This window comes from Cryptomeria japonica, chromosome 10 (assembly GCF_030272615.1).
Source record: "Cryptomeria japonica chromosome 10, Sugi_1.0, whole genome shotgun sequence".
Classification (NCBI taxonomy): domain Eukaryota; kingdom Viridiplantae; phylum Streptophyta; class Pinopsida; order Cupressales; family Cupressaceae; genus Cryptomeria; species Cryptomeria japonica.
The window spans coordinates 498,116,749-498,188,837 of NC_081414.1; positions in this window are offsets into that span (position 1 = coordinate 498,116,749).

Consider the following 72,089-nt stretch of genomic DNA (forward strand, 5'->3'; position numbering starts at 1 on the left):
GATATAAGCTAAACTACACACCGATCGAGCGTGCATGTCTCGCTGTGGTCTTTGCTTCACAGAAATTACGCCATTATATGCTCACTCATAAGACTAAGTTGATTGCAAGAATTGATCCATTAAAATATCTTCTCAACAAAGCTACACTTACTGGGCGGCTGGCCAAATGGGTAATGATATTGAGTGAATTCGACACTGAGTATGTGGACAGAAAAGCAATAAAAGGACAAGCAATCACAGATCAATTAGCAGATGCTCCCATGATAGATGATGCTCCTCTAAATTCAGAATTTCCAGATGAATCCATTCTAACAATATCACATGCAAAGCCATGGCAATTATACTTTGATGGCTCATACACACAGCATGGGGCAGGCGCTGGTATCCTCTTCATAACTCCTCAAGGCGACTCTATACCAAAATCATACTGCTTATCATTTCCTTGCACCAACAATATAGCGGAATATGAGGCATTAACAACTGGATTACGAATTGCAGTTCAATGGAAGATCCAGGAACTTTGTGTTTTTGGAGACTCCCAACTTGTTATCCGTCAAGCAACTGATGATTACCAAACAAAAGATGAAAAATTACTGCCTTATAAACAAATGGTGGATAGTCCGAAACAACACTTTACGAAGATAGACTTTGAGCAGATACCAAGAGAGCAGAATCGTGCTGCAGATGCCATGGCTACAATCACTTCACTAATTGATCTACCTCAGAATGAGACCTGCTATGAGTTCCTAGTAGACAACCTGTTGGTTCTGTCATATGAGATCACTCCTACTGAAATGATATGCGTTGTTGCTCCCGAATCCCAGTTATATGGTTCCATATTCACATACCTTCGTGACAATATCTTACCTCCTGATCTATCAAACAACCAACGCCGCACTTTCATTCGCCAATCCTCTCGATATGTCATTTTAGCTGATATCCTATACCGACGAGGTCTAGATGGCACTCTTCTTAGATGTTTAGAAAGCGACGAAGCTCAGATTGCGTTACGTGAAGTGCATGAAGGGATATGTGGTCCGCATGCTAGTGGTCCTACCTTGGCCAAGAAACTCATCAGGACTGGATATTATTGGCCCAATATGGAAAAAGACTCATATCAGTTTGTCAAGAAATGTAAGCAATGTCAAATTCATGGAGACCTCATACATGCACCAGCACAAGAACTACAACCACTTGCGTCTCCTTGGCCCTTTTGTCAGTGGGGACTCGATCTCATAGGCAAGATTCACCCTCCTTCTTCCAATAGTCATAAATTCATTATCACAGCCACAGAGTATTTCACAAAGTGGATTGAAGCCGTGCCTCTCACATAAGTCACTGGGAAACAAATTGCTACCTTCATCCTGAACTACATCATTTGCCGATATGGTATTCCTGAGTCCATTATTACTGATAACGGGCGTCCCTTCAAAAATCAGGATGTTCGTGAACTCTGTGAGTGCTTCCATATCTCCCATCGTTTCTCCACACCATATTACCCCCAAGGTAATGGCCAAGCTGAGGCGTCTAATAAAACAATTCTTAAAATCCTCAAAAAGACAGTCGACGACGCTGGCCGTAACTGGCACATCCAACTCAATCCTGCACTTTGGGCCTACCGCACAAGTGTCCGCACACCTACAGGAGCTACACCCTACTCACTTGTCTACGGCGCTGAAGCCATCTTGCCTATTGAGGTTGAGTTACCTTCTTTACGGGTCTCTTTGCGAAACATCATCAACGATGAAGACTACAGGGTCTCCCGCTTACAAGAACTAGAACTGTTGGATGAACGAAGACAAATTGCTTTTAATCATCTTAAGGCTTACCAACAGCGAATGAGCCGCAGCTACAATCACAAAGTCAAGCCTCGCACATTTGAAGTAGGTGACTTAGTTCTTAGAGAAAACCCCAAGAATCAGCAAGACAGAGATAAGAAGGGCAAGTTTGAACCAAACTGGCTTGGTCCTTATATCGTTACAACAGCCTATGGATCTGGGGCATATCAGCTCTCAACTACAGAAGGTGAACCTTTGGAGGATCCTATCAACAACATGCATCTTCGCAGGTTCTACACATAGCTCTCTGGAATATCCTAATTCAAAAATACCAAAAAAATCAAAAAATTCAAAAATACAAAAAAAAAATTATAAAACAAAAAAAAAATAATAAAAAAAAAATTGAAAAATCAAAAAAAAAAAAAAAGTAAAGAGAAATAATTTCGTCCAACGGTGAAAACCACTTCGGTGGTGCCCTGGGCAAGTACCATGGTGAAAAATGGGTCACCAGCGCCATGCGTAGAGACATTGCTCCTCCCTCCTTCAAGATTCACTTTCATCCTTTCACTTCGCACACACTCACAACCTATTCATCCATAATAAACTTACCCATTCCCATCATGGCTTGTTATTGATCTACCCAAGATTGGTTAGTCATTCATAATAAACCTTCCTTTTCGCCTCCCTTTTCATCCATAATAAATCAGATCCTATCTGTGGCTAAGGCAAATCCTATGTCTAGTGATGGGTGTGGAACTAAGAACATCACATGTTTCAAGGAGTAAAGTTTCTTCCAGCTTTCTTCAGTCTATTCGCGCACAATCCACAATAAAGCAACATTTGCATCACAGATCCGTAATAAAGTTTCATCTTCTCCGCAATAAAGTATCAGTTTCATGGATTCAGTCAGTTTCAGATGAGACACAGCAAAAACAATGGGCTTCAACAAATCAAATCTTTCAACAGACTCAGACAATATTATGGTTCAGTGCTATCTATCCTTTCTATGAAAGTAAACATTGTGACCACAATCAAATAAGACTTATACAAGTGACAAGAGACACTAAACTTGAGGACTACAGTGGATGTTGGTGTCGAGTCTTGGTTTTCTTTTGATTTCATCTTTTTTTGGTGACATGTCTTTTAGCTTTTCCGGGATGTCTTTGACTAGAGATTATATCTCCAGGATGTCTTTGACGAGAAAGGCGAGGATGGGGTATCGTCACCTATTTGCATTTGCTGTCTGTGGATTGTCTCTTAGTAATGCTATGACTTGTCCAAGGATATGAGGACACTGTGAGTCTAGTATGAACTGGGGCATTCCTTGTTTGTGACTGTCTTATCTCCATGCAAACAGGTACAATGACTTTCTGGGTTGAACATATGCCTCGATTGTCATAACCTACTTGCCATAATAAAGCTCAATGATGATAACGCACAAGAAGCTCTTTCACGTTCATATCTTCTATCTTCTATCCCCCCTTTCTTGATTGACTTCCACCGTCCTTCTTGAGTCCGCGTAGTCTGCTATCACATGACTGAGTATAATGACACACCAAAAACATTTGTATTTCATATAGTTACACCTGCATTACCACATATAAGCATCCCATACATACATATAGATATCACAATGGCATCACGTCCTGCATACAACACATGTTAGTACATCTTACATTTTCATCATGTAAATAATCATCTGCATTACATACATCCACATTTGCATCATGCATCACATATAAAACATAAAAGAACAAAATATATTGCATTGCATCATATACATATTTGCATCCATATCATAAGCATCACATAAGAACATCTCATCACATAGGTACACATGCATATAGATGCCGCAAAAATGAATCATCTCTCATATATAATCAAATGTGTCATGATACAATGATGTCAAAAGAATCATATGGCTACAAAATCACCCGCAGGTGTCTACAATACAAAATGGTACAAAATTGATACAGAGGAACTCACTGATCACTCCTGCCAACACTATTGGTAGTGCTAATCCTATCCATGTCATGGTATCCCATGCCACGTGTCCCACCCTCATCTCCAGTCTTGGATCCTAGGACATCCGTCTCAGCGCCTCTCTGTCTCCATCTCAATCATATGGAATCAGCTCTCCATCGATCGGTATGTGCAAAATCCTGTATACATCCTCGAGGGTCACTGTCATCTCCCCCATCGACAAGTGGAAAGTGCAAGTCTCAGAGTGCCATCTCTCTGCCAGCGCAGTCAGCAAACCCATGTTTGCCCGAAACTCAGGCACATATAGCACATGTCTCAAGCCCATCTCCTCGATGGCAGCTCTGTCCTGAAATGACAACTCCGGTCGCAATCTCTGTGTGGACGGGAATCTCTCCCGTGACTCCAGCATAGGCAAATACTCCTGCAGTCAAACAAATCAATCATGTCAGTCATGGTGGCATTCACTGTTCATCACAAAATGCTACTTGTTATCTAATTGCATATGGTTATCTATCCTAGTGACACTCACTGTTCATCACAAAGTGTTGCTATCTATCCTAGTAGTGCTCCCTGTTCATCACAAAGTACTACGTGTGTGACATTCCCTGTTCATCACAAAGTGTTACTCACATTTAGCACTCCCTGTTCATCACAAAGTGCTGCTCATCCTTTGGGTACTCCCTGTTCATCACAAAGTACTCTATCTTGGTGCTCCCTGTTCATCACAAAGTGCCTTGATCTATCCTAGTCTTCCTAGAGGACCTGCTTGAGTGTATCCTCTCAGCAACTTATCCAATTGACAGTGTATGTTCATCACAGAACTGCCGATTTGACCTAGAAGACCCAAACCATGCATTTTCAGACATAAACACGTTTTTACATCACAAACACCCCTCTAGACTGCACAAGCGCGCTTACACAACACAGACGCGCCTTCTGGACATAAACGTGCCTAAATTGTGCACAGACGCGACTTTGGAACATAAACGCCCCTACAGGACATAAATGTGCCCGCATCAAGCACAAATGCGGTTCCAGACGCAGACGCGCCTGGCACCGACACAGACGCGTCTGTTGGACACAGACGCGCCTGGCACCGACACAGACGCGGTTGCACTTTTTTGCATTTTTTTGGTACCCTATTCCTAGCGCATTTATTGCTACCTACTAAGCATTAATGACAAAAAAGCAAATGCGTCAAAGTACGAGGAGGTTTGGTGGTACTTACCGGCTCTCCTGCCTCTGAAATCGGCGAACGCGGTCGAATCTGTGTACGAAAGCCATCGCTGCTGACTGCTGCTGCTCTTTTTCTCGCTTTGCACTTTGATCTCGTGATGGTGTGGATGACAATGAGGATATATTTTCCCCCGTGGTCTATCTTATAGCCTACCCTAGCCCTCGCCTTCATTTCCCGAGTCAGTCTTCATTATCCCGTGACTTTGTCACTTTATCCGACCATTCCATTCTAGCCTTTCTTTCTTATCGAGAGATTGTCTGCAATCTTTTCAGACATTTTCATCCAATCTCTCGAGGGGGCATATTATTCCCATCCTGGGGCAACTCTGTATCAGTTCATCTTATCTTCTTTGAAACAACGCGACAAGCCGCATTGTCTCAAAGAGGGGCAAAATGTAGACACTCAAAATTGTCATGTCTAATTAAATAAATATTTTATTTATTTAATTATCTAAGCCTAATTCTTCTATTAATTAAATAAATCTTTATTTATTTAATTAATTCATTTATCCTCTTCTAGCCTTATTTCTCATTTAAATAAATACATTTATTTATTTAAATTATCCTTTTCCTAAATTAAATAAATATCTTATTTATTTAATCATCCTACTTCTTCTATTAATTGTTAAATCTTTATTTATTTAATTAATTCATTAGCTTTTTCTACACATGACACATGTCATTCATCTCTTAACTCATACACTACCTACCCCTTTCATTATTTTACTATTTCTTCTACCTACCCTCTAATCCTAGCCGACCTCTCTTTTTACACCTCTCAATCTTAACCCTCCATTTCATATTGTGTCTTCTATTTAAGAAGATGCTTTCTTCATTATCAAACCCTAATCAAGCACCCTAATGACTCATCCTAATCACTCATGCTAATGATCTTTCATACAACTTGCTACACTACGATCCTACTTGCAACCACATTCCGTTCTTTGTTGAGCTCTTGTGCATACAAAAATCTGAGAGCAAATATATCAAGCAAGATCAATGGAGATAGGAAGAATGGAGATCAAAACCCTATTGGACATGTGATGGTATAATCTTTGTGATTTTGTTTTATTTTGCATTGTCTTAGGTAATCTTCATATGTTATGGTGGATCTTTGTTGATTGTTAGGCTAGGGTTTAGTGGTTGGATTCATTTAGCCTTTCAATATTTGTTATTATTGTATCCATTTTCACCATACAGAGATACAATTCATTCAATAGTAATACATTTCAGAACCATGTCTGGTAATAAAATATAGCCATATGATACAATTCATTCAATAATAATACATTTTAGAACCATGTCTGGTATTGTAACATGTCAAGAACTTAGATTTTCATTAATTCTTTCAAAATATAACCATATGATACAGTTCATTGAATAATAATACACCACTCTGTGTGATTCTCCATGCAAATTGCAAAAGTGAATACAAAGTTTCAGAACCCTTTGAAAATGACCTTGAATTCCCTTTTATAGAAACAAGAGAGCAACAATAGCTCCTGTGTGATTCTCCAATGTCCATGCAAAAGTGAATACAAAGTTTCAGAACCCTTTGCAAATGACCCCAAATTCCCTTTTATAGAAACAAGGGAGCAACAACAGCTTCAGGTTGAATTGCAAGTTTGCAACATGTGAAGACTCAACATCAAAATCACAAACTCAGCACAGATTTACATGGCCATCACAAGTCGAATTAACAATTTAACAATTGCTACATGTCTGATGTCTCCTGTTCAAAAATAGAGTTCAAAATTAAATATTAATTCACGCCATGACAAATTAAATATAGATAATAGCAGTGCCTAAAACCTTGTAATCAAAAATAGAGAAATGCATAAATGTTAAAGCTTGGGAGAATTTGAGAATACAAATTTACTGCCTGAAGTTTTGCACTGTGCATCATAGATTCATAAGCTAGATTAGAAAATTAGCAATAGCGAGTGCTGATTTTTTCCTATTCACAAAATAGAGTTATTTCAAGCGATGCCAAATTCCAAACAGAAAAAACATAAAACCTTGAAATTAAGAGTAAAAGAAGAAAATTGTGCAATACATACTATGATTCTTAAGATTTTTGTGCCAATTTTTGTAGGGTGCTCCACTCTTCATCTAATGGAAGGTCAATATTTTATAAACGATGGAAAGTCAACTGCAACTTCATCAACAATCCATATTTAGAAGATTGACTTGACATCACTGTTTCATCCAATACCAAATTTAGAGTTGTGAATGGTTGGATGAATTCTAGAAAGCTTTGGGGAGTTGTGTCCTTAGGAAGCAAGTCTAAATCAGACCTCATTTTTTTCTCCATGCTTTTTTTGTAAGCTTCTTTTCCAATGAATTTATTTGATGGGTTAACGGTCTTAGGCAAACCAAGTTTAATCAAATTATTTTTCTTTTCTTGCAGCTTCAATATCTTTTTGCCACATTTTTCTATAACTTCTGATGTTTCCCTTAGTTTCTGGCATTTTTGAATGATAGATGATGTCTTAACTGTGACATCAATGTGGCTCTTAATTTCCTTGGATGCCAAGTAGTTGTCACTGGTATTGTAGACTACTTGCAAAATTTGTTTTGCCATATCCTCTTTTGAATAAACATATATGCTCTTCTCAAAGTGCCCTTTGATTCTCATATAAATTACTCTCAGACTTTCATTCAATTCAAACCATTCACACAACTTGTCACTCCTTTGCATGATTTGCCACCAAATGTTTTCTTATATATACTTCGTTGTATTTTTCATATTATCTTTTAATCTATCCTCCAAAGTTTTTATTTTATCATTTGCATTGTGCAAGTCTTCTTTCATTTGTGCACATTTTTTTCTTTCTTCCTCTACTTCCTCTTGCAAATGTTTTTCTTTTTCCTTCCCACGATCCAATAGGTCTTGTATTTTTCTTATTTCGGCAGCAGCAGACTCATAAATTTTGTATAATTTTTGAAAACTGACTTTTTCCTCATCAATTTTTTTACTGCTTTTAGCCAGTTTTTCTCTCAGGTCCTTCAATTTTGCATCCATCTTCTCCCGCTCTGCAATTTCTACTGTAGAGCCCAAATTTTTAATCCTTTTTTGTAAATTATTACACTTGTTATATGCTGCTTTTCTCCTTGATTTTTTCGTTTGCCAGGTCTGCCTGTAACTTTTCTATTTGTTTCTCTAGTTTTTTTTTTCTCTCTCCACCTTTAGCAGTGAAGTGTAGACCACTTCGTTAGTCCTTTTTGACACACTAATTTTGTCCACATTATGTACTTTGGAAAAATCCATTTGGAGGGTGCTAACTTAAAATTCAGAGGGATCTATCTGACTGTGTGGTGGATTTTTATCTTTAATTGGGGTCAGGGGCATAACAACCATGAACTCCATCATATCTTTCTATGGGTCATGTGTTGGAAATACCTTGTTCCTTGTAGGCTTTTCGTCTAAAACTTCAGTTAGGGCAACCCTATGAAATGCTTTCTTTTTTTCTTTATTTGCTTTTGTTGTGTGTTCATATTTTGTATAGTAATCACGAAATTGAAAATCTGGGCTTGCTCAAGCAATTGAATATTTGAAAGGTGACATTGGAATAATAGAGGCTCCAGTTCCACTTATGCCTGTGGTTTTAACTAATGCTTGACTAGGATTACCAACAACAATTCTTGATCCTATCCCACTACCACTGACACTTTCATGTGTAGTTTTCATAATCTTTTGAGGTGTGTGATCTAAAGCTGCAAATGATTGTTTTGTAGTGTTGGTGGCACTTGATATAGGATTCTGTATAGTATGAGTATCTACCACTAGTGACCTCTTGTGAGAGATATTTTGTTGTAGCCCTTGTCCAACACCAAGACAACTAGTATTAGTATTAGTACCCATGCCAACCCCACCAATCACAACGACACTTGACTGAACAATAATAGGAATACTATCCCCAGATTCCCCACCTGTGGCAGTGGCACTTGATTCACCACCAATGAGAATACCATGATGTGGTGGTGGTTGTGGATGTGAACCTGAAACAAATGTAGGTGGACCTTGAGGGTAATGAGTAGTACCTATCCGAGATGAATCTAAAGAATCAAGTCTAATGACTGGTTTAACAGGAGGTTTTGATTTTAAATCTGATGGAAGTTGTACCTGAAGTGGATATCAAATGTCCTCTCCTCTAGGACCTAGACCACCACCTTCAAAACCCATTTTTCCCACAATGCTTGCCCCTTTGCTATATTTTTCTTTCATGGACTCATTGACTCCACCTAATATTTTAGGGACTGTAGTATTTGTTGGGGTGGGCTCAACCTCATACTCATCATCATCTTCACTCCTATCATATGCTATTGTGGGATTCTCCATATTCCACAATTTTCTAAAATCTTCATCTTCGTCGATGGTCTCAAATTCTGCACTGGTCTTTGGTTCACTGAGATTCTTCCTCATAGTCCAAAAATCATTTATTTGGTTTGAGTACAAAAACTATCTTTACATTCTTGCAAAATTGATTTGGGAATAGATTTGTTAGATGGATTAATAGATTTTTGGTAGAAATTGTAGGACCTCCTATTTTGGATGCCCTGGCCCTCCTCTGTTGTCCTCTGTGTACATGCAATGCCATAATTTGTGATGAAATTTCTTCTGTTGAAATGTTATTGTCAGCTGCAATTTTCTCCATCTCTTTTTTTACCTCATCCCAGGAGTCCATGTTTCTAAGCTTTTCTAGAAATGGTTTACTTTCATGTTGACATAATGCTGAAGAATTCCCATTTTTCGTAAACCTTGCTTGAACTACACCAATTGGATCATACTGCTAGAGACCCTCATCACCAAAGTTAAAAACTGTCAAAAAAGCATGTGCCACATTGAATGCTTTTCTCTCAAATGTGAACCCTCCACATGAGAAAGGCAAGGAAGGAAATATGCTCTTCTTTTTCTGACCATGAAAGTGCCTATCTGTGCTCTCCAATTGCCATACATACTCCAATGAAAATACCCTCTCTGTCACATGTATTGGAAGTCTGTATAGTTTTACTACTGATCCGTAAAACCTTAACACAATGAATTCTTCCATGAAGAACCAGTCATCCAATTCTATTTGACTTCTGAGTTGAATGCAATCTCTACAAGACACAGGCAACCTAGGCATTGGAGTGCTTGTAATTTCATTATACATTGGTGCCAAAAAGAAGTCTACAAAATGGTTGTAGTTCTTTCTGTTATCATGCATCCTTATCTTTGGTGTCCATTCATATATTGGACACTCTGTTTTGTTCCGAGTCTTCTCATCAATCTTATAGTTCACAATTTGAAGATTGTTGGTCTCAAATATTGCACGATACTTGGATAGAAGGAGATATCACAAGTAGGATGAGAACTTAAATGTCTTATAGGAACCTTTTTTTATCATTAGTAATTGTTTTTGCATGGATTGAACAATGTGCTCAATAAAATTATATCTTATTGGCTGACCTACACAATGGATATTATAAATCATTTCAAGAAGGCTTGCACCCACTTCCCTATCATTTTCCAATCCCATGCAGAATGACAGCAAGGAAATAGTATCCCCAACCCATGGAACAAAAATGTTAGAATCATAAGGAGTCTTGTGATTCTGATCCAATAGAATACCACTCTTTATTAGAGCTTTGATAAATGAATCTCTGTGACTTGGATCGAGACTCTCATAATTCCTTGCCAGCTTTCCTAGGTCAATTTGGACGTTTGAGTTTTGGGCTTCAAAACCTAGGTTCAACAAACGAGGAAATTCTCCCTCGTTTATGGATAGAATTTCCTCTTTTGTATTTTTATTGACAATTGCTTTTTATCTTCATCATAATTTCCGACACAGACCATGACAAAATCAGGGCAAGGGAATACTTAAGGTAACACCATGCTTCCCAATCCAGCATCCCATGATGCGATTTTATTTGTTATTTGTTTTAACATTAGGTTGAAAACAGTAAATTTTTCCCTAGATGCATCTGCAGCCTTACAAGACAATGCATATATAATATCTACGATATGCTTTTTATCATGGATAACAGGGTCATAAATATCACGGTATTCATCAGTGAAACCTGGTGTTTTAACCAATTCGGTTAGGTACATTTTGTTTTTCACTCAAGCTTCCTGTTGAAGAAGGATGAGGAACCACCCTTTGTAAGGCTTATTGGATCAACTTATGATATGAAGGTGAAGTTAGAATTAAATCCCAAAGGGAAATATTAGCTAAGATATCATGAAGCTTTTCAACAAGACTAGGTTCTCTATCAACATTAATCTTAGAATGAGGGGGGGAAGGAAAGGAGGTGAAAAGAACATTAGGGTATTTATTTTTTATGCCAGTATTAAATGAGTGATGTAGTTTAAGACCATATTTTTGTTCTATTTGCCTTTCCATATTACTTCTTTCACATATGCATTTTGCAGCTTGTAGGATATTATGAGGTTTTTTAGGTCTAGGTTTCTCATAACTAGAAACATGAATGGTATTGACTTGATTAGGTTCTTTTTTCTCGAAGGATATATCTTGAGAAGGGAGAGCATCAAGGAAATTGCTAATAATTTCATCTTCTTGGTCCAAGGCATCTTTGTGATTAAGACAAATATTAGGAAAGGGACTATCATATGTAATTAATGCTTCATCTCTAGGGGGATGATGATGAAAGGAAGGTATGGTATCACTAGGAGAAGTAGCCACAATATCATCCTCTTGCACCAAATAATCCTTATGAGGGAGGTACATTTTAGGAGAAGAATAAATATAATTCTCCAAAGATTCATCTTTAGAAGGGAGATCTTTGAAAGAAATGTCCTTAATCTCTTTTTGCACCAATGTGCCCTCATTAATGAGATCAATTTTGGGAGAGGGTAAATCATAGCTATGAATGAAAGGGAGAACTAAGTTATCATCATGTTCATGAAATGGAACATCATTAACATCTTTAATGTAGCTTGAAATTAAACTAGCAGAATAAGATAAGAACTCCATACGCACTTATGATCAAAACAAGAAACTCATATATCATTTAACCATAATAATGTTCACCCCATACATGCATGGAAAATTGAACAAAGGAGGGGAATTGGAATTTGAATTGGAAATTTGAAATTTGAAACTTGCAAAATAATGCAAAATTTTAGAAAATGATTATTCAATTAAATAAGCAAAGTGATTTTATTTTTTTTGAAAAATTGTGAAAAATCCCACAAATAAATTTAAAATTAGGGCCTTGTGAAAATAACCTCTTAAATTTTGAATCTGAATTTTGACTTGCAAGTGAAAATTTGAATTTTGACTTGCAAGTGAAAATTTGAATTTTGAAATTGAAAAACACTCAGATTTGAAATAATTAGTCCAAATTAAACAATTCACAAGCTTAATTTTGAATTTTAAAATTAGAGTTTTGTTGAATTTAACCTCTAAATTTTTAGCATTTGAGAGAAAATCAAACTTGTAAATGAGAACTTGAATTTTAAATTCCATACACACTTAGATCTGAGAACAAAAATAAGAATTAATGGTCTAAAGAGTCGAGTTCACCAAAATGTAATGTGGAAAAATTTAGAGTTTCCACCCAAAAGGATGAAAACCACTAATTTTTCACTTAGGGACATTACATTCAAAAGATGATGGGGAATTCACTAGATCTAGTCATAAATCAGATCAAGACTAAATGCTAAGTGAATTTGGATTGAATGTGTGTTCCTCTTTTGTGAGTTGAATTGTTGAAATATGGTAAAATGCTAAAAATTGAAGGTAGAACTGAGAAAACGGTGAGCTATAAATGCGAGATTTTTGCACGCACCTGGATTTGAGCAATATAAGCTGAGTCGGATCTACTCGCTAAAATTGCCCAAAAAGTGTCAAGACCGTGACACATCACATTGGTCCTCTAAATTTTTCGCACGCCAAAGGGGGATGATCCGTCTCTATGAATAGAGCTTAATCTAAAAAATACTACTCTGTACCTATTTCTTGCATACATAAAGAAGAGAAAAGGGCTTGAGAATAGGGGTTTGCCTAAGTCAAACCCCGGTTTGGAATCAACCTTGAATGAAATATTGCAAATGCTAGAAATAAATAATGGAAAAGTATACCTCAGATCTGCAATGAGTGATAATGATGCTTTGCTTTTTGAATGCAATCACATATGTTGTATGAAATGACATGAACATGACAAAACCCTAACACACACACACATGCTTGCAAATGAATGATGTAAATTTGCTCCACAATGGTTGATGTATACTTGATGAATACTTGATAATACTTCACATAATCTACACTTCACGAAAGGCTCCTTCAATTGCTTGTTTTTTTTTTTTTTTGGTAACCCAGAGGTATCCCCGTGTCTCATCCTAGCGACCAACCCCTCCTTACCTTGGGCTTATGGGAGCCAAGTTGGGGTCAGGGGAGAGGGGAGACGAGGCGAGACTAGTCCTCTAGAGACGGATGAGTCCACCCGCAGTCCCCAGCCACCGAGATAACCTGGCAGGGAATCGAACCCGAGAACAATGGGGAGAAAACCCACGGCCCAAGCCAATTCACCTACCATGCGAGACTATAATTGTATGGTTTGAACCAAGGATGTAGGCTCTACAGGCAAGAAGCCCCACCATTTCTCCAAGGTTCTCCCCATGGACAAACATGCTCCATTGTCAACACGGTAGAGACGAACCCACAGGGTTTGAACCTAGGTTGTAGGCACTACAGGCAAGAAGCCCCACCATTTCACCAAAGGGTCATCCCTCCTTCAATTGCTTGTTGATGGATCAGATCCTTCAAATGAGGAAAGGAAAGGCTATATGTATGAAACCCTAACAATTTTTTTGATCATAGGCCAACCTAGAAATGATATATTTTCACACCAAGCTGGGTTTGAACATTATTTAATGTCCCATTTTTGGGACATTAAGACAATCCATTAAATAATTAAGTTTAAGTTGTCTAAACATAATAGCTTTAAAGACAACTTAATTTAATTATTTATCTAACCAGATTAAAGTGACTTTTTATGTCAAGATCAAATTATCAAGTTAAGTCACTTAATTAATAGAAGGGAATTCCAAGAGATAGGCAGACGAACGAAGAGTCACAGGGTTGTGCTTTAAAATAACATTGAGAGGCTCATTCGAGATGCTTGGTTTTATGTTTGGAAATTGATTCTCTTGGAGAGTTTTTGGGAAGCTCTAGATTTCAGCAATTTTGAGGATGCAAACCCTCGAGCTTGGAGGAGTGGACGGAAACCCATTGTCAGTTGGAGTTATCACGGAGGTGACTCACTTTGTGCTTCAAGATTTATTTACTGGTTATCCAATCATACTTCTGTGGCTATGAATGGATTTTGTTGTTGTTTTTCTATTAAAGATTTGAGGCTAAATTCATATTTAAATTTCAGAAGTTCTGTTTCAATCTGAAATTTAATGATTTTCAGTATAATTTGTTGGATTAATTGAAAAATAAATTACATGCAAATGGTATGATGTATTTACGTGGTTCGTTGTTCAAAATTCGGAATTAATATCCCTAGGGGGATATTTCAGTGGTATCAAAGTTGGTTTTCTTGCCAGCCTATAGGGCTTCAAAAATTTAAATTTTGAAATTTATTCAAAGACAAATTTGTGAGGCTTGAGTTGTTTCAGAAATAATAATATTTGGTTCTATTGCTTCTTTGGGAAATCAAGAATATTTTATTTGAATATTATATATCAGTGAAAACCTGAATATCGGCGCAGAGTTTATAATATTGAATAAAATTGTGGAGTTTGTATTAAGGTTCAGATTGCGCTAAAGTTCGTGGCTTCAATTATTTCTGTTAGTCTTCACAAGAGAGCCGATGCAACTAAAGCCTATGTTCAAAACAATATTATATTTTGGGAATCGTATTGAGTTGAGGGAAATTATTATTTTTTTGGTTAAATTGAAGCTCAATATACTAGTTAAATATTTCGACTAAAGTTTGCAATTAAATATTTGGTTCCGGTAAAGCCATCTAAGATCGTATATCACTGATGACATTCTCATTTTTGCGGCTCCTTTCAAAGTTTAGCGCACTCACGATAGAGGATAAGGACTTTATATTCGCAGAACTGTGGAATGCAAGAGGGAATAAAGTGGAAGAAAGAAATAGAGATTTTCTAACGACAATCTTTCTAGAGTTGGGTATCCGCAATATTATCAGGGACGAATTTTACTTGGCATCGATAATTGACTATACATTACAAGCGCTGCATGTATCAAATTAGATTTTCAAAGTCAGACTAAAGTTCCGAGGAAAATATTGTACGACATCGGGAAATAAAGAAAATTTCATCATGCCGTTCCCTATTTTTTTGGCGAGCCGATTCCAACATTCTTGGCAAGCTACATTCTCAGATGAGAAAGGACTTTACCAAAGATGAATTTTATGCATTGAATAAGGGCCAATATATTTCTTTCTGGGCACCGTAGACATTGTTATGTCGTCTTCATTCTTCCACGGGCACAGGAGATTGTTTGGATGACATTGGTATTGGTAGAAATCAATGAGCATTGATTTAAGTTTTTATTAGAAAGCACTGTTGGGAAGATTACATTGTTGGGCGAAGCAAGGGATTCATACTTGTTGGGCGTAATAAACAATAGACGTCTATGGTAGTCACAGAGAACTCAAATTTTCTGTGAGACACAGACTTACCTTGGTGTAGCGTGGTCAACTCTCTTAGAGCTGCTGGAGATAAATTAATATGAATTTATCTGTTTGTATTGTCTATCGAATGGGAATGAAGAAGGCTCAGTTGTAGGAATCGTAGGGGTTCCTAGTGTTGGGAGAATTAATTCTGAAGTTAGAAGGCGGTAGGAAGAAGAATAGAAGGGGTCGCAGCATATAGTTACAACAGGAAACCCATATAGTTACAATAGAGAATTTTGGCACGACACTTACAGCAGTATCCAAGCCACGGAGGGGATGATCACTATTTAGTGCCTAGCGCAGCTGGTGGAACAGGTCGCATTGACTGAGTTGGATGAGCAACTCCCAGTCATGATAATTCATATAGATTAAAGCTTAAGTGATTGGTGTGCGTCCGGGATATACTGGGATGAACAATGTGCAACATCTAACTATCGGGCTAGCAAGGTGACAAGGGTGGAGCGGACAGGTGCAGGTCACAAACCAATAGCAGCGAGTTAACTTGTAGCACGACTAAGTCTGGAAATCCATGTTAGTATGAAACCTGAAATTGAATTCAATCTTGAATAAAGTGGATATTGGTATCTCTATGAACTGAGCGTGGAAATGGATATAGCTGGCGTGATCATTATCTCTGACTATGCGTAATGGGCGTCAAGATTCACTTGGGCGTTGAAATAATTATGGGTCAGCATTGGTGTTTGGACGTGGAGATAGAGGGGGTCATGGGTTGTAATTCAATGTGGTTCCTTCAGCTCCTTTCCTTCAGCAGATAGAACACACAGCAGTTCACACATTCAAGGAAGCCACAGGTTGCAACTTCAAACTTCAGCAAAACTGTGACTGGGTTAGTATCTTCCTTGGCTAAATACGCTCCATTGCTAAACTGAGTTATGCCAATGTGTGTTCACTAATGGAATTGAATGTCTAGTTATGTGGAAATGCCAAGGAAAAAAAATACTCTGAGTTGTTACAATACTGATTCACTAATATTTGGACAATTATTTATTTGGTTCAAATTGTATGTTTGTTGATTTATAAAATTGGGGTTAATGTTCATATGGACAATAATATGCATACCTGAAAGTTTTTTTATCAATCAATGGAACTACTATGATGAATGTTGAATGGCAAGCTATATATAACCCAAACGCACTAGGTTCAACTAAACTTACAACGACACCAAAAATTAGACTTATTGAGTTAGCAAACTGTTTAAGGCCATACCAACTGAAAAATTTATAAGGGAAAAAAACTATAGCAAACTGGGCAACCTACCTCCTGGGAAAAACTATACGACAAAGTGATTGTTTTGCAATCTGCTTGTCAAAATTGCAAAAAAAAAATAAAAAAATGGAGGTGAAATTTGGCAGATTCCTTAGGGGATATTAAAATGAAGACAATGGCACCAGATGATAGTTGGGCCAAAGTGGTTTACGATATTTTTAGCAAACCTAGTTTGGAATCACTAACTAGGGAAAGTGTCCTCATTAGTTTGAACCAATTAGAGGGATGTCTGACAATTGTAGAGCAATCACCTACTTGTTTGATGGAGATTTTAAGAATATTAGCACCTCATGAACCTTATGAAGATAACATAATGAGGGAGGTAAACTAATCGTTGATAGCTTCCAATACCTTGGGGACATCAGAAGTCATCATTTCTCTAGAAGAGTTGCCATACTAAAAGCATTTGCAGAAATCGGAATGAGTAATCTTGTGCTTGATTTGGGATTGTATGATTTAAAACATATAATGTTTCAATATTTCATGGTCACGATTAAGGAAGAACACAATGAAGATGTTATTGCAGCCATCAAGACAATTATGGTAATGTCAATTAATTATGAGAGTGATGCTCATTTCTAACTACTTGTACACATGTTGCTAGCAATTTCAAGGCAAGTACAGGGTGTTTCTAAAACTGCTTATAAGTTGGTCAACAAGGTGCTCAAACAATGTGAGCGGAAAATTAAAAAATTCAAGAAACAAATGACTAAATATGAATTAATATCAATAGGCTTACAAGTTGCAAGGTCTTCCAAAAAGAGTAAGAACCAAATGAGGAAAGAGTAGATTTGTTTCACATGTCAAAAGGCGTGGACACTTGAACATAATTACGTAATTAATAAGGGAAAGGACAAATTGTGTAATGCCCCTCCCTTGATCAGACTCTACTTGACCTAGTTTGACTCTAGTTGACTTTTTTTGTTGTTCATGTGATTGGATGATACTCGTTAATCATGATTCTATGATATGATGTTTTAGATCTAATAAATGTTAGTTGTGCATTATATCTTTGTGGATGTTTGGATGTTAGATTATATGCTTATGTACTGACCTTGGATTGACATATCTACTTATGTATGAGATATATCTTGTGATCGTCTTCTTGTATTGGTACAAGTCTGTATAGGGTGTGAGGGGATGATCTTACATCACCCACTTCGAAGGGACATGTAATGTCACGACTCTCCTCCACTAGTATGCCTATATATGTTGGAGAAATGTATATGTGTTTTCTCGGTGATGCACCTACAAGTACCGAGCATCGACTCCACTTGAACTTTCAAGTTTGAGCATGCTCTATGACCTAATGGTAAAGTGGAAGAACCGAGTTATTAGTTAGACCCTTGTTGTACCATCGTTCCTACGAGAATGAGTCCCATGTCAAGTATCCTTGTTTCTTGGTTGTCCGGTCATGTCAGTCGTTAGCTCTGTTGGTTTTTCGTGTTTTGGTTTGTCGCAATTCATTTCTCTTGCGTATAGTTCAATAATTATTTAGTGTTTTCATGGAAGAGAATAATATTATATATAAATGGTATTGATTATTATTGATTAATTAATTAACAAAATTGAATTTATGCAAGATTAAATTAAAGTAATGTTATTGGCAAAATGATTAAATTTATTTAATCCTTGTTGTAAATGACTAATTAAATTGGGAGATAGGATATTTAATTTGGTATTTTATTGTGCTCAAGGTAAATTAATTTTAAAGGGGTGATTGATAATTAATTAAAAATAGGCATGTGCGGGAGTTACAAAAGAAAATAAATTCATTAATTAATAAATTTAATGTGGAGAATCTTGCATGAGAAAAATGATTGGGGAGTTACATTGGAAATAATTTAATTCTTCTTTTTCGAGAGGATTATAGGGAGGCTCTTGCCGAGAAGAAAGGGTTTTTTTGGGGGGGTGCAAGAGAAATTTTTGGGTTATGGCTTTTGAAATGGATTCGAGAAAATGGGTTTGAAAAGAAAATTTAGGAAAACCAATTGAGATCTATTATCAATTCTTGCTAAGGGATTAGTGTAAGGGTTGTTGGAGTCAGACATCAATGAGAGGGGGGGGGGGTGAATCAGTGATCTACCGAAAATTAAAATTGCAATATTATTCTTTATCCACTGGTTAACAATGGATAACAAATATGAACATAAACATGCAATAATAAAAGCACAAATCCACAACACCATAATTTTTACGTGGAAATCGGGAAAGGGAAAAACCACGGTGGGGCTAGAATCCACAATATTTATATACTATGGCCAGGAGTACATAAATATTACATAGATGGGGAATGCACTTGCATTGAGGCTCATTGCTCAATTATATGTGTTCGAAAGGCTACAACCTTCAGGGAAGGCTCATTGCCTTACAATTTGATTACAATGAGAATGTACAATGAGATGAACTCATAAATAGTATCTGATTATGCAAAATTGAGTTCTGATTAGACTCTATATCACTGACTATCTCTGCTCTGCTAATTACCCTGTTTCGGTCTCAGTCAGTTATCGGTTGATCTGAAACCAAAATGTGCATGTGAAACTACGCTCAATCGCACCAAAAATGATCGCTTACACACATAACATATCATAACATTACTAAAATCAACCGCTATAATGATCTTCTATATCCGATTTCACCACAAAAATAATCTCCTTCAAGTCGGCTTTAATAGATGTAACGTGTACATGAAGTCGGCTCCAATCTCGAACACACCATAGCACCAATAAAATGTTGCAACCACACACTTCCTAATGGTCCTACCAAACACTGAGATCACAAAAATAATCACCGCAAACACCAGAGATGACTTTCGATCAACACATTATCAAAATACCTTGTTTTACTAGTTAACTGTCTACCGGTTACCTCCATCTTCTGGATAGGCTAAGTCACGACTGTCAGATCGAATCACAATGAAGAGTTGACATCAATGACAACCCTAAACAATTAATCAACCATCATAAGTCTTCTGAAATCACTGGATGAGTGTCAATTGCCAATAATCTCTCCTTTTGGCATTGATGGCAACACCTGTGAAAAATGACTAAGTGTTAAAATCTGTACAACCAGATGAAAGAATGAAAGAATACAAGAATTCCAAGACTCCCCCTAAGATCAACAATCCATAATTCTGCAATACATCGGGTTGTACACTTCATACAAAGAATTAGTCACCTCATCTCCTCTCTATACATTTTCCACCACATCTCTACCCCTTTGACAACAATGCCAAAGATAGGGTGTCCATCAAAATTGTTGTACATATGTACACATTCACCGGAGGATTAACTCTGTACAAGAATTCTTTAAATTATCATCTTTTATAATCTCATCAATTAGATCTTGTGTAGATAACAAAGGAATAATGTGATACTTTATTTTTGAGGATTTCATCTTACTGGATTTAATGGCTTCATCAAGATTAGACTTTGTCTTCTTTCCTCTCTTAGCCTAGCCTATTGGTTCAGGTTCAAATCTTACTTTCTTCTTCTTCTTCTCAATCTTCTCACCACCATATTGGGGCTTTTGGGTTACCCTAGAAAATTCACCCTTCTTAGGTGCCTTGTGAACACCAGAATTAGATTCAATTTTTGATTCCACCGGAGTAATCGCCACATATTCCCTCTGTGTTTTTTGCTTCTTCCTCTAGATACCTTTTCCCTTTGGAGATGTACCAGAGGTTTCAGCTTGAGTAGTAGGTGTCTTTACCAGAGCGGCAGAGGGTTTGTTACCTTTATCTTGACAAGAGAAGATGCAATTTTTGTTTTTCTTCCTTCTTTGTTGCATCCCTTGCTGCCCTAAAAGCCCTCACCTTCTCCCGAGGATGGACCTCCTCAACAAGAATATCCTCTACTATCTTTTCCACTTTCCTCTTCCTTGTTGGCTATGTAAATTTGGAGTGTAACTCCATTGAATTTTCCTTATAGGTACCAAACCTCTCCTCCTTGTTGTCTTTCAAAGAGTTGAACAAATATTGTGCATATGCCTCCAAGGTAGCTTCATCCACCTCATAGCCCATAGGCATTATCCAAACAGTACGGGGTTGGACCGCTTCCATCAAGCATTCATCTTTATTCACCATAAAACATATTGTCCCCTCATACTTCTTGAAAATTTCCTTGGGGATTCATACTCTCTCCTTCATCTTCTCCTGAAATGTTTTGAAGAAGGCCCACAAAGCAACATTCTGATCGTCTCGATTGCCAAGACTATCCAATTCTTTCTTAATTTATTGTGCCACCGATCTGTCATAAGCCCACTGGACTCTACCAGTTCTGGGGATTTCATTCATGAAATATAGGACAAGATAGATAATCAATGATCCAAACTTGAAGACATGCTTTTTATCTTATTTAATCTTCTTCAAATTGATCAACAGTTATTCCAACAACACACTGCATAGGTCATAGTGACCGTCTTCCTTAACCATTTTGTATGTAGCATGAATTACGGTGTCATAGACTGAATTCAATCTATTTGATTGATACACCTTGTATCCAATCACCATAGCAGCAAATCTAACATCATCTTCCCTTATGGTATTGATTTTCATTTATCATCCCTCAAATTCTGCACTGGTTAGTTTATTTATGGTAGGGTTTGTCCGTAACCCTGAATTCTCACTGATTTGATGCAAACAGGTAACTACTTTGATTGCTTCTGCAGTGATCTTGTATGGCTTGTCTAGCCATATAAATTCAGCATGAATCCTACTCAACACAAACCTAACCCATCCCTTCTCATTGAAAGTCAAGAAGTTCACAAATTGGGTAAAACCCTTTCCTTTTAGTTGTTCGAATTCCAACTTAGGATTGCCGATATCGTCCATGATCTTATCTGTGTATAGATCCAAAATGTCTTCTGACCCAATCTACTCAATTTCACAATGAATATAAGCACGAACATCATCAACATGCAGAACATTGTGCGTAACGAAGGAAAATGCACCTATCGGGTTGTCCTCCATGGACTTGTATGGATGTTTCTTGAATACAGGACAAGGCATGTCCTTCACTTCAACCACCAATGGAGTAGAGATAGAGGATGCAGATGCCATTGCAAAATCTCAGAAAATAAGACTCCGATTAATGCCCTAGATAAAATACCTTGAACAACTGCTGAATTCCCTAGATCGATTTGTCAGATTGTCATTTGCTCTTAGATCACCTAGAAACTTTGATAGCTCAAAAACACTATTCACAAGGTGAAGAATGATTCTCTTATTCGCCATTTAACTCTACAAATCCTAATTTCTCTTTGAAATAAATGTACCTCAAATACTCAACTGGATACCCTATTTAGCTACCAGATGCCACAATCAACCATCTGAGTTCCGAATATCAACTGTCATCTATAATCCATAGACCACAAATCTCATCAAGGGGTACTTGCAAGATTTTCATTGTTTTGCCTCCCCTAAGGCCAAAAGCCCTAGTTACCGGATGAAGATTTTGCATCGGATATAGGTACAGATCTATTATCTATCTTAGATTCATCTATTAGAGAGGGAATTATATATGTCTCCCTATCTGATGTGGTATCTTGTAAACTACCTTATTGTGTTGGATAATGTATTGCTCTAATCTTGAAAGATACGGTGATATGCTTGTGATAAATTTGGAAACTGACTCGGTACCAAAATCATGAATGAACTAGATGGAATTCTCTCTTTCTCCTTCCTTCTAGAAAATTAAAACTATTTGTATCTTGTGTACTTATGGATTGTGTATGTCTTCTGGTTGCGAGTGAATGCTAGTAATTTCATGAAACCCTTACGTGTGCCTTGAAGATTCTAGTGTGTAATTGAATATTGGGAGAGGTTATGGTTATATAAATATTCATGGGGTAGGAGGAAATTGTAAGTATTTCCTTTATCGATTCCATTTTGTGTACTTGGGATGATTAAATTAACAAATGTTTTTGTTATGAATAGCATGGTGATGTGTCTGCATTCGACGAATTTAATGGACTTTGCATAAATAAGACGTGTAAAAGAAGAACATGTTGATGTGTATTCATATTCATGTAATAGTTACTAATAGATTTCTCTCTTCCCTCTTTTCCTCGTAGCTTGATATTCAATGAAAGATGATAGTTAAAGATGTGATTGTAACCATTAGGAGTAGTGAGTGTATATGCAAGAGGTTTTGTATGTAAGAAAATATTGTCCATATAGATCTCATCTTGGAAAAATTAGGACCTCTAGCTACATCTCTAATCTTATGAAAAGTCATGATAGGATAATTTTCATGTCTCTATGTAGGCAAATAAATGAAGTATAGTACAATAGAGGCATCATATATAGGGAAAACTTAAATATCTTTGTATGGCCTTGTTTGTTTACTTGCACATGTATGTATTGTTTGACTATTAATCTCTCTCTCTCTCTCTCTCTCTCTCTCTCTCTCTCTCTCTCTCTCTCTCTCTCTCTCTCTCTCTCTCTCTCTCCTCCATCTTGGTATAATAATTCATAGGAATGCTAATAAATGATGTATTTGAAGTTAAAGAAGAAGTATTTAATTGCATTGTAATGAGTATTTTATGGATTGCATTAAGGAATGTTCAATTAATCTTTGCATTAAAGTCCTTAAAGGTTCTTTTGCACTAAGGATGTCATGTAAAGTTATTCTTTTGTGGTTTATATTTATGTTAGAGGACAAAGGTCTTAAGCCTTGTAAAGGAATTTGCATGGTTAGGATGTGTATATGAATGCTGAGTTTGATTAGTTAATGATTCATAAATGATGTTGCTTCCTTGTCTTGTTTGAATTGTAAGGATGTGTATTTAATGAAAATACTAGTAGAATGGATAGATGGTGATAGGATTAGTGCATCCATCTATTGGTAATTCTTACTATGGTTGTTGAAATCATTAAGTGGTTAGAAGATTATACTTCAGAGCTGCTTGATAATGGTAGTGTTAGGAATGTGGTTATTCTGTAATTGTGATATCATAAGGAATGGTAGGTATGTATTGTGTATATTCCCTTGTGTGTGAAATGGAGTATATTTCGTTTTTCTTGTATATGATCTCTTAGGCCTAATATAATATCATTAACTTGTGCTCAAATGATTGCATTGTAGTAAAAGATATGTAGTTAACTTAATAGCCAGAGGTGCCTATTATACATTCTCTAACGCACTTAGGACATGTGATCTTAGGTGTTGTGTAGCGGTTACTCCCTAAAGTGTGACCGAAATTGGTTATCTTGTGTTGAGATTTTGTTGTGACCATGATTTCTTTGACCTGCTTATGAATTGTGTTTTGTGATTATGGGCTAGCATTATTCTTTTGATATTTCTTTGAAAGGGATGACCACTAAATCCTCCTTTCTTTTTATTTAATTTATGAGTACTTGTCATGTTTTTGGTGTTGTTGGTTGTCGAAATCGCTCACACTTTTCTTTGTTTAATGTTGAGCTTGACAAAAAAAAATTGTTTTGGATTATTTTTCTCTTTTGTTTATGGTGGTCATTTTGAGTGTTTGAATTAGCTAGCCTTAGTTGAGTGTTAAGTGTTACTTCTATCATGTTCGCTGGAACCTTTGATAGTGTGTTAAGGGAGAACATCGTGGAGATTGGATCTAGGCATGTTGGGTAATCAAATAGTATTGTCACTAATTTAAGGAAATAAAAGTATAATCTCTATGATTAAAACTCTTTGTAACCATTTGGATTATTAGGTATATTAGGAAGAAGTGTGAATTGGATTAAGTAGATCATGTTATAAGCATGAGATAAATTAGTTGATCTGCAAATTTTTATTTTTTTTTGTATGTCGAGTGTTTGTGAATGTCTACCTGGATTCTATTTGAGTTAAGTTAGTAGTAGGTGGATTTTATTTGCAGGGATATTCACTTTCTCTCTTTGGATGAGTTTACTTTGTGCTTTATGATTGGAGTTGGTGCTGATGTGATATGTCATAAGAACCGTGAACTGTCTTCTTCTTTCATGTGTATGTGTCAAGGACCTTAGATGATAAATGATACATTAGTTATGATTGAAATTGAAGAACTTAATCTGAAAGTATGTTATGTTTACCCTGGTGTGTAGAAAGAAGTGTATGTCTAGATGTTGAATTAGATGTATATCTATCATTTTAATGGTGCTTATAGATGTTAAGGAAGTGATTGAATTTTTGAAAAGTGCAAGGTATGATGTATGTGCATTATGATATGTTTACTTTTGGGATAAGGAATTCAGTAGAGAATTTGTGTTCTGCAAGAATATTAGTGTAATGATGGTATTGATAAAATTTAATATAAGTGTTATTACTAGCGTGTTCTTGTTGTTCCTATCTTATCCTTGTGACTTCCAGGAGTAAGTCGAACCTTAGGGGGAGGATGCAATGCCCCTACCTCGATCAGACTCTACTTAACCTATTTTGACTCTGGTTGACTTTTTTTGGTGTTCATGTGATTGGATGATACTCGTTAATAATGATTCTATGATATGATGTTTCAGATTTAATAGATGTTGGTTGTGCATTATATCTTTGTGGATTTTTGGATGTTAGATTATATGCTTATGTACTAACCTTGGACTAACATATCTACTTTATGTATGAGATATATCTTGTGATCGTCTTCTTGTATGGGTATGCATCTATATGGGGTGTGAGGGGATGATCTTCCATCACCCACTTCGGAGGGACATGGAATGTCGCGACTCTCCTCCACCGGTGTGCCTGGATATGTTGGAGAAATGTATGTGTGTTTTCTCGGTGATGTAACTACAGGTACCGAGCATCAACTCCACCTAAACTTTCAGGTTTGAGCATACTCTATGACCTAATGGTAAAGTGGAAGAACGGAATTATCATTCAAACCCTTGTTGTACCATCATTCCTATGAGAATGAGTCCCCTGTCAGGTATCATTGTTTCTCGGTTGTCCGGTCATGTCAGTCGTTAGCTCTGTTGGTCTTTCGTGTTTTGGTTTGTCGCAATTCATTTCTCCTGTGTATAGTTCAACAATTATTTAGTATATTCATGGAAGAGATTAATATTATATATAAATGGTATTGATTATTATTGATTAATTAATTAACAAAATTGAATTTGTGCAAGATTAAATTAAAGTAATGTTATTGGCAAAATGATTAAATTTATTTAATCCTTGTTATAAATGACTAATTAAATTGGGAAATAGGATATTTAATTTGGTATTTTATTGTGCTCAAGGTAAATTAATTTTAAAGGGGCGATTAATAATTAATTAAAAATTGGCATGTGTGGGAGTTACAAAAGAAAATAAATCCATTAATTAATAAATTTAATGTGGAGAATATCGCATGAAAAAAATGATTGGGAAGTTACATTGGAAATAAATTAATTCAACTTTTTGGGGAGGATTATAGGGAGGCTCTTACCGAGAAGAAGGGGTTTTTTAAGGGGGGTGCAAGAGAAATTTTCAGGTTATGGCTTTGAAATGATTTTGGGAAAATGGTTGAAAAGAAAAATTGGGAAAATCAATGGAGATCTATTATGGATTCTTTCTAAAGGATTAGTGTAAGGGTTTGAAGGATTTTGTTGAAGCTTCTGGTTTTGTGTGTCTGGCTCATTGTGATCAGCAGCTGTAGATCTTCTTGAGGATTTTTGGCTTCTGCTTCTGTTCATGATTTCCAGATAGCATTTTAGAGGTAGGGTTCCATATTTATTTCTTAAATGTAGAATTTCTTTTAGTTTGATAAAAAAAAATTTAGTCAGTTGCTTATCTGAAAAGAGAAAATAAAATGGATTGTCTGATAATGAGGTTTTTTATGTTAATAAAATTTATCTACGATCTGGGTTAAATTAAATGTATATTGTGAAAACTTGAAATAATTTGGGGTTTAGATTTCCGAATATTAATTCCATGTTTAAATCTTATTTCTAAAAAGATTCAGCCCGTGACCTTGTTTTGTAAATCCTGTTTGATCTTTGTTTAAAAGAATTTGGAAAAATTTGGGGTTAGTTTATATTTTGGTAAATCTATGCATTTGGATTTATGGATTTAGAGGGGCTTATATTATTTTTTCTTGATTAAATTTTCTATGAATCTTGTTTGTATATATATACACCACCCACCGTGGCCACCCATGATGGTGGGAATCCCCACCTACCGTGGGCTACCCACGCTGGTGGGATCTCCACCACCACCATGGGGGTCCACGGGGGCAACACTCTTCCGCCTCCTTTACGACACTTTCTCAACCTTAATTTCTACCTTCAATTAAATATTAAAAAAAATAGAATGTTGGTTTATAAAAAAATTGTAGATAGTAATTTATTTATGTGGATCGATTATATATATATATATATATATAAAACTTTTGATCAATTCATTTAGTTTGTCATGGATCGATTATATATATATATAAAACTTTTGATCAAATATAATGATAGCAAAAATTGTAGGAATAAAATACATTTTTAAAAATGTTAGAAAATGAAATGTTAGTGTTACCATGCAGACTTATAGGAGTAAATTAAGTTATAATGATTTAAATTTGGGTTATTGGAAATTAATTTTGAATTAATTGTTGTATAGAAGTTAAAATGGTCTCTCTAGTAGAATATTTTAAGACTAAATACTTTTATGTTTGGCTTTATGAGACTTGTATGTACTATTGGTTTTTGCCTGCCAAGTGGGTTTCTTGGATTTGTGGTATAAATATAATTGTTTCCAGAGGCTAGGTCAAACATAGGTTCCTTCTTTATATATGGTTTCTCATCATCACTCAATGTGATGTGTTTGGTGTCCTACATGACTCCTATGTTAGTCATTCATTTCTTGTTGCATTGAACCTCCTTGTGTGTAATCTTGTTCTAGAAAGTTATTCAACCTTGCTATGGTAAAAGGGGTCTAGACTCTTGGTGTTTTGGTTGTCTTAGACCTTGTGTTGTATTTTGGATTCCTAGGTGCAAGTCAAGGGGGAGTGGCTTTCATAGGGGGTCGAGACCCAAAGTTGTCACCAAGGTAAATGAGAGTTTTGTAATCAAGTGATAATTTTAAAAATGAACTTGGGTGGGTAGTTAGTTCACATTAATAAAGATTAAAATTCTGCCTCTTTTACCCTTAAATGGTTGTTTAGGTTTGGGGCAAGTAGAGAATGCCTAGAATGGCGTCCACCAATCTTGTCCCTTCAAAAGGTTGGTGTGGTCCACTAGTGTTTGTATGGGGGTCAAGGGTCAGGAGAGGTCACCAGGGTAACCCAAGATGGGGGTCAAGACCTAGTGAAGACCTACTAGGGTAACTCATGACAACCTAGTGATGACACTCTTCCCTATTTCATACCCAGTGGTAACTTATGTATTTTATCCTTCTATGGATTTCTTGGACCTCTAGAAGTTGGTTGTTTTATTTTTGTGTCTTCTGTGACATTACTCTTATGAGCCTCATGTGTGTACAGTCTTGTTGATTTTCTTATGAGTATAGCCTTGTTGGTGCTCTTGAGAATCATGTTGTACTCTTGTGTGTTGCTTCTATCTCTTAGGTCTAGCTAATACCTCCTAGCACGAGGGGTGGACTTGATGGTACCACAAGGTTGGGTGGAGTGCTTTTCACACCCATTGGGTTTTGGTTCATCCTGTGGCATGTTCATGATGGCTTGTGGGAAGATTGAAGACTTTCATTATGGACCAGATTCATGTAATTACTCCATTGTTTGTACTCATGGAGAATTATATCCTTATGGATACCCTATGATGTAATCGATGATCCTATGTATATTCTCATGGCTATGTACTATGTATCTTGATCCTTGTATGACAGTGTTATCATGTTTTATGAGATTTCATATGTCTTTGTATTGTAATACCCTAAAAATGGTCATCTAAACCATAGGCCCCTAATCTCGATTTCATCTCCAAGGTCCTAACCAAAGGCAAATTAAATCAATCATGAGCGCCTAATTAATTAATTCTCAGTCATCAATGTCACATGGAAAATAAATCGCTCAATATTAATTAAATAATCATCTAATTAATTAATCATTCCAAGTAAATCATTTTAACAAATTATCCTATTTATTCAATTAAATATCCTAGTATATTTAATTAATAAATAAAATTGCCATTAAAAACATCAAAAAAGAATTAATTGGGTAAAAGGAATTAAATTGAAAAAGAATTTAAAATTGAGAAAAGAAATCAAAATGGAATTAAATTGAAATATCTCAAAAAATTAATTAAATCAATTAAAAATCAAAATTGAATATCAAAATATGAAATATGAAATAAATCAGTTTTTTTTAATTTTATCTTAAAATTAGTTCAATTTTCTTTAAAGCTGAGAAAAGCAGCCAATCACATCAATTCACCTGGATTGTGCTTCCTCTTGGAGAATCTCTACCGCTCATCGTTGATCGATCTTGACTGTTGGTCTCTCTCTGGATTTTCTATAAATTCAGGCCTTCATCTCTCATAAAAAGGAACCTGTAGATTATTGTTATTAAGTTGTTTTTGCTCTAGGCTTATTGATATTTGTGCATTGAGATATTTCATATTAGTTATTGCATATTTGTTAAATCAGCTAGCTTAATATTGCTTAAATCGTGTTAGATTAATCATGCATATCTAGCTTAATCTTGCATCCATTTAACTCAATTTCATACTCATATAGATTAAATCCTTCATTTAGGTGTCATCTAGTCATTGGTGTTGCATATGAAAATCAGAGAGCAAAAGTAAACTCACATCTACTAGAAGGAAATAGGTCGCTTTGTAATGGTTTATTGTTCATTATTGATTATTGATTTACTAACCATGCATCTAATGACTTAATTCAAGTGTTGTGTATTCAGATATAGATACAGATATAGATGCAAATCCACTCTTCACACACACATTTTTGGCGCCCACTGTGGGGCTTGAGAATTTCATTTGTGTCCTTGCAAGATCTTTTTTTTTTCAGGTTTTCTGTCTATATAGCCTCTGTAAATGGTTGTATGCATTTATATTCATTACAGGACAAGTTCTAGGAATACTCGTTCGGCTCTATGGGAATCATCATACAAGCTCCTACCTTGTCATCTGCTTTTGGGGTTTACTTATTCAGTCTGGTGAGAATACTCATTCGACACTAAGGGAATTGTCGTACAAATTTTTGAGTTTCTCGTTCTATAAATAGTGGCCTTTTAGGTTTTTCTTGACTTGGCTTTGAATTTCTCTAACGCTAACCCTGAATTGTCTTCTGTCTGCCTGATATTTTCACAGCCTAACTAATATTCTGCAGAACACTTGTCAGATAATTTATCAAATCAAACACACCCATGTCAAAGAATAAAAAACAACATGACTATTGATGTGCTAGTTTTGCAGGTTGCCTAAGGAGAATTGACCAAATATCATGTATTCTTTAAATCCATTTTTAGGCACTTAAATTTCTATTTGGTTAATGAACAAATCTATCTTTTGTGTTTTAAGAAAAATCTAAGAGGTAGGAAAGTATCCTCTTGTTTGCACAGACAATCAGAAATCTAGACCCTCGAAGCTTATCTAAGTTTGAGATTTGTCTACCTTTTAGCGAGCCTGTCACAGTGGGAAAAAGTAATCACCCTATGAGAACAACCCAAGTGAGTACAGCTAAACCCAAGTATTCCAACTCACTATAATAAATAGGCCTTTCAGGATTAAAGTATTGGGGGACGAGATTATTTGAGTTTTCCCTTTTGAGATCTCTCATATTGGGCATTTTGTAGGGCCTCACGGTCTCAATCATGATTGCGTGACTACAACTTATTTTGGTACCTTGTTGGGCTATAGGCCTCAATCGCCTTTGTATGACTTCAAGGGGTAATTTCGAATGGAAATCTTTACTACGAACTTTAAAATAAAAGCTACCTGATTCACCTCTGAAAGGGGGATAATCTTTGTGCAAGAGAGATAGTAACTCTCCCATGATACTTGCCATTTTGTGCCCCCATTAGCATTTGGAGTCGGCTAATACAACGTTGAGAATCTATTGTGTGAGACTCAGCGACCGTATTCTGATTAGCTATTGGGTGTGTACCTGAGTCTGCAAGCAAAGGTTTTCTCTCTTAGCTAATTTTCTTAGAATTAACGATATGTGTTTGATACCACTTTGGATCCCACGTGTTTGTTGTGTTTTTTTTTGTCCAAAGCTAAAACTGAAAAAGTAAAAAATCTAAAAAACTGGAAAAACTCAAAAACACCAAAAAAAAATCAAAATTAAGTGGTCGAAAAACTCAATCTCCTTGTCAAAAATTTGTCTCTGAGCACAATAGTCGTATGAGCTTCCTAGTTTATTGTACAAGCTTCCTAATTCATCATACGAGTTGAATACATTATCGTTCAGGTCTTCTAGTTTGTCATTCTTGCTTATTTAAACTGTCATTTTGGTCTCTGAGGATTGTCGTCCAAGCTTGTAAACTTTGTCGTAAGAGTTATTCTGGTCTGTGATAATCTGGCGTCTGTTTAACATTAAATTGTCATTCGAGTATAGGCAACAACTCCTCCGAGAAACTACCTGTGTTGTCTAGAATCTATTAAATTGTCATTTGAGTCAGTATCCTCTGTCGTACCAATCCTTGATTTTGTTAGTCCAAAACTTGTCTGTTTGCGTACTTCTCTAGAACTATCATGCTTGCCTAATCAGTCCACAGTGAGCATAAATCTAGTCATCATAATCATGAGCATAAACAACCTCGATAGTGTACCTCTATCATTGTGTTGCACGACTTTGTCGATTATCTCCCAGCTAGTTCAAATCAATCGATTATCAAACTTATCAAATCGCTTATCAATCGATTATCAAAATCAACCTAGGTTGCTTAGATCATGTCTTATACAAGATAGATCATTCCTGAAACTAGACTAAGTCTTAGTCACCTTTCTCAATCACTACCTTAAAACGCGTGACTAGCTTTGATTTAATCTTGACATCTGCATCACATTCGACTCTCGGTCTTGTCGGTTGTAAATGCCTGTTCAAACCAGGAGCTCTCCTAAAAAAATTGACAAAAGTATGAATCCTATGGCTATCTTGGCCCAACAAATTCAAGATCTCAAGAGAGAAATATATGACATTCAAGCCAAACAAAAAGATTCAATGACTCCTCTTGAAATAAAATTTTATGATATCAAGAACACCAGACTTCAAGAAATGCTAAAACAATTATATTAGGTGGAATAGAAAGCAATTGAAAATCAAAAGCCAAATCTCAAACAAGATCACAACACATCTTCACCAAGACAAAAAAAAAAATATCCCCTAGATAGACAGTTTACACCTTTGGGGCAATCTATTGACTCAACTTTGGAAGAGCTTCTTGCACACTATCTTATCATATTGCCTAACAAGACCACATGGGGATGTGAGATTTTGAGTAATTATTGTGCATATCATAGGAATAACAAACATAAGACTCCAATGTGCATGTAATTAAGACATAAAATTCAAGACCTCCTTGATGATGGTGTAATTGATATTGAAAATCCTAATAATTCACTTGAGAATAAGCTAGATATCATTACCAAGCATGATCAAAATTATGAATCTGTGTCTAGCAATGGCCCACATATAGACTCCATCTCTTCCATGATGCCTCCATCTCCTAAGGCTTCTCAACAACAATCCATATCATATCCCTCAAATAATGAACCTAATGATGAAACTTCTCATGTTGACCCTCAAGAGCTATCTCAAGGGCCATCACATCCAATGGTTGAAAAAGATCCTATCTCCATAGAATCCAATGATGATTCCTTTATACCTTTCCATTTCTTCCAAGATGATCACCTTCCATGTCAAGATCAAAACATCTCTTCATCTCCTTATCATAATCCTCCATGTTCACCTCAAGGATCCGTCATGCCTGCAAAGCCCTCTCATGATCCTACAAGTCAAAATATTTATAAATGCAAAGGGGTAGACCTTCACAAGCAAGAACCCCTCCATGTTAAAAACAATATTAACATGGCGAGGAGGGAAGGAGTCTGCAAAATCAGTTACATACCAATGGAGGAGAGAGCAATAGGAGGAGTAGGAAATTTTAGGAGGCAAATCGGGAGAGATGCCAAGAGGAAGTCTTTGAAGTTGATCTCACCAGTGAAGCAGAGGAAGAGAGAGGGATATGGTTGGAGCATGCGTTGATCGGCAGAGTGATTGGGCCAAGGAAGACCAGGGCCACTATTAGAGAATGGATATCCAAGAATTGGGGCCTGTGACTGATTGTTAAATTCATCCCTAGAAATTTCTTCATAGTGGTATTTGAAGATGGGAGGGAGAGAAATAAGATTTTGTGTAAGAATAACTGGTTTATAGAGGAGCATCCTATGTATTTGTAGCCTTGGGTCTCAAACTTTGATCCAGTTCCGTTGGCAATATATGATAGACTGGTGTGGATTAGGATGTATAATCTGCCAATGGAGTATTGGGGTGAGAATTGTTTGGAAAAGATAGGCTGGACGCTGGGAACTTTGTCGGAAATTGATGAGGAGATAATTGAAAAGGATAGTTACGTTTATGCCCATTTGAAGATAGCGGCGGTCAAGGAGATCCCTCCCCAAATTTCTCTAGTCTCTTCAGTGGGAGTTTGGCTGCAATAGGTTGAAATTGAGAAAGATATCACCCCATGTTCAAGATGTGGTAGCATAATGCATCATGAGGCAGAGTGTAGAATGTATGTTAGAAAGGCTAGAAGAAATAATTTTCCCTACCAGAATTACAAACATCGATGGGTTGAAAAAACTGTTAAACTTCCTTTAATGATTTCGGGTAATTCTCAGAAGGATCTGGTATTGGAAGAGAAGGTGGCCCCAATAGAAAAAGAACCTATTAAAATAATTCCTAATGAGAACGCAGGGTTTCTGAAATCGGATCCTGCAGACCTTAATCCGGTTATTAAAGAGGATAACCAGATACCCCTAACATCTAACTCAGAATGTGAAGATGATTTAAACCCAGAAGAAGCGGATATAGAAGATGGATTGGAAGATCTTGATCCTAGATGCATAAGTCAATCTGCAAACATTATGTTGGGTAGAGCAAAAGGCAGTAGGGGTAGAAGAAGCCATAAACAAGTCAGAGAGGAAAGGGCCCTTGAGAAAGGGATCGTCAGTGTTTTTGACTTCATGAAGAAATCCAAGGGAGGGGATCTCTCCCTTGGAGAAAGATGAAGATCCTTTCTTGGAATGTCAAGGGTCTTTTGGCCCCTGACAAGAAGCGCTTGGTTAAAAGAGCATTAAAAAATTTAGAATGTAATATAGTTTTGCTGCAGGAAACCAAGCTTGTAGATAAAAAGATGAATGATTTTATTAAATCTTGTTACAATTGGAACAGATTATCCCAATCTTCTAGAGGATCTGCAGGAGGTTTAGGAGTACTCTGGAAGTCTGAATCCTACCAGATATCCATCATTTTTTCTCATCACTATTTGATGGTATGTCGGGTAGTAAGATTGGAAGATCACTTTGAGTTTCCGCTATTAAATGTTTATGGGCCCATCAAGACTGAGGACAAGAAAGAGTTATGGATTGAGATCAAAAACCTGATGGAAAATGTAGGCTTGGAGAGGATTATTATGGCAGGGGACTTCAACGCTTTCCTGGAATTAGATGATAAAGTAGGAGGCCTCAGAAAGAGCACTCAAGTCATGGAAGACTTTAGAATCTTTATAGAAGATATGCAGGTCATGGATATTGTCCCAAAAAATGGCAAATTCACCTAGACCAACAGAAGGCACAATTTTTCTAATATTTCCGAAAGATTGGATAGATTTTTTGTAGGAAAATTTTGGATCGAAGGGCAGTTTAACATGTCTTCATCCATCATACCTCAGTCAGGATCTGATCATTTCCCCATAAGATTAGTCATTGATGGGAGTAATCCTCCCTTGAAGAGTTATTTCAAGTTTCAAAGTATGTGGTGGAGAGACCCAAATTTTTTAAATAATTTGAAAACATGGTGGGAAGGAAGCAAAATGTTTGGAGGATCTCCAAGTTTCTACTTCGTCAAGAGATTAGGTTTTCTCAAGAAGAAGATCAAATCATGGAACAAACAACACTTCAAAAATATTTTCACAGAAAAGTTTAGATTAGAAGAGGAGATGGGTAAATTAAATGAGAAAATCATGATAGCAGGTATGACACATGAGGAATTTGAGCTAGAGAAGAATCTGAAGGCGGAATACATGGAAGTTCTGCGGAGAGAAGAACTATATTGGAGGGATAAGTCAAGAGAACTCTGGATCACGGAAGGTGATTCCAATAAAAAATTCTTTCATGCATCGGTGAAGGCTAGGATATCCCACAATAGAATTACAAGCATTCAAGACGAAAATGGCAAGATTTGTTCCTCAAGGGTAGAAATAGAGAAAGCGGCGGTTGATTTCTTTACTAGAATTTTAGGCTCCTGGGACTCTATCAAGAAGGAAAGTGTTCTGTTGGTTGATAGAACCATTAAGAACATGCTTTCTCACGAAGATAATGAGATGCTTATGGCACCTTATTCATCTAAAGAGGTGAAAAAGGTCACATTTTCATTGCATCCTCATAAAGCACCTGGACTCGATGGTTTCACAGCAAAATTCTTTCAGAGATGCCGGGATTTCATGGGAGATGACATTGTTGAGGTAGTTGAAGACTTCAAAAAGAGCAGAAGGCTTGTTAAAGCCATCAATTATACGATGATAGTTTTGATTCCAAAAAAACCAGCATGTACAACTATGTCAAATTATCGCCCCATATCTCTTTGCAATGCCCTATATAAAATTATATCTAAAGCCATGTCAGAGAGATTAAAAAAGATTCTGCACAAACTCATTTCAAAAAACCAGAATGGATTTACCCCTGGTAGGGAGCTCACGAATAGCATCATCCTTACCTTAGAGGCTATCCATTCGATGGCCAAGGATAGGATCAAAGGGATGGTGATCAAGCTGGATGTCTCCAAAGCATATGATAGAGTGCTCTAGTTTTTTCTGGAACTTGTCCTTAGACGGTTTGGTTTTGACAGTAAGTGGATTGAGTGCATTGAATTCTACATAACTTCTATTTGCTTCTCTATTTTAGTTAATAAAGTTGTCTGTGGTTTCTTTGCTGCAACTAACGGGTTGAGATAGGGAGATCCCTTGTCACCTTCCCTCTTCGTTTTGATGGTTGAGGTCCTAGGGAACAACATAAAGAATAAGCTCAGGGAGGGTGCTTGGAAATGAGTTGTTATCCATCCGAAGATGGCAAATGTGACACATTCTCAATTCGCGGATGACATAGTATTGTTTGATGTTGCATCGATTAGAGAAGCAGGTAATAAAGGAAACTCTGGAGGAATACACAAGGGAATTGGGCGAGCACATGAATAAAGAAAAATCTCAAATTTTCTTTTTAAACACCAACAGACAAAATCAGATCTCAATTTTGTAGATCCTGGGTTTTCCAAAAGGAGAGTTTCCATTGAACTATCTAGGAATTTCAATAGGAACAGGAGCGAACCAAAATCAGCTCTGGGAAGAGGTAGTCGATAAATGCAAAGGGAAGGTGGGTTAATGGAAAAACAAGTGGCTCTCATAGGTTGGAAGAATATAGATGATCAAGTCTATATTGTCAGCAATACCAATATATAGTATGTCTTGCTTCAAAATGTCTAGGAAAGCATCGAGTAGCGTGGACGGTTTGCTTAAGAAATTTCTATGGGAAGGCTCTAAAGAGGATAAGAGATTACTGTTGATTAATTGGGACACTGCATGCCTCATCAAGGAAGAAGGTGGAGTAGGCCTCAGAAAAATGGAATTGCAAAACAAAGCTTTGGGTGTCAAATTAGCCTGGAATGTTTTTAAAAACCCAAATAGATTATGGTGTAGAGTGATTAGGCATAAATATTTGGACTCTTTGGAGGAAGAAAGAATTTTTACAATGGCAAATTCAGAGAAAGGTTCTCCTGTCTAGAATTTCATTTGGGACAACAGAAGTTTACTCATAGATCACCTCTCTTGGAATATTGGTAATGGTAGGAAGGCCAAATTCTGGACAGACTCTTGGGGTGGAGAAAAACCTTTAAATGAATTTTTTGAAGATCAGGATTGGATCAACTCGGTGGAAGCCAGCATGGGTAGTAGAGTCATGCATTATTTTACTCCTGGAGGTTTGATAGGGGAGAGAGTGGAATGGATGAAATGTAGCATAGGAAATAGGGACCTATGTACAAAATTAGATCAACTTTTATCCCAGAGGCATATATTTGTGTCAGATAAAGAAGATAAAGTATTTTGGTGTGCGGTTAAATCAGGAGAATATAAAGTCAAATGGGGCTATGAAATCCAGAGGAAGAGAATCAGTAATCCAGAGTGGTCATACAAATTATGCTGGCATAGCAGAATCCTTCCAAAGGCAGGAGCGTTTTCTTGGATAGCTCTACAAGATAAAGCTCTGACAGGATACAGATTAAAATCCATTGGCATAGCAGGACCTAGTAGATGCATAATGTGCAAAAAGGATGAAGAAACTTCCAATCATTTGCTTTTTGCTTGCCCTTTTGCGAGCAGCTGTTGGGAATGGTTCTTTCATATGATAGAATATCTTAATGTGAGAAATGAAAAACTTTTAGATTTTATGTCGGCTTGGCCTCTATTACACAATTCTAAGTGGGGTGATTTATGGTTAGGAGGGCCTTCAATGATCGTATGGAATTTATGGAAGGAAAGAAACAGGAGAATTTTTAGAGAAGAATATCACTCAAGAGAAGAGACTTATAAATCTATCAAAGCTGCGATTGAGGAAGTAGTGAGTGGGAACATCAGGAAGAAAACAATCAGGTTTTATAATGCATGGGATAAGAAGATGGAGGAAAGGTGGACCTTCAAGAAAATGAATGAAATAAGGATCATGGATAAAACCAAAAACAGAAAGAAGGTTAGGTGGACAGCCCCAAAGAAGGACTGGACCAAGCTAAATTTTGATGGAGCCAGTACAGGTAATCCTAGAAAAGCAGGGTACGGAGCGGTGAATAGAGATGAAAATGGATCCTTCATACAAGCAGTATACGAGAATATTGAGGACACCACTAATAATGAAGCTGATATAAGGGCTTTGGAAGCAGGACTGGAGATGTGTGTAGAGAAAGGTCTAACTAAAGTTACCATAGAAGGTGATTCCCAAATCATAATTAATGGGGTAACCAGAAGAAAATTTCAAAACTGGAAATTAAACAAGTGGCTAGCACGAATTAATACTCTGCTGGAAACAATTGGATAATTTGAACTCATCCACTCGTACAAAGAAGGAAATAAGGTGGTAGATATTTTAGCAAACATGGGTGTTATAGCAGAAAAAAGAAAAATTGTCATGGATAGTTTGTCAAGAGATATTGAAGCATTGTTACTAAAAGAGAAATTTGATGAACCCTGTGAGGGCATTGGGTGACCCATGTTCTATGCAGCTTTGAGGTCAAAAAGACTCACAGATGAGATGGATGAGTACTTTTTGGACAGGTTAGTCTTTTCTATCTCAGAAAAGAGGAGAATAAACTAGGTCTAGATGGAGTACGCTAATAGTGGCGGCACTCTGCTTAAGTGACATGACTACCTCGGGTTTGGTTAAGCGAAGAGATAGAGGCAATTTAGGAAGCCTCAAGAAATCCGGATTGTCTATATTAGATAGGCGGTCTGTGAAGGCAAGATATAGTAGCAAAGGAAGAAACAAAAATTATGCACTTCTTGGGTTTAAACTATGCTAATTGCGAGGTTCCACTGGAATTTCAGGTTAGAGATCTGTTTGATACTACGGAGTTTGGATATGATGCCATCAGGGGAATGGTAGAATGTTCTCTCAGCCTGGATCGCCATTGGTGCGATGGAGCAATTTATGAGGCGGTGCTCGCGCCCATGGTGGATATTTTAGAGTCAAGGGATAAATGTGTGGAACTATTGGAGGGCTTTGTCAAAAAAGAAAATGGAGATATGGTCACGGAAGCCATTTTTGACCTGGAGGAAGGATGCAAGAACAACGTGCTCAAGGTTTATTTCAGCCCCGAGAACTATTTCTCAATCATAGAGGATGAGTCCGAGGAGGAAGATAGAAGTGAGGAGGAGGAAGGGAGCGTCAAGGATAAAGAAGAAGAAAAGGAGAGGGCTATAGAGTTTACAGAGGAAGTATGGCAACACTTAAAGCAGGGGATTATCAATGAGGACCTAGCAGTATTTAGAAGCTTTGCTGAGTCTGAGGAATGGTGGATGTCAGAGGCATCCACAAAGAAATCAAACGATCTGGTAGAATATGCGATGGTCATTCTCCAAATTATGAAGTCCTAGAATAGTAATGTCATTGGGTAATTTGATTTTGATTTAGAAGTAGGTTGTTTGATGCTCCAATCGGGGATGTATGCAGGTGGTGGGTAAGCTGTGATTGCTAGGGTGATAGGCAATTTTTTGTAATGAACATTATTGTAATTTTTATTTGAGAAATATAGGGAGCTATCCCCATTATAGATAGTACTTAACTTAAAAAAAATAAAAAAATCCTAGTATATTTAATTAATAAATCAATTTGCCATTAAAAACATCAAAAAAGAATTAATTGGGAAAAAGGAATTAAATTGAAAAAGAATTTAAAATTGAGAAAAAGAAATCAAAATGGAATTAAATTGAAATATCTCAAAAAATCAATTAAATCAATTAAAAATCAAAATTAAATATCAAAATATGAAATATGAAATAAATCAATTTTTTTTTAATTTTATCTTAAAATTAGTTCAATTTTCTTTAAAGATGAGAAAAGCAGCCACTCACATCAATTCACCTGGATTGTGCTTCCTCTTGGAGAATCTCTACCGCTCATCGTTGATCGATCTTGACCATTGGTCTCTCTCTGGATTTTCTATAAATTCAGGCCTTCATCTCTCATAAAAAGGAACCTGGAGATTATTGTTATTATGTTGTTTTTGCTCTAGGCTTATTGATATTTGTGCATTGAGATATTACATATTAGTTATTGCATATTTGTTAAATCAGCTAGCTTAATATTGCTTAAATCGTGTTAGATTAATCATGCATATCTAGCTTAATCTTGCATCCATTCAGCTCAATTTCATACTCATATAGATTAAATCCTTCATTTAGGTGTCGTCTAGTCACTGGTGTTGCATATGAAAATTAGAGAGCAAAAGTAAACTCACATCTACTAGAAGGCAATAGGTCGCTTTGTAATGGTTTATTGTTCATTATTGATTATTGATTTACTAACCATGCATCTAATGACTTAATTCAAGTGTTGTGTATTCAGATATAGATACAGATACAGATACAAATCCACTCTTCACACACACATTTTTAGCACCCAACGTGGGGCTTGAGAATTTCATTTGTGTCCTTGCAAGATCTTTTTTTTTAAGGTTTTCTGTCTGTATAGCCCTTGTAAATGGTCGTACGCATCTATATTCATTATAGGACAAGTTCTAGGAATACTCATTTGGCTCTGTGGGAATAATCGTACAAGCTCCTACCTTGTCATCTGCTTTTGGGGTTTACTTGTTCAGTCTAGTGAGAATACTCATTCGACACTAAGGGGATTGTTGTACGAATTTTTTAGTTTCTCATTCTATAAATAGTATCTTTTTAGGTTTTTCTTGACTTGGCTTTGAATTTCTCTAACGCTAACCCTGAATTGTCTTCTGTCTGCCTGATATTTTCACAGCCTAACTAATATTCTACAGAACACTTGTCAAATAATTTATCAAATCAAACTCACCCATGTCAAAGAATAAAAAACAACATGACTATTGATGTGTTGGTTTTGCAGGTTGCCTAAGGAGAATTGACCAAATATCATGTATTCCTTAAATCCATTTTTAGGCACTTAAATTTCTATTTGGTTAATGAACAAATCTATCTTTTGTGTTTTAAGAAAAATCTAAGAGGTAGGAAAGTATTCTCTTGTTTGCACAGACAAACAGAAATCCAGACCCTCGAAGCTTATCTAAGTTTGAGATTTGTGTACCTTTTAGTGAGCCTGTCATAGTGGGGAAAAGTAATCACCCTATGAGAACAACCCAAGTGAGTACAGCTAAGCCCAAGTATTCCAACTCACTATAATAAATAGGCCTTTCAGGATTAAAGTATCGGGGGATGGGATTATTTGAGTTTTCCCTTTTGAGATCTCTCATATTGGGCATTTTGTAGGGCCTCGCGGTCTCAATCATGCTTGCATGACTACAACTTATTTTGGTACCTTGTCGGGCTATAGGCCTCAATCGTGTTTGTGTGACTTCAAGGGGTAATTTCAAACAAAAATCTTTACTACGAACTTTAAAATAGAAGCTACCTGATTCACCTCCAAAAGGGGGATAATCTTTGTGCAAGAGAGATAGTAAATCTCTCATGATACTTGCCATTTTGTGCCCCCATTAACATTTGGAGTCGGCTAATACAACGTTGAGAATCTATTGTGTGAGACTCAGCGACCGTATTTTGATTAGTTATTAGGTGTGTACCTGAGTCTACAAGCAAAGGTTTTCTCTCTCAGCTAATTTCCTTAGAATTAGCGATATGTGTTTGATACCACTTTGGATCTCATGTGTTTGTTGTGTTTTTTTTTGTCCAAAGCTAAAACTAAAAAAGTAAAAAATCTAAAAAACTGGAAAAACTCAAAAACACCAAAAAAAATATCAAAATTAAGTGGTCGAAAAACTCAGTCTCCTTGTCAAAAATTTGTCTCTAAGAACAATAGTCCTACGAGCTTCCTAGTTTATTGTACAAGCTTCCTAATTCATTGTACGAGTTGAATACATTATCGTTTAGGTCTTCTAGTTTGTCATTCTTGCTTATTTAAACTATCATTTTGGTCTCTGAGGATTGTCATCCAAGCTTATAAACTTTGTTGTATGAGTCATTATGGTCTGTGATAATCTGGCATTTGGTTAACATTAAATTGTCATTCGAGTATAGGCAACAACTCATACGAGAAACTACCTGTGTTGTCTGGAATCTATTAAATTGTCATCTGAGTCAATATCCTCTGTCGTACCAATCTTTGATTTTGTTAGTCCAGAACTTGTCTGTTTGCATACTTCTCTAGAATTGTCATGCTTGCCTAATCAGTCCACAGTGAGCATAAATCTGGTCATCATAATCATGAGCATAAACAGCCTCAATAGTGTACCTCTATCATTGTGTTGCACAACTTTGTTGATTATCTCCCAACTAGTTCAAATCAATCGATTATCAAACTTATCAAATTGCTTATCAATCGCTTATCAAAATCAACCTAGGTTGCTTAGATCACGTCTTATACAAGATAGGTCATTCCTGAAACTAGACTAAGTCTTAGTCACCTTTCTCAATCACTACCTTAAAACGTGTGACTAGCTTTGATTTAATCTTGACATCTGCATCACATTCAACTCTTAGTCTTGTCGGTTGTAAATGCCTGTTCAAACTAGGAGCTCTCCTAAAAAAATTGATGGAAGTATGAATCCCATGGCTATCTTGGCCCAACAAATTCAAGATCTCAAGAGATAAATATATGACATTCAAGCCAAACAAAAAGATTCAATGACTCCTCTTGAAATAAAATTTTATGATATCAAGAACGCCAGACTTCAAGAAATGCTAAAACAATTATATTAGGTGGAACAAAAAGTAATTGAAAATCAAAAGCCAAATCTCAAACAAGATCACAAGACATCTTCACCAAGACAAAAAAAAAAATATCCCCTAGACAGACAGTTTACACCTTTGGGGCAATCTATTGAGTCAACTTTGGAAGAGCTTCTTGCACACAATCTTATCATATTGCCTAACAAGACCACATGGGGATGTGAGATTTTGATTAATTAAGACTCCAATGTGCATGTAATTAAGACATAAAATTCAAGACCTCCTTGATGATGGTGTAATTGATATTGAAAATCCTAATAATTCACTTGAGAATAAGCTAGATATCATTACCAAGCATGATCAAAATTATGAATCTGTGTCTAGCAATGGCCCACATATAGACTCCATCTCTTCCATGATGCCTCCATCTCCTAAGGCTTCTCAACAACAATCCATATCATATCCTTCAAATAATGAACCTAATGATGAAACTTCTCATGTTGACCCTCAAGAGCTATCTCAAGGGCCATCACATCCAATGGTTGAAAAAGATCCTATCTTCATAGAATCCCATGACGATTCCTTTATACCTTTCCATTTCTTCCAAGATGATCACCTTCCATGTCAAGATCAAAATATCTCTTCATCTCCTTATCATAATCCTCCATGTTCACCTCAAGGATCCGTCATGCCTACAAAGCCCTCTCATGATCCTACAAGTCAAAATATTTATAAACGCAAAGGGGTAGACCTTCACAAGCAAGAACCCCTCCATGTTAAAAACAATATTAAGGGTCATGGCCTTAGTGATATTCCTCAAGATGTTTGTATCCCTATTAAACCAAAATCCAAATACACGCCTTCTCCTTCATCTCTTTCATCCATTTTAGGACCCTATAAAATAAAGCAATTGTCCATGTTTATCATTTGTTTGCATTCAAGACAAACAAGGGCCTTCTCCTTTTTTAGATGTTCGAACATGAAGTCTTTGAGATCCTAAGGTCATTTATTTTTCAACATTACCCTGTGACGGCGCTTTACTTATGGTTGGGTAGTGATTTCACTGTTTGAGACTTGTTAACCCAAAATCTATCAATTGCTTTATCTCAAACACATTAATAAAATATCTAATTTATTTGAGACACCGAGTTGATCATATGACTAGTAAAAAATCTAACATTCTACTTCAGCACTGTTGTAATTGTCACACCTAAGTAGGTTTCATTACTTACAAGTCAAAGCAAGAAAAATAAAAAGGAAAAGTGCTATGCCAAATATTCATCTCAAGGCAAAAGAGCAATGATATATAACTAAAATATCATGCATACAAGTGAGACAAAATGCTTGACTATGGGAACATGAGAGTAACTTCATCGGGGCTATGAACGCCTACTGGCAATAGAGCAATATTCAAGAGATTATAGTATTGTTAGTTAACATATTTGTCCTTCTAAAATAACTGTACAAATAAACTCAAAATGCCCAGAATGAAGGACAAAAAGCACTAACTGTTGGATAGATTATCATTGAAGTGATAATCTTCCTCTCAATTGAGAGGTACAGCTCCCTCTTAGAAGATTTACAATGAATTAAATTGTTGATATGCTTTTAACCAGAGAGCACTAAAGGGAAATAACATTCATCCATAGCCATGAAAATGAATGCCAAAGATTTACAAAGCAGATATAAATGAAGACCATTAAATCAAAGTTTAATTGTCTGCACTTATGGATAACATTTGGACTAAAAACTAACAGAGAATGTTGTTGCTCCAATATGGCTTACTTTCAAGCACATAGTCTTGTAATAAATCCACATACACAATCGATTATAGCAAAAAATAAATTAATAGACAACTGCAAAGGCTCAAAGTCCAACTATAGTCATGAGAAGAATATCAACAACACAAAGATTGAAGATATCATCTAAATTCTATTCATGTCTGAAAATCAACTCAAAGATTGATATTTTATGTACAAAACATTGCTTAGAAAAGCTTCAAATCCTCCCTTGCAAATAAAAATCCACTCCCTCTCACCCACAGGCTGTTGAAAGAAAAAAAAAAAGAACCCGACCTCTTTCAATCATTTTGCAATAAATAGCTACAAGAGATCTTTATTCAGTTTTATAACTAGATCTTGAAAAACCTTTTAACTTTTAAGTTTCAATTTTCCCAATACTCTTATTTATAGCATCAAATATTTATAAACATTAGAAATATAGTTCTCTAAAATTTATAAGAATATTTGGACACGTGGCACTTGAATATTTTAACCCAAAATGAAAATATTATTTATGTTGGGCGGACTGAAAATGTTTGTGACAGTCAAAATCCGTCTCGGTGCGGGGGTCGTAACTATTGTTTTCACTGTCAGATCTTTCTCAATTTTGGATATGTTATCCTAAACCTAGTTTTATACATTCTGACTAGAGTGATTTCAAAAATAATGTTTGAATAAAAATATATGTGCTACTGTGTGCGGGTCTATATGACTATCGTAAAATCAGACTTGTCAAAATAATGTTCTCAGTGATTTTCACATCTTCTGCTGTCAAACACACTGCACCATAACTACCTTATCAGGTTGTATGTGGAGTACCTCGCTGAACCAATTGAACCTAATGAACCTCTAAACATGATTGAACTTCTTGAATTGGTTGAACTTGGTGAACCTCACTGAACCAATTGAACCTGTTGAACCTCTGAACCTAATTGAACTTCTTGAACGGGTTCAACTTGGTGAACCTCACTAAACCAATTGAACCTATTGAACCTCTGAACCTTATTAAACCTTTGAACCTGACTGAACTGAATGAACTTAACTAAATTGGTTCAAGGGGGTTCAATGTTCAGAGAGTTTTAAAGACGTTCTTTTTCACTTAACTGGAATTTAACACAACTTTAAAGGGAAAAAAGTCTATGGAGACATGATACACAACTAGAGGGGCCCGACTTAAATTTTTTTACTTGGGTGGACCACAAGTGGGCCAACAACTGGCTCTATCTAGGGGCTTCTTTTCATACAAAATGTGGAGAACTTTCAGAATCTCTGGTTGGGAACAGTGCCTAGAACCATTGGGCAACAGAGTCAAGGAGAAACATAGCACAAGGAGCTACTTGCAGGTGGCGAAGGGGAGCAGGGAAAACACACACCAACACCAAAACACCTAAAGCTACAACACAACAAAAATTATTTACAAGTAATAGGGCAAGCAGCCCATACCTTAAGAGATGCATGTAGTTGCTCAAGTGAAACCATTTACCAGTTGAGAGAAGTACCTGCCGGTTCAGAAAAGTGGCTGAAATGTGAAGAGAATCATTCCCATTAGATATCCTGCAACCACTATGATAGAAGACCCAATAATACTATATTGTGAAAGATTTCTTAATAACACATTAGGTCTAAGGAGCCACTCCACTTTATAGACTTCTGACTGTAATGTGTTAGCATCACATTGAATAGGCTGATTTGTATTAAAAACACTCATGCTTTCCATAGGAGTCTTGGAGAAATACAATAAACATTTTCCATGGTAGTTCTCTCTAAGATGATGAGGGTGATTTGCAAAACTATTATTTGAAACTGAATTTGAGTCCTCTGAATATTCACTCTCAAAGGATGTATTAAAAACACCATCTTCAAAGCAAAAGGATTCCATCATGGGAGGACTAACAAATAGCTCATCTTTACAATCAAACTTAAATACCTTCATTTCAGTTTGAGTGTATGATGTTGTAATGGGGAAAAATAAGTTCTCCTTAGTTTGTGCTTAAATACCTTCATGAGTCTCCAATGATTTGGGCTACAAAAATTCATCATTATCTTGCATGCAATCAAATTGAAAAGATTCAAATTCTACCTACTCATTAAGATGAGAAATATTCCCTACTTTATCACCAATACACATTTCTTGTCCATGTTGATCTTTCATGTATGTCTGATCAAGACCGCTAGTAGGAATCACATTGGAAGCTTCAAATGTAAAAGAATCAAATTCAAAAAAAGAAATATCTTCCAGCAGTCTTTCATCTAATTTTTCATTACCAAAATTTTGCTCAACGGGAGATGCATTTACACATGATATTAAATTTTCTAATTTTGAATTGTGATCTTTTCCACCTTCAAAAGAAGCATCCTCCTCAACATGCAAATGCTAGATGCCTACAATACTATGAGAGCTATTTTTAGCCATAAGACATGTACAAAAATATTCATCATTAAAGACTGTTAGATTCTGGAGATATGAGATGGGTGATGTTGGTTTTGTTGCCTTCAATACAAGTTTCCTTTGCTGATTTTTTTCTATGGGTTTCAAATTCTGATTATGAAAACAAATTTTTGATTGTGGCATCTCCACACTGCACTCATTAAAGCACTTCATTCCACTCAAAAACATATCATCATCAACCTTAATAGCCTCTTTTTGTGCATCTTCCAAGTTTTGTAATTTCTTACGTATCAACAAGAATTTAATCTCAGTTTGTAATGCAATAGTAAAAACACATAGTTGATTACTTTCATTTGGTTGGCAAGCTTGAGGAATCTTACCAACACACCTATTAAACCTATCAACAAAATCTTTCATTAATTCATCCTTTTTCATCTGAATTTGAAAAAAATTCAACAACAATTTATAAGTGTCAACCACAAGTTGAAATCTTCCAAGAAATTTTACCTTTAAATCATTCCAGCCAGTAATGCATCCCTCTTTCAAATTTTGAAACCATTCAGTAGCATCTTCGACAAGGCTTTCAACAAATAGCCTAACAAACACATCCTCTTCTTGTATGCCAAGAATCCCACATGCAATAATAACTAATTTAATATGATCATCCGGGTCTTGAGTTCTATCTCTGGAAAACTTCAGAAGATATTCGCCTGATTGTTTAGGTAAGGTTGATATTGTGGCAAAGCAAAAGGTCCAATTTGAGCCCCCCATGGCTGAGCTGCAACCAAAGCCATTATATACTGGAATTATTATACCAAAGATTTTTAAATTGAAACACAGAGTCACCAATCTCCTTATACACAAAGATATTTCAAAGTCTAGAGAAATAAAAGTACTAATCTTCGATTTCAAATCCCCAGCAGAGTCACCAAAAATTTGTTAGTTAACAGATTTGTCCTTCTAAAATAACTATACAAATAAACTCAAAATGCCCATAATGAAGGACAAAAAGCACTAACAGTTGGATAGATTATCATTGAAGTGATAATCTTCCTCTGAATTGAGAGGTACAACTCCCTCTTAGAAGATTTACAATGAATTAAATTGCTGATATGCTTTTAACCAGAAAGTACTAAAGGAAAATAATATTCATCCATAGCCATGAAAATGAATGCCAAAGATTTACAAAACAAATATAAATGAAGACCATTAAATCAAAGTTTAATTATCTGCACTTATGGATAACATTTGGATTAACATATTTCAACAGTAGGATGGCAGAGTGAAAAGGAGCGGGAACCCCAAATTTCAAATTGGGGAATGGCGGAATTCTTGGGGAAGGCAGATTTCCTGGGGAAGGCGGATTTCCTAGGGAAGGCAGTTTCTCTGGGATTGGAATTGGCAAACAGGTAGGAGGATAGACATCTCAAGGGTCAAAAGAGGATAAGGAAATAGTCAAACCGGGGGAGGACAAAGATTCAAAATCTGGGGACCCACATGACAGAGGTAAAGGTAAAAAATGGTCTTCGCTCTTTGGAGTGAAACCTCTGGCTAAATCTGGGCTCCCGGAAGTCAAAAATATCTCAAATCTAGTTTCGAGACTGGTTGCTATCTCTGTTCCAGATAAAGTGGTAGATATGACTGTAGCAAGTCTATCCATGACATTAGTGGGATGATTTTCTAGCTTTAGGCCTAACATCGATGATGTTAGGAATTTTATAAGGAGAAAATGGCTTGTTAAAGGTCAAGTGGATGTGGTAGTACTGCCTAGGGGGTTTTTTTCCTTTGCTTTTAACTCTGAAGAAGACATGAATAAGGCTCTCTATGAAGGTCCATGGATGCTTGGCAAGTCATCCTTGGCTCTTCAGAAATGGGCCCCAAACCTTGCCCTTGACGAGTCCTTCTTCATTTTTGCGCCAGTTTGGACACACCTTTCAGGTCTCCCGCTGGAATACTGGAATGAGGAAGTATTCAAGGGTATTGTGAAATCATTTGGAGAACTTTTGTTGATTGATCTGATGACGGTGGCTAAAACAAGGTTAGTATTTTCTTGCATCAGTATTAATGTTAATCAAATGACGGATATGCCTCAATCCATAGAAATCATATCTAAACTTGGAAAATGGTCCCAAGCTATTGAATATGAATCACTTCCGTTTGCCTGTTTCCATTGCAAAAAATCGGGGCATTGGGAAAAATCATGCCCGCTCAAGAAGAGCAAGGAAAGCAAGACTAATAGCAATATTAAGAACAAAAAGATTTGGCAAACGATTAATAAAAAAGGAGACCCATCAGCTGAGTGTGACCAAAATAAGGATGTTACGAAATTAGTTAATGAAGTCAAGAAGGCTAGGAATAGCAATAATGAGAAACAAGATTGTGTCTACTCTAATAACCAACCAAAGAATTCTATAGAAGTAGAGAAAGGAACCGAGTTGAAAAATAAAAATAGCCCAGAGGACCAGGAGATAGGATCTATCAGTCAGGAGAAGGAAGAATCCGGTCCAGCCTCTTCATTCTCAAAATCGGCCGAGGAAAACTTCAATGAAGCTCAAGACCCTTCTGACATCAAGCCCTTATTGCTTTTAACCAATGGAAGCCCAAAGCCTCATCTTTGTAAAACCCCTTCTCAAAGTGTGGTAATGGATATTTTGGAAGGGAATCTCCAGATTCTTGGTCTGAGAGATGGAAAAATGAACAAGGAGGAACCCAATGGAGGGATCTCAACTAGAAGCAGGAATTAAAAAAAGGCAGATGTTGGAAGTCAAAACAAAAAGCAGGGAAGGCCATCCCTAAAACATCAAAGAGAACAGGAAAGCTGGAAGAACCGTGCTGGTGGAACACAGTGTTCCATTGAGTCAGCCCTATCCCCGGTTAAAGTATGAAGATAATATCCTGGAATATCAGAGGGCTGAATGCCCCTCATAAGCAGGATGTGTTACGAAACATCATTAGAGATCATAAACTAGATGTGGTCCTCATTCAAGAAACCAAGATGTCTAAGGAAAAAGTTGAAAAGATAAGAATTTTCAAGGGAAATGGTGTCATAGGTTCTAACTTGGAGGGAGCTTCTGGAGGAACTACGATTTTTTGGAACCAAAAAACCATTAAAGGTAGGGAAATCATCTCTGCTTTTAACAAGAACTCAGTTCAGCTTGAGCATATTAAGGACAACTTTGTCTGGGTGTTATCTAATGTCTACGTGCCTAACACTAAAACTGGGAGAGTTAAATATTGGAGAAGCCTTGCAAATGATAGACTCAAGTTTGTTGACCAAAGCTGGATTATTATGGGAGATTTCAATACTCCACTCAAAGAGGAAGAGAAAATGGGAGGTCTCCCTTTACAACTTGATGGGAAACAAGACCTTATGGATTTCATAAATGATCAAGCTCTCATTGACGTGGATCTCCAGGGCATCAATTACACGTGGACAAATAGAAGAACCGGAGCTGACCTGATTCAAGTAAAGTTAGATAGAACTTTAATTTCTCCTGATTGGTTAACCAAGTTTAGCTGCTCCCTTGCTTCTATTATCAAAATTGGGTCAGACCATTACCCCATCTCCTTTTCTACCAACTCTCTTTCGGCCAAGAGAAACTTCCCTTTTAGATTTGAAAAAGTGTGGCTTTCCCATCCTTCCTTGGAAGCGCGTATTATTGAATGGTGGAATTCTGAAGTGGAGGGTAAGGCTCTTTTTAGAATAGCCAAAAAGCTCAATATCCTTAAGGCCAAAATTAAAATCTGGAACAAAGAGATTTTTGGGGATATTTTCAAGAGCAAAAATCAAGTCAAAACTGAAATAAAGGATGTTCAGGATAGAATCTAAGTGGCTGGGTTGTCTGAAGATCTTAGGATGGCTGAAAATGTCCTCTTGTCTAAATACCACACCATTATCTCCAATGAAGAGACGTTCTGGAGACAAAGATCTAGAGCCTTGTTCTTGAAGGAAGGCGATAAAAATACCCAGTTTTTTCACTTAACTACTCTTAAGCATAGGGCGGCTAATAGAATATCCAGACTATCCTGCAGTAAAGGCATCCTAACAGAGGATAATGATATTAGGAAGGAAGCTCTTGAGCATTTTAGCTCCTTGTTGGGAGAAGTGGATAACCTAGATATTAGTAATCAAAATACCCTTTTACAAGCAATTCCTTCTATCCCGACTGAAGCTGATAATAACCTTTTATCCAGTATTCCCTCTAATTAGGAAATCAAAAAGGTGATGTTCTCTTTTCAGGGTGATAAGTCCCCTAGACCGAACGGTTTTCCTATGTTTTTTTTTCAAAATTTTTGGCACATCATGGAGGCTGACATCTGCAATGGTGTTAAAGAATTATTTGGCTCTAGAAGGCTCCTTAAGGAACTAAATGCTACCTTCATTGTCCTTATCCTGAAAATCCCAGGTGTTGATTCTCTCAACAAGTTTAGACCCATTAGCCTGTGTAACTCTGTGTATAAGATTTTATCCAAGGTTCTGACTTCCAGGTTGCTGGATATTCTTCCAAGAATAATCTTTGTCCAGCAGAATGGCTTTGTCCCTGGTAGATAGATTTTGGATTCCGTTATTTCCGTTCATGAAAATATACACTCCCTGAAAGTGGTGAATAACCAAAGCTTCTTCCTGAAGTTAGACATGGCTAAAGCTTTTGATAGAGTGAACTGGCAGTTTCTCCTTAGAATTATGAAAGCTTTCGGTTTTAGTGGCAAAGTTATTCAGCTTTGTTCTCAACTTATGGAAACTTCCTCATCTGTTGTTATAGTCAATGGTTCCCTGTCCAGCTTCTTCAAAAGTAATAGAGGTCTTAGATAGGGGGACCCCATATCCCTTATCCTGTTTACTATTCTAGCAGAATGTCTAGGTAGATTTATTCTTAAAAATGTGGAAGATGGCAATCCTAGGGGTCTGAAACCTTCTTCTTCCAATGTTGTTTGTTCTCATGAACAATTCGTTGATGATTCTATTACCATGGGGGAAGCAACCATCTTGGAAGCTAAAAATATGAAGAATATCCTAAATACTTATGAATCTACCTCTGGTCAAAAAATCAAGTAGGATAAAAGTTCTTTGTTCTTCATCAATACCCCAGTCCAAAGGCAACTAAGGATTGGTAGAATTCTTGGCTGCACTATTTCTGAGCTTCCCTCCACTTATCTGGGGCTTCCTCTGTGTCTCAAGCCCGAGGATTCCTTCTGGAATAAGTTGATAGACAAACTTAACTCAAAACTTGTTGGTTGGAAAGGGGTTGTCCTTAGTCAAGCGGGCAAAATTATGCTGCTTAAAGCCACTCTCCAAAATCTTCCTGTTTATGCTCTCAGCTTGTTCAAAATCCCCACTAAGTTTGCGGAAGCCATTGAAAGAATCCAAAAAAAGTTTCTTTGGTTGGGAGTGGAAGTCAAAAATAGAATTCCCCTTATTGTCTGGAATAAAATTTGTTCTCCTAAGGCCTCTAGTGGGTCGGGCTTAAGGAATATCGGTACTATGAATAAAGCTTTATTAGCCAAACAAATTTGGAGATTGAAAGGAGAGGAAAGAGAATGCAACTCAATTTGGAAAAACAAATATCTTTATATGCAACCTTCTGAGGAAAAATTCCTTGATAATTCTTTCATTGTTGAAGGTTCAGCTATATGGAATGTTGTTCAATCTGCTAAAAGCTGGGCTGCTGCTGGTTGAACTTGGAACATTGGGGATGGGAGGAGAATAAGATTTTGGGAAGATAGATGGATATTGGATAAACCCCTGGAGGAAGTCCCAATCCTTAAAGACTGGAAAGACTGGTTCAAAAGCAGGTTTGGTGAGCTGGTCAGGGATTACTAGAGAAATGGGAACTGGATTGATTTTAGCCAGCAGTGTCTGAGGCTCATGTTCCTTCAGATTTCTCTTTCTACTAAAATCCCTATAGACAACAAAGATGACAGATTGATATGGAGGGAAACCCTGGATGGGAAATATTCTATTTCCTCAGTTGTGGCTATTCATAATGATTCAATGGAAGAAACTCCTATCTAGGCTAAAGTTTGGAACAAGAAGTTAGTTCCTAAGGTTAACATCTTCTTTTGGATTTTCTTCCAAAATAAGGTTTTAACCCTAGATAACCTTCAAAAGAGAGGTTTTGTTTTTCCTAATAGGTGTTCTCTTTGTTGCAGGGAAGAAGAGACGGCTTGCCATATTCTCAATCAGTGCACTTTTAGCTAGGATATCTAGAAAATCATCTTAAGCAGGTGCAACCTGAGTTGGGTTTTCCCGAACTCCCTAGGGGATTCCTGGCAGCAATGGTACTTCCCTAATTCTAATCCTAAAATTGTGGAGACCTGGAGACTCACTCTGTCGATTGTTATCTCGAATATCTGGAAAGAGCGTAACAATAGGATTTTCAGGGATAAAAGGGCCATTCCTGAAGTGGTGGCAGATAAAATTTATAGGAGTATATTTGAATGCCTCTATGGCACTTATCATGGACCAGTTGCTAAAGATGACTTCAAAGACAGGTGGAACCTCTCCACCACTACTACTAGCAAGGAGAAAGGAAGAGATGGTCTCGTTTGGTGTTTTCCTCCTCAGGGGTGGATTAAGGCTAACTTTGATGGGGCCTCAAAGGGGAATCTGGGTAAAGCCGGATATGGGGGCATTGTCAGGAATTTTGTTGGAAGTTATTTAAAAGTGGTGGCTAGTCCTTTGGGGAATCAAACTAGTCATTTTTTTGAAGCCTCAGCTACCTTGAACACCTTAATTTTAGCCAAAAGTCTTAATTATGAAAAATTATGGCTTGAGGGAGATTCACTTAATATTATTAAGTGTCTCAAGGGGGAGTCGGAGCCGAATTGAAAATAGTATCATGAAAGCTATGGAGATCATTGCAAGTTTTAAAGAAATTATTATTCAACATGCCTTTAGAGAGAAAAATAGTGTGGCGGACTATCTAGCGAATATAGGAGTTTACTCTGACTCCAAATCGATTCGGCATGGGGAAGATCTCAATTTAAACATTAAAGAGCTCCTTAGAAAGGACTATCATATGGGGAGAGAAGGACAGTATAATCATGACAGGGATTATGAATAATGTATGCCTTGGTGGAAAGGTCATCATTACTTAGCAAAGCGGTAGATCCCCAACTATCTATAATATTTTGCCGCACACTTTGTGGGTTTCCCGGTTCAAAATCTTGAGCAAGTTTAGGAAAGAAGAGCTTAGTTTGCAGAGAAATAGAGCAGATAGTCTAAATCCAAAGATGGGAGGAGACCTAAGAAGGGAGGAACTAGACAATACGTCGACTTGGAAAGAGACGTCGAAAGTGTGGGAAAAACTGGAAAAGGGTTCTCTCACAAGCTTCATGGAGAAGCTCATGGACTATGATAAAGGTAGGGTAAACCTCGCCATTTCCAAGATTTCCAAAAATTGGTCTAATGGCTCATTTAAAATCTATGGATTTAAGTTCAAGATGAATGCTGGGCTTATAGCTACAGTGATTGGAATTCCCCACAGTGGGCTTAATTTCTTTCAAGACCTTAAAGTCTCTAACAATGCGGTCAATCTATTCCCGAGGAAAGAGAAAGAGAGGGTTAGAATCGGCAAAGCCACTGGGGGCTACTACGAAGCAACTAATATTAAGAAAATATGGGGATGGGTTCTGAGTGCAATTATGGAATACATCATGGTTGAGGGCTGATTCTCCAAGGCCCACACCTACCACTTCATTCTCTTAAACCATTACAGACATGAAAAAAAGGTATCTCTGCCCTACTACCTTTTTAGGTTCCTTTCCAGGTCCCTCAATAAACATAGTAAAAATCCCTCTAGCCTGATTCTCCACTGTGGGCTTTTTCTTCTCATCTATGAGCATTGTAAAACCCTCGCCTTGCTGGAAAACAAGAATATTTCCACCTCCCCAGGTAAGAGAAAGATGGGAGGAGACTCCTGCAAGGAGAAGGTGTCCTCTAGCCAAAAAAGAAAAAGTGCCCCTGGGATGGAAACAGAGGAAATTGATAAGGAATGCAATGAAATGGAGACTGATGACTCCAATGGCGAAGACAACTGGAATGATGAGGAGCTAGGCAATGAGGAAGAAAGTGGTGATAATGAGCCTAGAAATGAAAGCCCTACCCTCAATGATCACCCTGGTAAGGACAACAGCCATCCTATGGAGGATGTAGATTTCAAGGATAATGAGGAAACTGATGTGAATTCTGAGAAGGAAATGAACAAAGATTCTAAGAAGGACATGACTAAGGATAGAGCTAGTGAGGATAAGGAAAGTGCAGATAAAGGGCTTCTCTTGGATAACCTCAAGAAACTCACTGAGGTGAGAATGAATTATGACAAAGGGACTTACGAGCTCCTAAAGAACCTGGAAAAAAAGGGGAAATACACAAATGAGAAGAGGGAGGATGACAACAGAGACCAGATAAATTGGAAGCAGAATATGGAGGATAAGGTTAAATCACTGGAAGAAGGGAGAGAGGCGATGAAAAATGTTATGGGCATTATCCTGAGTATCCTATCTGTTGTCACTAAAAACATGAAGGATATTGCTAAGGTCATTGATCATACTAGCTCTCCAAAACCGGTAGTGGAACTTGACTTGGAGAAAGACACTATCTAGACTGGTAGTGGTGAAGTTACTCCGATTGGTGGTGCTGCGAAGAGGACCAGGGCTAGTGTCAAGTAAGTTGTGGCTACTTCTGCAAAGGATCTCCCTAATCTTAGGGATAACATAAAAGAGCTACATGAAATTAGCAACACCCTGGTGAATGCCCTGGAAAAAATCAACTAGTTTCTCTCTTGGAGTCCGGCTGGCTTGCTGGCTTTATGGGGCTTTTTCTGGTTTTCTTTGGTTTTCTGCTAGCTTTTCGATGGTCTGTTCCTTTTTGTATCTCTTTGCTTTTTTTGTTTAAGTTCTTCTTGTAAAGGGTTTCAGGGCCCCTTCAAAACCTTCTTTTACCTTAGTAAAAAACATTTGGATTAAAAACGAGCAGAGAATGTTGTTGCTCCAATATGGCTTACTTTCAAGCACACAGTCTTGTAATAAATACACATACACAATCGATTATAGTAGAAAAGACATTAATAAACAAATGCAAAGGCTCAAAGTCCAACTACAGTCATGAGAAGAATATCAACAACACAAAGATTGAAGATATCATTTGTATTCTATTCATGTCTGAAAATCAACTCAAAGATTGATATTTTTTGTATAAAACATTGTTTATAAAAGCTTCAAATACTCCCTTACAAATAAAAATCCACTCCCTCTCGCCCACAGTTTACTGGAAGAAAAGAAAAAAAAGAACCTAGCCTCTTTCAATCATTTTGCAATAAATAGCTACAAGAGATCTTTATTCAGTTTTATAACTGGATCTTAAAAAAACCTTTTAACTTTTACTTTTCACTTTCCCCATTACTCTTATTATAGCATCAAATATTTATAAACATTAGAAATATAATTCTCTAAATTTTATAAGAATATTTGGACAAGTGGCACCTGAATATTTTAACCCAAAATGAAAATATTCTTTATGTTGGGTGGACTAAAAATGTTTGTGACAATCAAAATTTGTCTTGGTGTGGGGGGTGTAACTATTGTTTGCACTGTTGGATCTTTCTAAATTTTGGATATGTTAGCTGAAACTTAGTTGTCCACATTCTGACTGGAGAGATTTCAAAAATAAAGTGTGAGTCAAAATATATGTGCTACTATGTGTGGGTCTATATGACTATAGTAAAATCAGACTTGTCAAAATAATGTTCTCAATGATTTTCACATCTTCTGCTCTCAAACACACTGCATCATAACTTCGTTATCAGGTTATATGTGGAGTACCTCGCTGAACCAATTGAACCTGTTGAACCTCTAAACCTAATTGAACTTCTTGAACTGGTTGAACTTGGTGAACCTCACTTAACCAATTGAACCTGTTGAACCTCTGAACCTAATTGAACTTCTTGAACTGGTTGAACTTGGTGAACCTCACTAAACCAATTGAACCTGTTGAACCTTTAAACCTAATTGAACCTTTGAACCTAATTGAACTAAATGAACTTGACTAAACTTGTTCAAGGGGGTTCAATGGTTCACAGAGTTTTAAAGACATTCTTTTTCACTTAACTAGAATTTAACACACAACTTTAAAGGGAAAAAATTCTATGGAGACATGACACACAACTAGAGGGGCCCGACTTAAAAAATTTCAATTGGGTGGACCACAAGTGGGCCAACAAGTCTATAACCTCGTTGGAGCTCTAAAAGCTTCCTGGCAGTGAAGCTCTATTCAGGATGTTTTTGAAGTTAGAATAATCCACGTAGCTAGTCATATAGGATGCTAAAGATCTTTAGTGAACACAAGAGAGGGAATTAACTCATTTGCACACACATGGGCAAAAGAAGATCAAAGTTTCAAGAATCAATGGGGAAGTTTTATGCATCTCCATTTATAAATCCTAGTCACTAGGTGTGTTAATTTGGATGTTCCAAGGGACCTTAAGCATTGATTAACCGCTTATCTATGAAATGTTTTGTACCTCCACTTCAATTGGTGTATTACAAAGTGCTAAACAAACACAGTCATCCTTGTTCAAAAAGGAAATGCATCGTCATCATGTGTATTGCATTAACATAGATCATATCAGAAATTCATTCTCTCCACATGCATTTTGCTGATCATCATGTCATATAGGTCTGCATACTAGGGGCACAACTGAAAAACTCCTAAAAATCGTAAAATGTCCTGAACAAACTCCTAAAAATCATAAAATGTCCTGAACAAGCTCCTAAACATCATAAAATGTCCTGAACAAGCTCCTAAAAAATTAAAAACTCGCAAAATCAAAAACTGAAAAATCAAAGCAAGAAAGCATAGACCATCCATCAAACCAAATCAACAACAGACAAACTCTCAAAGTCTGCAATCAAACTTATCACATGTCTTGTTAATCAATCTATCAAACATCAACATGTCTTATACAAGGAAGGGTACACTCAAAACCAGCAGATCGGTCTTATATGGGGTACTTACTCTTTGAAACCAGACATTCCTATCAATGATCACACAAATCAAAACAATGACAAAGATCAGTATGGCTGCTAGATTTTGTCCAAGTTAGTATTATCTCTTGTAATTAAGTGCTACATCTTTGCTTTAGCTTGTCCCTGTCTGTTAGTCACTTTTGTGACACCTTGGTTCTTCTTGGAACCCTCATGGCTTGAAACTGATCAACGTCCTAGTCTTAGGGAAATCAATTGGTCAATTTACATATCATGAGCAGTTCAACCAAGTTATCTTTATGTCAGTAGTACCAGGTCATTCACTCTAATTCAGTCACCTGTCTCCTATTCACTTCTGATTTTTACCACTGAATAAACACACAAAGCAAGAACACTAAAAACAATCATTGAAAATTGTTTGATCTCTGATTGAAATTTTCTTTGAATGTTGTCTTTGAACTTGGTTTTCGATTATTATTCCCTTTGAGTAACTCGAGGAAGTCGATCTTGACTAAGAGGAGCAAAAACTGGGGGCATAATACTTTTCTTGTTTTTTGCTTGTAGGAATAATTTCAATGATCTAAAAACATATCATAAGTTGGGTGTTTGTGATAAGTTCCTTCACATCAAGGTGAAATAGCCACACATACCTTGACTCTGTTTATTTGTATGCTACAGGGAGGTTGGCATCATTTCCTTGTCTGTTTCGAGTAAATTTCTTTATTATGCAATCTGGATACATGCTTGATCGGTCCTACGATATGAACGATACAAGGGTCATTGCGGACATGATAATCAATATTGCATATAACAAGGAAGGAACTTTGCTTTGTCTGGTGTGTTTGCACACAGGTAACATTTAGGTCATCCTGGCTCTTTATGCCTTGATGCTTATGTTGGCTTGCTATATTAAAAATGACGTGACATTCAAGTCATCCTGACTCTTTGTGCCTTGATGCTTATGTTTATTTCCAACATTGTAAAATGCTCAGTGATAATAAAAATCAAATTAAAATCCAGTGAACTAGTCTTGGTTTGCATAGCATTCATTTGCATTCATACTATTGCATGAAAAAATAAAAATAAAAATATAATTTTACATCCTTAGCTCATCATTGTTATCATTTATTGCATATGAAAAAGAAACAAAAACATTCATATTCATCTACATTAAATAAATACATACTGAAAAGAAATGCATTCATATAGAACAAAAGCATCTAGAAAGACATCTCACAAAACGTCTCATAGAACTCAGCATAGGAACAATAAGATCAAATCACGGACTCGTATATATATCTCGTCAAAATATCAATGTTAAAGGGTACAAATGACATCAACTGCATATCCAATGTCTATCGGAGCAAGAAATACATCAAGTACAAAAATGGGGTGTACAAAATAACACAGAATGTCAACATCTAACTATGACCCTCTCCCTCATTGCCTAGTGGTGGAGGAGGTGCTTGTTGTGGATCAACTTGTCTAGGTGGTTGTGCTCCCTCTGATCGTGCCATATACTGCAAATAAGGCACCACATGTCTGTCTATTGGCATTGTTGCATTGTATGATTCTACATAATATGTTGCGCAACTCATCTAATGAAGGACCTCATGCTGAGAAGCAACTAGATCTTCTCTCAATCTCTGAAACTCTTGATCCCGCTCTACTCGCACTCTCTGCATCTCCTGGTCTCGCTCTGTAGCTATCGCTCATGCTCTACTATATGTTCCTATGCTACTGCCACCTATTTCTCCAAACCACGCATGTTCCCTCTCAGGGTACAAATGATATCTCTAGGTGTTTGTCCTGCTCCAACCTCCTCTCCACCTCCCTGCTCCTCCCTCCTCTGTCATACCGGCCTAGCTGTGTCATCTCTGCCAGCTCTTTCTGCCTCACCCATCTCTACATCAATTGCTGCATCTCCTCCTCTATTGTTGCTTTTATCTCCACCAACTTCTCATAAGGATCCACCCTCTCCCCTCCTCCTCTGTTGTCCAATCATTGGTGCCTTGCTACTACTCACACTAGGATCACCTCTTGTCCACCTAGGTAGATCTACTCTTTGTCCCTGTGCCTGACCTCATCCATGTACCTTCCCTACTCCTCGTGTCTGTGCTGGTGCATCCTCCTCAACCTCCTCTATATGAGGTGCATTCTCTCCAGGATCTGTAAACCAAGGAAAGGGATGTCTCTGAAACCAATCTCTATGCTAGGGCAATACCCCCGTGTCTACCACATCCTCCAAGTACTCCCATCTCTACGGTTGTAAGCCCGCTAACTCTTGCATGGTCAAGGCATATGAGAGTCTACGTGCCCATCCTCATCTCTCCTCATCCCCAAATCTGGCATATGATGTAAACTCCTATGATATACTATGTGGTCTCCCATACTGCCTCAAAACCCTAGACACTACAGACTGCTCAATAATAGTAGTCAACCTGTCGATGAGAGGTCTAGTCATAAACATATCTCTCCGCTATACCCTCCAATCATCCCACAACTCTAGACCCCTATATGGTCTCCATACTACAGCTATCAAGTCATCTAACTGCCTCCTCCAAAAATCAATTTTTCCCAGGTGGGGCTATGTGATATAACCTGAATACCAACATACGATAGGCTGATGTGCCTCCCTTGAATCATCCACAATAGGTCTGCAAACTGGGATATGCTCCCATGCCCATATCTACAACACTAGGACACATGTTGCCATGCTCTTCGCCTCTCGATAGGTGATCTTATGCTTCTCATGGTACATGTGCGAGAGTGTCATGCCCAAATTTTTGGGCAAAAACGCAAGAACAAAAATTTTTAAATGACACTAAAATTACTTGATGATCTAAGTTCAAAGGGTATGATATCATAATTTGTTTCAATAAAAGATATCTCAATTGACCTAAAGAATGAGTTTCTAAAATGAGCAATAATTTAATTAATTAAATTAGGAGACTTAAGTCTTATCTCAATCTCCTAAGCGGTTTAATAAACAAATTAGATTTTAGTCTACTTAACAATTCCAATAATTACCATTACTTAAACTAGCTTATTTAACCCTATAAGGTCATCACAACTTTATTAATTAATTAATTAATTCACCCAAATAAATCCTCCAATTTTGATTATATTAAGAGTTAATAATAATCCCTTGTAATATTTAAATAACTCCAAAATTCATTAAATTAACATTAATATAATTATTTGTATTAATAATAATTAAATAGGTAGTTAATTGAAACGCCTCCAACATCCTTAAATAACAATATTAAATTGACTTAGAAATTAAATCTTCCTATAGCTAAGCATTAAAATTAAATCAACTCTTATAAATTAATCATATATAATTAAATTACCCCCTTAGGGGATTAAATCATCATTATAATAGAAATACCCATTAATAAATGTTAATCAAAATTAAATGTATATACATTTTCATATATATAATTATCTAAACATGAAAATATAAACTTCCATTATTCTCTTTAACCTATAACATAAAATATAAATCTCCCTAACAATAATAAAATTACTATATTAATAATGGGGAATTTTTCCCAAATATCTTGTTTAAATTCCAAAGCCTCTCTCTTTTACATTAAAATCTATCATTTAAAATAACTTATGTGTGTGAACTCTATTTAGGGTTCCCCTTTATTTATAAAACATGACTATCTATTGATATTTTCCTTTTCATCCCTAACCGAAGTTAGGGTTTGATATTATTATTATTTTTTGTGTGTTACAGGGTTTATTTGCCATGGTGGCCGAGGCAGACGGTGGCATTGGTTGATGACGACAATGAGCATAGACTGGGCGGCAGAGGGAGGGTTGTGGGTCACGACACACAGGGAGGCCGAGGTCACCCCTATGGGTCGCAACACACAGGGAGGACGAGGTCACCCCTGTGGGTCGCGGCCCACAGTGGCGACCGAAGTGGCCCCTATGGGTCGCGGCCCACAGTACTCCCAATAAAATGATAACCCCTTTTTTTATATAGTTTATTTATTATTTCTTTTGCAGAAGGGTTATTGTACCATATGTGTGTCTGTGTGTGAAGAAAAGTATATATGTTAATATATATATATATATATATATATATATTTTCAGAGGGATGATATCCCGATCTGATTCATTTTTCTTAATGAAACCTTATTTTATTATGTGTGTGTGTGTGTGTGTGTGTGTAGATATATATATATATATATATATATATATATATATATATATTCTATTTAATCTACATTATGATATAAAATTCCTTTCTATTAACAACTTTACAACTAACATACTACACATCCATAAAATGATTAGATTAAATAATTGAAGTGAAAGTAACTTTATTCCACACTGCATGCTAGATTTTATACTAAGCAAGTTTTTACCATAAAATTGAGTAGAGAGATATAACTGTATTTTATTTAATTGTATATCTACTCTTTACTTTTTTTTTTATTTTTTTCTTCTTTTCAATAGACATTATAGTTGAAAATAAGTTTAGATTTCCTATTCTATTTCATGATAATAAATAAACAATCTAGGAATACTATTTAAATGCTTCTTTGATTTCCTTATAATGAATATAAAACAAAGGTAAATATACATTCTTTTATTTTTGAATCCACTCTACAATAATAACAAAATTACAATTTCAAGCCTCTCTTTTGCTTTACAAGAATAAGGACTTGTTACAATACATTTTTATTATAATTCCAAATAAATCTAATAGGAGACTTTTCACATGAACTTGGCTTGTCTCCATCCTTTAATCCAAGGAAAAAACTGCAAATAAAACTAATAGGTTGTGACCATGGAGGCTCACCTCCCAACCTAGGCTTAAAAGAAGCCACCCCCGAGGTAGGAGAACCAAGACTAAATGGGTTACAAACAATCTCAACCACATATGCAAGAAAGACTTAAACAACACATACGCTCCCAACCCAAGGATTTACATTGCCACTATGTGACTAACTTTGTGGGGTGAAGGTGGACCAAGCACTTAGAGGAGATCTGCAAGAAAGAGGAACAAATGCCTTCACAAGGCTACCAAAGTATAGCCAACTCAAGGTCATGTACTTGACCCAAAACAAACCTTATGTCCCCCATGGCTTACAATCCCATATCTCCCCTTATGACCCCCTTTTGCATAAGCATAAAAACAATGCAGCAAGGGTCTCATAACCCTTGCCTATCTCTCTCTTCCAAGAAGAGAATCTCTACACTCTTAGGTTGTCAAGCAACCCTTCACCCCAAGGCTACTCCAACCTCCCAAGGGTGAGTATGGCCTTGAAACACCCATAACAAAAAATAATCACAAAGGTCACAAGGACAAACACAAGAAGATTTTAACAACCAACACCACATAGCACATAAACAACAAAAGCTAATTACAAAAACAATTTTCCTTCTCATTTAACAATAGTATTCATAATGCATGGAAGAACACTACCAACCTTTGATCCTGCAAAAATGTATGAGGAATGGTTGAAGGAGATTTATCCAATCCACTAGTCTTTTCTTCCCAAAACAACAAATGCAACTTCTAAATCCAAAATTTCAACAACAACTCTAAGTCTCCACGATTGGAGAGTGGGTGATCAAAATCCTAAGTTTGAATCCCTTCCCTAAGTAGGCTCTCCTCACACTTTCCAACTTCCTTGGAAAGGGTGAGATCTCATAGGTTGGTCTTCCCAACCTCTTACTTGGTCTCTAAAAATGGAAACTGAAAAGTAAGAGAAAGTGGGGAAGAGCAACTATCACTCAAATGGAAGGTTGTCTAACCAAGGAGAAATCCCCAAAAGTTGAATTTTTGTCCATCCTGGAAAACTCACTTTTGAGGTGACTTGACAGTCACATGTGAGTGGTCACATGGTTAAAATTGACTTTTACCCATTGGTATAACATATGGGCCTTCAAAAATACCCTAAACCTAACCTTAGGAGCTAGTTTGACCCTCTAGAAACTCACCTGAAGTTTGTCTACGGGTCAAAATTGAGTTGACCATTCTAATGGCTCTCTAACCAAGACTCTATTGGGACCACACTAAGATATTTTCAATAATGCATTGGTTATACAAATTCCCTCCAAAGGACATGTCATTTCCAACTCACTTCACAACACAAGTGGCAAGTGACACCATAAAAATATACAATACTATAAAACTCATGGCATGTCCCTTTTTGGAATTAACCAAATTAACAAATACAAATTAAACACATATTCAAGCATTTACATTTACAAATATAAACACATTGCATATGAGGTGTTGTCTCTCCAAATAGACAACCCTTAGCTTCACAAACACACATAGGTTTAGCTTGATTCTCTGAATAGTTCCATGGTCACATGGATTAGTTTTCCTTCACATCTCACTTTGCACATTAGTAATCACAAATAATCACATGCAATATTAATATATGAAAAGAGTACAAATCAGACACTTTGCATACAATTTACATCATAACAATCAAATTATCAATTATCCAATATTATCTACATGAAATAATTTACTCAATGGCATCATCATAATCATCCTGAAATTCAGTCATTCATAAGGCATGCCTCCATGTTTTTTAACATCATAATGAAGTATTGCAATTCAAAATTAAATGGCATACATCATATCAATGTTATCCAATCATTGGATCTTATAGAATCTAAATCCATAATGCATCAAAATATGCAATGCAAGGTGAAATGATTCGATAACATGGTTCAATTACTTTTCTCAATAATTTTCATGCGGCCATCTATTAATTTGCAACACCAATAAAATCATATAAAACAATTGCTAGCTAGGCATGCACAATTAATCACAACATCATCAATCTAAGTACTGAAATCAATCATAATGTAGAATTACATCTTATCCATTAGTCTCCCGAGGATCCTATGCCAAAAGGGTCTCATGACCGTGATGTATCAAGGTTATATCTTGAAAGATAAGTCCATAACAAAAATGAAAGATATTCTTATGATGGGTTCAGGATAGGACCCCAAACTCCTAACATATATATGATACACAAGAAAATTACGTCTAATTATCCCCCAAGGAGTCAACATTTACTAGTTTATCCATCTAACATAGCCCATCCTATTGAATCATAGCAACATTACATAGTGTACCAATCATCCATGCAAACTATTAACAAGGTCGACCATGGTCAAACTAGGTTAACCAGAGCTTGATCGGGGAGGGGCTCTAAATCCTCCCCCCTAGGGTTTGACTTACTCCTGCAAGTCGCATGACTAGGATACGAAGATAGGGACATAACATTCCCAACAATTATTCTAAATTACTCTAAATATTGTCTTGCCTACTTGGAAGATGAAATACTAAAAGAAACCTACTATCATAACAGCTATCACCTCCATATGGTACTTATCTTAGCATTTTTTAACATTTTCCTTCAATCTCAAGTAGGTGTTTACAAGTTCTACTTTACATATTCCATAATTACTTTAAGTTAATGCACCATCCAAATCATATCAATGCAACACATCATCTTCCATTATCTAGGTTACACATACTAGTTCACTTATTCAATTTCTAGGAGTCATATTTCGTTAAGGATTTGTTCAAAACATGTTTATCCTACTGAAATTCTCATCCTTTGCATGTTAACAAAGAAAATTGACATCATAACTTACTTTATCCAAAGTGAATCTGCCTATTTTACATCAAGGTGCCTCATAAGGGTGTTAATTACATATTTGTTAAACCACCCTATGTGCATGATTTCTTCCACATCATAAGGCAACAAGGTATATTCAAGTTTGATTTCTTCAAATCTGCCCATAAATAGGGTAGTTTTCTACCTCTAGGGCTTACAATATTTAGACATCTAGGCATAAAGGTTTAAGCTATATAGGTCACATCATTCACAACCCCAAATATTAAGGTATACAACAATCCCATTCTAAGAGAGTGATAGAAATAATTACACTTAATTTAGTTAGCATCCATGTAATCATCTCCATGCATGTGCCAACACAAAGAGTCTGCAATTTATTAGCTTACCCAATTTACTAGGTCTAGATCACACTTTTTGTTATTAATTTTCCTACTTAGATTAATAGAAAAAGAGTTCCATCATAGAGGGTACACTTTCAGTTATCTTAATTTGATATAATACTTATTATTTATCCCTTCGCATAACTTCACTCCTTGCGATATTCCCCTTGACACTCTATCATACGTTCAATAAACATGATAGACATTACACTGATCACATTACTAGGGATAGCTAAATCAAACATTCAAAATGACCACTTGACACCTTAAAAGATAGAAGTAAAAGTTAAATTTGCCAAGTCCAATAAGAAATAAGAAAAATGTCGACAACCGAATAAAATATTAAAATTAGCAACATGGTAAGTGCCAAAGCCTTAATGAAAAGGATAGAAATTTAGTGGTCATTCCATCATAAGAAATATTGAAGAAAGTACTAGCCCCTAGGTCACAATACACTATTCAAAAGACGGTCAAAACACCATCGAAATCCAACTCAAAACAAGGTGACCATTTTAGCCACACTATAGGGAGTAACCGCAAAACATCACCCAAGATCACACGTCCTGAGTGTGTTAAAGGAGTGATTATTAGACTCTTAAGGTTGTCAGATTATTTACATTTCTTTGTTATCATACACTATCTTATACACAAGAGATTACAATCTTTATATAGATCATGTTCCATTTACATCCACGTGACTACTATTACAAGCAACACTTTCCAATTAAAACCGCTATCCACTTAGGATTATAAACAACCATAGCTATATTCTAATCGATGGATGCACTAATTCTACCATCCTTCGTCCATTCTTCTTGGATTTCCATTAAATATCTTAATATGTTAAATCTTTGGTTCAATGATACATGGTAACTCATGCATCGATACTTGTAAACTTAGAACAACTTAGGAGTTGTAGAATGCAATCATATAATTTACTAGTGACATCTTTGTTTTCATAGAACCCTTCACTATCTCCTTACATCTTCGTATCTAAGTATCGATTTGCTCCCATCAAGTAGGAGCATGATACAAAATTACTGACAATTATGGTTAAGAACAAACCAAGGGTGGAATAATCGCTAAGTACAATCATTAATGCTTGACAACTAATTCCCTGCTATCACACATGCCATGTGTATCCTCTAATGACATGAAGATTTGACTTATTCTTACCTACTCCACTTATGCAACTATGAGAACAAGGGGGGTCCGCACTTAAGAAGTGACAAGTATATAAACCAACACCCTCCTTTTAATTGAATTTTGATAAAAAAGAAATTACCATTTTCCATCTTGCTTCTTATATATTTACTTGCTAGCTTACCACGACATAAGCATTTTTCAATTACCTTCAATCCCATAAAATCACCTTATAATCATAATATCAAGCTATCCTATTACTGCATAACATAAAGGTGTACCATAATTACCAATGTCTTAAGACTCCCATAATTTTCAAGTTCTTCCTTAGCTAACCACATAAATAGGCTCCTTAGCATTGTACTCATAAATCCTTGCATTAGAACAACATATTACACTACCAACTAATTCTCTTTAAAACGTTGGTACTATAATACTGCTATACTGTCCTTCCATATTCCTTATACAGTTTGTATGTTGTCTTGTCCATACCTAATGTTCTGCATACTTTCACACTTAAGTGCCATAATTTTGCAAACCTCCTGCGGTTGTACCAAAGTAGTAAAATGTTCCAAACTGACCTGTATCTAGTTACTAGTCATGATTGGGTTGCACTTTCTCTTTAGGTTCTGAATACATATAAGTTACTCGTTACCTGATTATTAGATCATGATTCTTCTACACTCCTTGTACTTTAGTAGGGATTATGTGTGATTCCCAAACCATCTCTACTCTCTTCACCATTTACTTAGTCCTTTCAAGATTGTTTTCCCATAAGGAACTAGTTGTGACTTTACTTTGCTTGATTCCCAATTATTGGACATAACTACCAAAGGACTTAGGATTCATTTACAATTATGTGATTTAATCCCAAGAGGTTCACGTCTCCTTGCTTCCCATCTCAATTTATCTATAGTATAACTAGGGTTCATTTAATCATGCTAGCCAAAATGCAAGCAAGAGGGTACTTTGCACCATACCTACTCAACAAATCATCCCAATTGATAGCACGATCAAGGATAGTGTGATCATGGAAAATGCATCTATGAGCCTCAATTCCCGTTCATGGAGTCGAATCATAATCTAGCTTATCTCCAACAAAAGGAATCCTCAAAATCATGTAAATATCCTCAAGAGTGATCGTCATCTCTCCAACTAGCAAATGAAATGTGTTATGCTTAGAATGGAAACACTCAACCAATGCAGTCAACAAACCATGATTCACATGGATATCCAACATCTGTAACAAGTATACGAATCCGCACAACCCAATGTGACCTCTGTGTGCGTCTGATAAGTCATGCACCAATCTCATAGTCAGCAGATATGTGCACCGAAACTGTATATCCAGCAACTGAATCTGCAAAATTAAACAAAAAAGTTGTCAGTACGCGGTCGAATTTGTGCTAAGAATGTGTTAAACAAGCTAAAGAATCCAAATTTACAACATTGAAAATCCAAAATTGATGTTTGGACCTTCAAAAATACTTGTTGTTTCCCATACGAGGTACCACAGTCAAGCAGCAACTCGTATGACAAAACATTACAAGCCGCATGAGTAAACACTCTCATACGATAATTGGTAACATGCAACATGATTAAATGGTCTATGAAGAACATACTCGTATGATACAAGGGTAGACACCATGCGAAAAACCCTACATGACCATATGATAAAACAAAATTTCCAGATACTCGTATGAGAAACAGTATGAGATTGAATGATAAATCGACACATGCCAACTTAACATGAAATTAAAAATGAAAAATTCAACAAAAATTCAAAAAATGAGAAATGCACAAGGCTTAAGATCGATCGCTTACTGTTGGAGGATAGTTTCGAGGTCGGTTATGTCATCTTTGGCGCTTGAATCGATGCTCTTGAATCAGCATTGCCATTTTTCTTCATAGGAGGTTTTTCAAATTTTGAACTTTGAGAGGTAAAAATGAATTGACAAAGACACATTGAACCCCTTATATAGCCCAAACCCTAATTTTCAAACTTGTTTCGATGGACATAAAATTTGTACCCTTGACTAAATCGACTGTCCTGAGTCCATTTTTGAGATCAAAATCAAAATTTGACATCAATTTTCTAGTCGACATTTCACAACTTTGACAACTTAGCACTTTCGTCTTCCGATCTCTTTTTCAAATCATTTTGCACTCAAATCAATTCTGATCTCAAATTAATTCTTACATCAATCTGTGTGCTCCAATTATCATCACCAAATCTTTTTATCTTTTCAAAACTTGCCTAAAATCGTTGTAACCTCGACATCTTTTGATTTCGCTCTCGAGGGGGCATCATCATCATCATTGCGTCATCATTATCAAAAAGTCAAGATTTTTTTTTCAAATCTTCATCTAAGTTGAGCAGAAATGTTTTTAATCAAAAACTAATCAAACAAACCCTATTGTTCTTCAAAATCGAATCAATCTGTAGGGGCATATCAATTTCATCGCACCAAATCAAGCTGATATTGTCTTCCTCTGAATCATGCTCAATTCAAATAGGTGTTCAATTTCATCACATCAAATCAAGCTGGACATTTTCTCTAATCGATTCTTGTTCAATCAAGTTTGGAATCGGTTTCATCTCTACGCTCAATCTAGTTCAATCAAGTTCTAGATCGATACTCATTTCTTGATCAATCAAGTTTAAGATCGGTATCTCGCTCTTTATCAGTCCTAGTTCAATCAAGTTAAAGACCGATGTCTCTTTAATCAACTTCATCGCTTCAAATCAAGTTGAACATCTCGCTCTTCATCAGTTTGTGATCCATCAAGTTCAGAACTGATAATTTGTTTGACATTAAATTTTCTTTGAATCAATTAGTTTCTCTAACATCAATTCAAAGAGGGGCAAATGTAATACCCTAAAAATGGTCATCTGAACCATAGGCCCCTAATCTCGATTTCATCACCAAGGTCCTAACCAAAGGCAAATTAAATCAATCATGAGCACCTAATTAATTAATTCTCAGTCATCAATGTCACATGGCAAATAAATCACTCAATATTAATTAAATAATCATTTAATTAATTAATCATTCCAAGTAAATCATTTTAATAAATTATCCTATTTATTCAATTAAATATCCTAGTATATTTAATTAATAAATCAATTTCCCATTAAAAACATCAAAAAAGAATTAATTAGGAAAAAGGAATTAAATTGAAAAAGAATTTAAAATTGAGAAAAGAAATCAAAATGGAATTAAATTAAAATATCTCAAAAAATCAATTAAATCAATTAAAAATCAAAATTGAATATCAAAATATGAAATATGAAAGAAATCAGTTTTTCTGATTTTATCTTAAAATTAGTTCAAATTTTCTTTAAAGCTGAGAAAATCAACCAATCACATCAATTCACCTGGATTGTGCTTCCTCTTGGAGAAACTCTGCCGCTCATCGTTGATCGATCTTGACCATTGTCTCTATGGATTTTCTATAAATCCAAGCCCTCACCTCTCATAAAAAAGAACCTGGAGATTATTGTTATAATGTTGTTTTTGCTCTAGACTTATTGATATTTGTGCATTGAGATATTACATATTAGTTATTGCATATTTTTTAAATCATCTTGCTTAATATTGCTTAAATCATGTTAGATTAATCATGTATATCTAGCTTAATATTGCTTAAATCATGTTAGATTAATCATGCATATCTAGCTTAATCTTGCATCCATTTAGCTCAATTTCATACTCATATAGATTAAATCCTTCATTTAGGTGTCATCTAGTCACTGGTGTTGCATATGAAAATCTGAGAGCAAAACTAAACTCACATCTGCTAGAAGGAAATAGGCCGCTTTGTAATGGTTTATTGTTCATTATTGATTATTGATTTACTAACCATGCATCTAATGACTTAATTGAAGTGTTGTGTATTCAGATACAAATCCATTTTTCACACACACATGTATGTATCATTATTGTTATCCTTGAATAACATCGTTGTGGGGCCTTGAGGACTTTTGCTAGTTAGTATTTGTACATCTTTTCCTTACCATGTTTCTCAATTCAATTGTATGGTTTAACTTTTAATAACAAAAAAAATTATTCGCATTTTCATTGTTTTATTTGTTTTGTCCTCTGGGCCTCATAGCGAGGCATTATAAATTGCAACCAAGTGGTGATGAGGGCAAAAATGCAGGTGAGAATAGTGTCTTTATTCATGAGGATAAAGATGAAACCTTTACACCTAATATTGGGCATGCTGGAAGAAAACAAGATGATTGTTTCCAAGAAGCTAAGGATGTTGTTATGGAGGAAGAATCAGTTGCTACAGGTGAGAGGTATACAAAACTCTTTGTTGGTGATTTGCAGATTATTATTGATACAATATGTGAGGAGAAAAATTTCCTTGATGAATCCATTTATGATCAAAATGCGGCTCCAGTAGAGCTTCATGAAGAGTGAATGCCATCATATAGTGAGATAGTTGAGTTTGATAATGTATCTACAATTGATAACCAATCAGACAATTTAACTTGTGACATCTCATGTACCTTAGATGAATTTGAACAAGAGCCTTTAGCAATGCAATATTTGAAGGAGATATTGTTGGTCACAGAGGAGAGAGTTGTACAAGTTTTAACAAGGGTAGATAACGCTCATAAATACTTTGAAGACCTCATTTGGAAAACCCAAATTAAAGAAAGACAAAAGGGAGTTGCAAGTGGAGTCACTAGTTCTCATCTTTCCACAATCAAAGAGGCCTTAGAAACAATGAAATCTAATTACTTGCATTTTCTCAAGGATAGGGATCTTGTGATCAAGTTTGTTGAAGACAAGAAAAAAGAAGTTGATGACTTGTGCTTGCAGTTAAGTATGGCTCATGGTGCATTATACAAAGCAGAGGATCAATCAACTCTTGTAGTCACTTCTATGGAAAAGAAAATGAGTAGTAGAACCACATAAATTATGCAATTTGTAGAAAGGATCTATGCACTTGGTAAAGATGAAATAAAATTTGATGATCCTAATGGAAGCAAAGAAGAGGATTCCAAAGGTCTGATTTGGAACAACGGTATTCTACATCCTCCCCTTGATATTGCAGCTCTTACACTTGGGAATACTCTTGAAGCCAAGGTTACAAGTATTGGTCAAGAAATTTGGAATGTTGATGCACTAAAAGAGGCCCAAAACATGACTCAAAAACATGACAATAATTCTAATTTGCATGACAACAGTAATATACTTCACCTTTCTCTTCATATTGCCACTAATAATCATGAAGAAAGCAATGGTGTAACTTCTATTATTGATGGACTACATGAGACAAGTATGGTACATGGT